This window comes from Camellia sinensis, chromosome 2 (genome assembly GCF_055761805.1).
Source record: "Camellia sinensis isolate YWXY chromosome 2, ASM5576180v1, whole genome shotgun sequence".
Taxonomy (NCBI): domain Eukaryota; kingdom Viridiplantae; phylum Streptophyta; class Magnoliopsida; order Ericales; family Theaceae; genus Camellia; species Camellia sinensis.
Genome location: NC_138962.1, coordinates 203,712,857 through 203,784,945, shown reverse-complemented (window position 1 = coordinate 203,784,945; position 72,089 = coordinate 203,712,857). Strand labels below are relative to the sequence as shown.

The window sequence follows — 72,089 nt, the reverse complement described above, 5'->3', positions numbered from 1 at the left end:
CCCGACAAGTCGCTGATATTGTTCCCTCTCTTTGACTTCTTCAGCCTTAGCAGCTTGTAACTTCAAGTTAGGCTCGATTGGAGTCTCCACCATCTTACAACCAAGCATACCTGTTTCTCCAAGGAGATCAAGAACATATTTTCTCTGATTAACGAATATACCTTCCTTGGATCTTGCAAATTCCATTTCGAGGAAATACTTGAGGGCTCCCAGATCCTTAATGTGAAATTCTTTTGCGAGTTTCTCTTTGAGGGCTGCTAACTCTGCTTCATCATTACCTGTTAAAATGATGTCATCAACATAAACAATCAAAATTGTAATTTTACTGTTTTTTGAATGTTTATAAAATATTGTGTGATCTGCTTGACTCTGCGAGAAGCCACAACTGATAACTGTCTTCCCAAAGCGTTCAAACCACGCTCTTGGTGATTGTTTGAGTCCGTATAATGACTTGTTCAATCTGCATACTCTATCGCTTCCAAGTCTCTGCTCAAATCCCGGCGGTAGGCTCATGAACACCTCTTCTTCAAGATCACCATTGAGAAATGCATTTTTAATGTCAAGTTGATGTAGAGGCCAATCTGAATTTACTGCAAGAGATAACAGTACTCTGATGGAATTTATTTTAGCAACAGGAGCAAACGTCTCCTGATAGTCGATCCCATAAGTTTGAGTGAAGCCTTTAGCCACCAGTCTCGCCTTGTATCTCTCAACGCTTCCATCTGCGTTACATTTTATCGTAAACACCCATTTACACCCAACTGTTTTCTTGTCTTTGGGTAGATCAACTATCTCCCAAGTACCACTTCTCCTTAAAGCATTCATCTCCTCCATGACTGCTAATTTCCAATTCGGATCATCCAATGCTTCCTATATATTCCTTGGAACAAACAAGTGTGAAATCCTAGATGTGAAAGCTCTATGGTTTTTAGACAGTCTTTGATAGGAGAGGTAATTTGCAATAGGATGTTTAATGTAATTTCGGACACCTTTCCTTATTGCTATAGGAACATCAAGGTCGGAAATAGAAGGAATAGGATTACCTAAAATTTCGATGCCAGAACTCGGGTGGACATTCGGGTCATTAGGATGGACATTCGGGTCATTATTCCTCAGATGAAACCGTTTCCTAGTATAAACCTGAAGCTCAGGATTTAGATCATTTTGTAGTACTTCTCCCCCTAAACAAGAATCTTCTTGACTAGGCACCATAGAACTTGGTTCTCCTAAGTGATCATTATCAGACAGATGTGGTTTTTGTGTAGGATAAATGACATTGGGGAGCGGGATAGAAATATCTCAAAAACGGTCTTCTACTCCACTTGTCTCCCCCTGAAGAGAAGTGTTGGGGAAATAGGATTTTGTTTCCACAAATGACACATCCATACTCACATGAAATTTCTTGGTTTGAGGATCGAAACACTTATACCCCTTTTTGTTTGAGGAATAACCCAAAAAAACACATTTTATAGCACGGGGGTCAAGTTTTGAACGAAATTGACTAGGAACATGAACATAGGCAGTACATCCAAAAACTTTGGCGGGTAAATCAGAAAACAACCTCGTGTCAGGAAAAAAAGTTTTGAGACAATCGAAAGGTGTTTTGTATGTTAACACCTTTGTAGGCATCCTGTTTATCAAATAAAAGGCTGTTAAAATTGCTTCACCCCATAAATATTTAGGAACATGCATGTAAAACATTATAGCACGTGCTACTTCAAGTAGATGTTTATTTTTTCGTTCTGCAATGCCATTTTGTTGAGGGGTATCCCGACATGTAGATTGATGAAAAATCTCCTTTTTTTTCCAAAAACTCACCCAACTGCTCATTGAAATATTCTGTTCCATTATCAGAATGTAAAATACCAATTTTGGTTTGAAATTGGTTTTCAATCATATTGTAAAAATTTGTGAATAAATTTTTCACGTCAGATTTTTTATTCATCAAATAAATCCAACATAAGCGGGTATGGTCATCAATAAATGTAACAAACCATCTTTTACCAAAAAGAGTAGTGATTTTAGAAGGGCCCCAAACATCACTATGAATCAAATAAAAAGGTTTGGAAGCCTGGTAAGGTTTTGGCAAATAAGTGGAGCGATGAAATTTTGCAAAAATGCAACTTTCACAATGAAAAGAAGAACAATCAATCCCTTTAAATAATTCTGGAAATAAATGTTTCAGATAAAGAAAACTAGGATGTCCTAGCCTATAGTGCCATAGCATTATTTTTTCTCGAACAGAGATTGAACTAGTACTATTAAAGCTCTAAGCTTTTTTATTACTAACAGGTACTTCATCAAAGTAGTAAAGACCTTCAAGCATCCTACCACGCCCAATCATCATCCCCGAGTTCTGGTCCTGAAATTCACAATGGGATTCAAAAAATGTAACACGACAATTAGAATCCTTAGATAGTTTACTGACAGACAAAAGGTTACAGGCTAAGTTGGGGACGTGAAGAACAGCATTGAGATTAATTTTCTCAGTTAGTTTAATAAATCCTTTTCCTGCAATAGGTGAAAAACTACCATCGGCTATTCTGATTTTGTCATGACCAGAACAAGGGAAATAGGTACTAAATAAATGGGAAAAACTAGTCATGTGATCGGAGGCACCGGAATCTATGATCCACGGAGAGAAGTTTAGGCAAGAGAAGGCTTTAGGATTTCTACCTGTTTGTGCCAACAAAACACTAGGAGTACCGGATGAGGAGTTGGATTTTATCAGCTTTAAGAGTTGATCAATCTGCTCTTTGTTGAAGGCACCTGAATCGGCTTCATTAGCGGTAGGAAAGCCACGATTCTTCTCTCATTGTTTGCTGCTTTTCCAGTTGACAGGTTTGCCATGGATCTTCCAACACGTTTCGCGTGTATGGCGAGGCTTGTTGCAAAAAATCACACCAGACCCGTGGCTTATCATCAAACCTGCGCTGGTAATTTGCAGCCTTGTTGGCCGCAGCATCGCTAATTAAAGCAGAAATTTCAATTGATTCACCAGTACATTTTTTCTTAAGCATGACGCTCCTTCGGCTCTCTTCCCTTCTGACTTCGGCAAATACTTCGCCAATGGATGGGAGAGGAGGTCTGCCAATAATTCTTCCTCGCACTTCATCAAACTCAATGTTGAGGCCAGCAAGAAACTTGTAAATACGGCTGTCTTCCACAATTTTCTTGTGGTGGTTGCAGTCGTCAACCGATTTCCATTCGTATGTGTTGAAGATGTCAAGATCCTGCCACAACCTTTTCAACGAATTGAAATATTTGGTGACGGAATCATCTCCTTGACGAATCTCTCCCAACTTCAAAGTTAATTCGAAAACTTGAGATTGATTTCCTAGGTCAGAATACATCTGACTAACATTATCCCACAATTCTTGTGCAGTAGGATAGCACATGTAATTAGAGCTTATATCCTCCTCCATGGAATTGACCAACCATGTCATAACCATGGAGTTTTCAGCGTCCCAACTGTCGAACAGCGGATCATTAACAGCAGGAGCCTTCTTGTCACCAGTGATGTAACCGATCTTTCCTTGCCCACGGATATACATCCGGACAGATTGTGACCAGCGGAGAAAATTATCACCATTTAGGCGGATGGTGGTGATTTGGACAGAGTGAGAGTTGGACGTTTTCACCGGAATGGCAGCGGCAGGGGTTGAAGTAGTTTCGGACGTGACTTCCGACATGGCTATGACGGTTTTAGGGCTGCTGTGTTTTTTGTAGCTCTGATACCAACTTAGAAAATATGAGGAAGAAGAACTCCGAAAATATGAGGAAGAAGGAATAAATTTCTGTTATATTCAAAACTTCTTATTTTACAAGACCAAATGACACTCCTTATATAGGAGATATTACAAACATCATTATAACCCATTATATGCCACTTACATATTATATATTACCACTATCTACCACTATCATATTATATACATGCCACTATCTACCACCAACACCACTATCATATTCTATACATGCCACTAGCTACCACCAACACCACTATCATATTCTATACATGCCACTATCTACCACCAACACCACTATCATATGCCACTATCTTATTATATGCATTAACACAAATTTCCAGCACCCACTGACTTGCCTAGGGAATTAGTTGATAGGGAGATTGAATTCACTGTTGAAGTGCTTCCGGGGACACAACCTACTTCCAAGACTCCCTATAGAATGTCTATCTCTGAACTGAAAGAATTGAAAACCCAACTTCAGGAACTGTTAGACAAGAAATTTATCCGTCCGAGTACTTCACCTTGGGGTGCTCCAGTCTTGTTTGTCAAAAAGAAGGATAGATCTTTGAGATTGTGTATAGACTACCGGGAACTAAATAAAGTGACTATCAAGAACAAATACCCTTTGCCCCTAATAGATGACTTGTTTGATCAACTTCAGGGTGCCCAAGTGTTTTCCAAAATTGACCTCAGGTCCAGGTATCATCAACTAAAGGTTAGAACTGAGGACATAGAGAAAACTACATTCCGAACTAGATATGGACATTACGAATTTTTAGTGATGCCATTTGGGATGACCAATGCACCTGCAGCCTTCATAGACCTAATGAATAGGGTGTTCAAATCATATCTGGATGATTTCATTGTTGTATTTATTGATGATATTCTGGTTTATTCTAAAGACAGGGATGAACATGAGAACCATGTGAGAACCACCTTGCAGATTTTGAGAGAAAAGAAATTATATGCTAAATTGTCCAAGTGTGAATTCTGGCTTGACAGTGTGACATTTTTGGGACATGTAATCAACAAGGATGGAGTTTCTGTTGACCCTCTAAAAATTGAAGACGTTGTGGATTAGCCTAGACCAACAAATGTGATAGAAGTCCGAAGTTTTCTGGGACTTGCAGGTTACTACAGGAGATTGTGAAAGACTTTTCCAAGCTTGCCCTGCCATTGACTCAATTAACTCAGAAAAATGTGCCATTTGACTGGAATGAACAAAGGGAGGCAGCTTTCCAAGAGTTAAAAACCAGGTTAGTGATTGCACCAATCTTAACTTTGCCTAATGATACTGATGGGTTTCAAGTGTACAGTGATGCTTCTTATAAAGGCTTGGGGTGCGTACTAATGCAAAACGAAAGGGTGATTGCCTATGGTTCTAGACAACTTCGATCTCATGAAAAGAATTACCCAACATATGATCTTAAATTAGCAGCTGTGGTGTTTGCTCTGAAAATATGGTGCCACTATTTGTATGGGGTAACTTGCGAGGTGTACACAGACCATAAGAGCTTGAAATACTTCTTCACCCAAAAGGAATTGAATATGAGACAGAGGCGATGGTTAGAGTTAATCAAGGATTATGATCTACAAATCTTGTATCATCCAAGAAAGGCTAATACCGTAGCAGATGCCTTGAGCTGAAAATCCTGTGTAGGTTTGTCATGTTTGTTGTCTAACCGAGAAGAATTGCCAAATGACCTAGAACAAGATGGGCTATTATCTGCTTTTTCTGCTCAACCTGCTATTCTTGATGAGATCAAACAAAAACAATGTGAAAATGAGTACCTGAAAAAGATTATAGAGGAATTTGATTCGAAGCTAAGGCCAGGATTTGTGTTTGAGAATAATGTGCTGAAATTTTAGAACCGTCTTTGTGTACCCGATTGTGATGATTTGAGGAAACGTGTTATGACCGAAGCTCACAGTAGTAAGTTTGCTATGCATCCGGGGAACACGAAGATGTATCATAATTTGAACAGAATTTTTGGTGGCCTGGAATGAAAAAGAGTATTACAGACTTTGTGGCTAGATGTCTACATTGCCAACAGGTTAAAGCTGAGCATCAATGACCCGCTGGTTTGCTACAACTGCTCCCAATACTGGAATGGAAATGGGAGCACATTACCATGGACTTCATTGTGGGATTGTCTCATTCTTCCCGAGGTATGGACCCTATCTGGGTTATAGTTGACCGTTTAACTAAGTCTGCCCATTTTCTGTCTGTCAAAACTATTTATAATGCTGATAAATTGGCCAATATCTGTATGACTGAGATTGTGAGATTGCATGGAGTGTCAGTGTCTATTGTGTTTGACAGGGACTCAAAGTTTGTATCGAGATTTTGGCAGAGTTTGCAACAAGCTTTGGGGACTGAATTGAGACTGAGCAGTGCTTATCACCCACAGACAGATGGCCAAACTGAACGAACGAACCAAACTTTGAAGGATATGCTCAGAATGTATGTGTTAGACCTCCAAGGGAATTGAGAAACCTATTTTCCATTATCTAAATTTGTGTACAACAACAGTTACCATTCAAGCATTGGAATGGCTCCTTATGAAGCTTTGTATGGAAGAAAGTGTCGTTCTCCGATATGTTGGGCTGAAGTAGGTGATAGACCATTGTTGGGACCAGAACTTGTGCAAAAAACAACCGAGAAAGTGAAACTGATTCAGGAATGCTTAAAAACTGCACAGAGTCGGCAGAAAAGCTATGCCGATGTCCGAAGAAGAGATAGGGAATATGAAGTTGGGGACCACGTGTTCATAAAGGTGACCCCGATGAAGGGTCAAACTCGGTTTGGTGTTAAGGGAAAATTGGCGCCAAGATATGTTGGACCTTACGAAGTTCTTGAAAAGATTAATCCAGTATCATACCAGGTAGCCTTACCCCCAGTGATGGAGCATATGCACAATGTATTTCATATATCGATGCTTCGAGAATATTTGAGAGATCCACTTCATGTCATTGAGCCAACACATGTACTCTTGAAAGATAATTACACCTACGAGGAAAGGCCTATCCAGATTGTGAATCGCCGGATCAAAAGGTTGAGAAATAAAGAAATACCGTTGGTAAAAGTTGATTGGCAAAACCACGGAGGAACCTATGCAACTTGGGAAAGCGAGGAAGACATGATGAAGAGATATCCAGAATTGTTTCCATTGGACCCAATGCTGATTCAGAATGAAGGTAATTTGAGTTTAGAGGACCAAACTCTTTTAAGAGGGGAAGACTGTAATGACCCCGACCTCCGATTAATGCTAATTCATGATTAATTATGCTTAATAGTAATTTAGGAAGGATTTGGGATTTATTTGCATATGTATTGTATTATGTATGTGTTTCTATCTGTTCGGTGTAAAATGATCTGTTCATGTCACGACTTTAAATTGCGAATTGAAAGCCTTATCGGCGCCCGATCTCGAAATTGATTAGTGTTTTAGACTAGTTAGATTTTATGTGATTTTATGGTAGATTTAATTTAAATTCGATTTGGAATGTTTACATCAGATTAAATAATGTTAAACTAATTGAACATAGGTATTTGCCCTTTTGCCATTGTGAGTGGGCTACTTGTTTCATCTTGTTAGGGACTTATTTCACACCACTTCATCATCTTTTGAAGAGACCAACCGTGGGTTAGAGCTAGAGATAGGAGAACATTTGATTTCAACAAAATTCCTTAGAGAATTGTTGAGTAGCTCAAGAATTTTGCTTAGTGGAGCTTAGTTAAGGTGTTTAGGTAAGAACCCAATCCCTTGATCTTGTCTTTGAGCCATCTAGAACTTGTTTACACATGAAATAGGTGAGATTATGTGTTAATTGGGCTAGAATTCTAGGAACCTTAATTAATTCATGCATGCATGTGCATACCTTGAAGTTTAAAGTTATTTTTATGGAAATTCTTGCATGCATGTTTACGTTTTGGTTGAAGTCCATGATTTCATCTTGTTTTTGAAAGAATTGGCTCTTAGGAGGATGAATTGGAAGCCTTGAGATTGATTAATTCATGCATGTTACATATTCCTCATGTTCTTGAAGTTTATTTGAAAATTGTGTTTAATTGAACTACCTTTGGGCTTTGATTCTCAAATTGATCTTTGAAACATGTCATATTATGAGTTTACAAGTGTTTTCCATAAAATTAGCCCAAAAGGATCGAATTTGATGCATTGGAGTTGAGTTTTGAGTTTGAGGGTCGAATCTGGAAATTCCAGATTTTGGATTCACGCTCGAGCGGGTAACTCCACGCTCGAACGTACATACTGGGTTCATGAAGTACGCTCAAGCGGGTTAAATGACGCTCGAGCAGTAATTTCTTGTGTCCAGTACTTTGCCTATGTTTTTAGTCCGCTCGAGCGGGGTAACTCACACTCGAGCTAGGACTTGTGTCTCACGCTCGAGCGGGTATCGAGCGCCCATCAAGCGTGAATTTCTTGCATCCAACACTTTTACTGCAGCTTGCAGTCCGCTCGAGCGGGGTAGTCTACGCTCGAGCGGATTCCTTTTGTCTGCATGTACGCTCGAGCGTATAATTCCACGCTCGAGCAGGACCCCTGTTTCAGCAAAGTTTTGAAAAATATTTTCTAAGGCATTTTTGCATCCTCATTTCATTCTAGGTGTTCCTAGGCCATGTTTAAGACTCCATAATGAAGTTAATAGTTAAATACACACTAAGAATAACGCAGTGCATTACGTCTAACTCGAGCGTGTGTTTTAAGCAGGTAATTGTATGCGTGTTCGTGTAGGTCACGCACCTCAGAACAAGTGAAGAGCCATTTGACCATCTAGTGAGCCGACCAAATTGTTGTGAGTAATAACTCTGTAAAGTTATGTTTAACTTAAGTATTTTCTTACTGATATGGTATGATCTATTTTCTGAAATGCTATCTTATGAATAATGAATGAATGTCCAATTTTCTGAAAAGTATTTGTGGCACCCTTAGTTCACGTGGCCCTCGCCCGGGGGTAACAATACCGCAGCCAATCTGCATGTAGCCCTCTCCCGGGGGTAACAATACCACGGCCAATCTGCATGTAGCCCTCGCCCGGGGGTAACAATACCGCGGCCAATCTATACGTGGCCCTTGCTTGGGGGTAACAATACCATGGCTACTTGCGCGTAAGTTATGGACCCTTGTGGTCGTTGGTACCAACTATGTATGTGGGTCTCTGGACCAATCTGTTCTGATAGCTAATGGGTGTACCACATATGATCTTATGCAAAATCTGAATATGAAAGTGTATATGAATCTATTTCTGTTTTGAAGTCTGATTATGCTCTGATTTAAATGCTGGATTCTAACTTGTGCTGGACATCATTCATATAACCCCTTTACTCCGTTATTATTCACTGGGCTTTCGCTCACAATTTATATTATGTATGTAGGTGAGCCGGCACATGACCAGGGCCAGAATTGGCGCCCTTTTGTACCGTTTTTGGTCAGCCAACCGTAGTGCCTCCCGAGGAGGTTCCGTCCGAAGTCTAACGTCAAGGCTGTTTTTGTATTTCATGCTAGTCTTTGTGTAAGCACTGTACAGTCAGATCTTGGGGGAGTTCACTTCTGTAAATATTTTGTAAATACTGTGTATCTAGACTGGCATGTTTATATATATATATATATATATTTGTAAGTTTTATAATCTTCTGTCCCATGTACGTTATCACAGCTCATTGGACCTTGTCTATGTTGTATTATTGCTTCCGCAGCCCCTTACTATTTGTTAATCTATTCAGAGGCCTTTGGTAATCCACGGATTACTGGCCGGTTACGGTACTAAACCCATAAGGGCGGGTTTGGGTCGTGACACTAGGTAAGTCACCGAGGTTGACCTCAACGAGTACTGCTACTGAGGTTTGGCCCTATCTTGCATGCATTTAGGGATGGGTTCAAGCGTCTCCACCAATCCTTCTTGGGACTCACGTCCGTCACATTTATTTGTCTCGGGGCCATCCTCCTAGGGAATGAAGTTTAGCCCCCAAGACTGTCATAGGTAGTAAACTGTCTTGCCGCCCTCGCGCACCTTGACAATCTTGGGCAGAGGACTTGTGGATTTGCTGATCATTTTCTGTCCACTACTTTCTGGAGTAGCCTCTACATCTCGAATATCTTCCCACTTCGACAATTTTACCCTTGCAATTTCACTAGTCCTTGGAGCTTCATCCGTTGACAACTTGGTAAAGAAAACTGCAACCGAATAGTGTGTCTCTTCCACTCCGAATGGCTTTTTAGACACGTTTATGGTAACCGTGCGCTTTCCTAACTTTGCCTTCACACATTGGTGATAGCTGGACGGGATAGCCCCATATCGGTGCATCCAGGCTCTGCAAAGTATCATGTGATAATTTGTATCTGCTTCAATTACATAGAACTTAGTTACGGAATGAATTTCACCAACTGTTAAGTCCGCTACAATATAGCCCTTAGTAACATTCTTCTCACCACCAAACCCCATTATAGTGATGGGTTGGCAAACCATCCTAGACTCTGGGATACCAGCCTTTGCGAATGTGTCAGTAGTAATGATGTTTATGGACGCCCCACCACCAGGGAAAGCACGCTTGCACTCCACATCATTGATATAAGTTGTGACAAAAAGAGGACAGTTATAGGGAAATGGGTATGCTCTGTCTGCCTCTGAAAAGGTAATGGCCCCATAATCTTCCTGGCTGCGCGCGAGGCACATATTTCTTGGCCTCAATAACTTCAGCATGGTGCACTTCAGATATGCTGATGAGAGCCTTTGTTGCTTCCATCATGGTGGCTTGGCTCAGCTCCAATTGGTCAAAGAATGTGTGAAACTTAACAGAATTTTGCAAGGCTTGAGTATGAGTATCCTCTGCGAATTTCGCCTCTGCAGGTGCTATTTTAGGGAGCTGGCCAGTTGCAATTTCTTCTAACTCATCATAGTAGGACGCCATGTGCACTTGATCACGTACAGGCCCAAGGTAGCTGATTATGTGTACATTCTTCCCCATCTCCTTGTGGTTAGGATAAAGGTCCTTTCGTACGTCACGATTACCAGCATCTTTGAACTTCAGCTCATTCGTATCAACTTTCTTTTTGAAGATATTTTTTAACGTCCAATAGTCCCTGGTAGGGCTCTGGTGGTTCTGTGATAGACACAGTAATCTGGGCTTTCTTTGTCATTCTTGGTTGGAGTAACATCAACCGGAGGCAAAGTAAGTTCATCATCAACGACCCATTCTTTAACCAAGGCCTTAACATTCTCAAGGCTGCAAAGATATGGATTCCTGTCTTCATAACTCTTCCTCTTTCGAGAGGACGAAGCCTCTGCTTGCGAGCGGCTCCCTCCTATGAAGGTTACCGCAGAAACTCTACTACTGCGGGAGTAGCGGTGGCTATCACAAGATCTGTATAAAGGACCAGTGGTACTGAGATTTCTAGCTGCTTCAATCAAGGCTGAAAAGATAGATAGATTATGGTTCACCAAAAAAATCTTGTAGTCGCGTATGGCACCCTCCACACATATGCTGACTAAGTGAGCTTCATCCACTAGTTCATGACAGTCAATCGCCTTGTCTTGGAACCGCTTAACATAATCCAGTATATCTTCGCCTTCTTTTTGGACGTCTCGCCCAAGTGTGAGGGTTATAACTTTCTCCTAGACTTGGAAGAACTTCGTGTGGAACTTGTTCACCATCTCCTCCCAACTCTTGATCGAGTTTGGAGCCAAGTTTACATACCAACTATAAGCTCTTTCAATAAGTGGTTTGGAGAACTCCCGAAGGCGCAGAGAGTGGTCACTACCATGGACACCAAGAGTTTCAATGAACCTGACCACGTGTTCTCTAGCATTGCCTTGTTTTCCATCAAACTTAATAAACTTTGGCATTGTAAACCCAGTTGGGTAGGGCATGGTCAATATCTCTTGAGAGTATGGGGGCTTCACATCTGGGTCTGGGAGAGATAGCAGTTGCTTCTTGCTGCGTTCTTGCTCGAGCATAGCATGTACATTGGCTAGAGTAACAAAGTGAGTGGGCTGGAAAGGTCTAGTCTGCTCATGGGTAGCTGAACCAACGACCGTACCATTCGCTTGAGGTACCACCAAAGGCATCTGGATCAGAGCCCGAACCTCAGGGAACAAGTTAGGCACTAGGTTTGAGACTGCTACAGGCGGAGGTGCTTGCACTGGAACTGGTCGAGAAGCCATGGCCATAATAGCCTCAGTGAGAGTTTGCAAAGCTGTCAGGATCTCTTTCTGCGTATCCTGAAGTGACTGAACTGCCTTAATCACAACATTGTGGTCATGGTCTTCCACATGTGCTACTCCGCCATTGGAAGAGCCTTGTTGCCGTGGGAGTTGTTAAACTTCATCTTCTGCCATTTTTTCCAGCGAAGTGTGGAAGCTACTGCGGGTATGAACCATCAACAAAGCAGCCTCCCTAGTGGAGTTGCTAGAAAATGTAGGGGGGTTTTAGATTAGAGAGGTGATCAGAGAGGCAAAACTATGCTAATGGTCCAATAATGGCGAAGTGGTTAAAGAATGAGTAGCAGCAACTATCTAGGAGTTGAAGAGTGTGTAGCTGGGTGAGGGTGAAGCAAGTGGCTCAAGAAAAAGTGTATGGCAGCACCAAATTAGGCAGCATCTCTCCCAAATCCCTAAAATTCTTCCTTCTGAACCTTGGGAAATGGGTCATATTTATAGGCTTTTCCTTGGTACCAAGAGGACACCAAGTGGCCAAATGAAGAGAAGACATGTGTCCCAGGGGATCACATGGAATATTCTGCCTTGAGCCACTAGGTTGGAGGTGCCACGTGTCCCTCTGTATGTACTGTGTACTATCTGTTTGCCTCCGCAACTACCCTTTTGAGCCTCCGCAAGTGTAGTTGCGACGGGAGTGTTTGGTGCTACAACTTCCTTTCGAGCCTCAGCAAGTGCAATTGCAACGGGAGTGTTTGCCTCTGCACTTGCCTTTTCAGCCTGAACCTACCTTGCCACTGCACTTACCTTTTCAGTTCTATTTGACCAATACATGCATTCTCAGGACTCCATTAGTATGCTATAGACTATGTTCATGCCCACCTCAGCGAAGCCTCCACCCTTAGCCACCTAACCACAAACTCCCTAGCTTCCCAAGGAGAAGGTCACAGCCAAGTCTGTTATCAGCTATGTTGTGCCTTAGTACCAAGCCCAAGGGAGCTTCCTTAGTCCTGCCTGTGCGACTAAGGCAGGCTCATGACCTAGGTAATGGGAAGGAAGTCCCTCATGTTTGGGCTACCCTACTTCCATCTTCACAGGGTTGCTGCGGTAAACTAGTATTTCTGGACCTGCTATCAGCTCTAACCAGTAAGTCTTGGGGCTTGCTATTAGCGTCAAGTTAATAAACCGTGGGGCCTGCTATCAGCCCTAGGCTAGTAATGCCTTGGGACCTGCTATCGGCGCCAAGCATCAGCCTCTATTTGCAGAGGGAAGTCTCTCCCAAAGGCTGCTATCACCTTGGTAGGATATTCCCTCTGCAACTTAGTTGCTGCGGCAGTCATTTCCCATGACAAGTTCAGATAACATGACCGAAGATATTAGAGATGGCGGCGCCGACAGAATGCCTCCACGACTTAGTTGCCTCGGTCTTCTCTTTCACTCAGCAACCCCAAATGATCATGACACCGACATTACTTGGAATGGCGGCGGCACCGAAGATACTTAGAATGGCAGCGCTGAGACAAAGTGCCTTAACAACTTCGCCGCTGCAAGTGTTGCCTTTGCAACTTGACTTGGGCATTTCTCCTCGCTGAGTCCATGTGGAGCCTTGGTGGGTCGGACCTACCTCGGCCCACTTGTTGGCCCACTTCCCTTGGGCTTTGGCCCACGCTTCTTTTTTATTCCTGGTCGCCTTCTCAGGGCGATCTTAGTGCTTGGGTCCATACTTAGTTTGGGGTTCAATTTTTTACTCTCTACACTAACCATTTCTCACACTATATCATCAAAACAAACACACTTTTACCTAATCTCCTCACTAACAATCTACACATTAATAATCTCTTCATTAACCATCCCCTCACTAATAATCTCATCTAACCTAATTCACCAAACAAACATGACCTTATACTCTATTTGGTTTCTTGTAATGAGATGAAATGAAATGGTAAGTTTTCTTATAAAATGACTATTTCCATAAAATGATGAAAGAATATTTCATTTGTAATGTATTTGTTTTTTTTTTTTTCTAATCAAATATTAGAATGAATATTTTAATAAAATAATCATTTTATTTTATTACAGTGAACTAAACACTATCTTAAAGTTTTGAATTAGCCATTTTAATGTGTTTCTCCCAAAATGAAAAAAAAAAAAGCAATTTATCCTTCCAATATTATCAACCCAATAAAAAAGTAGGGACAATTACACACACACACACACAAAAAAAAAAAAAGAAGTAGGATTTGAGATTTGTAACAAAATAAATTTTTAATTTTATCAATTTAAACTCTAATATTTTGATTTACTTTCAATGTAAACCATTTGCCTATTTTTGTTAAGTAAAATAAATAAAAAATATTTTAATTATTAAACTCAATGTAAGTATACATAAAATGTCTAAAATACCATTTTTCATTGAGTTTAATGAAGAAAATATTAATTTTTTGGATAAATTACAAATACATCCCTTGAGGTTTGCTTAAAATACGAATTGCCCATTATGGTTTGGAAAATTAAAAAATACCTTCCTGCCAGAATTTTTTATTTAACAGAATTAATTGAAAAAGTAAAATTTCTAACTGTTCACTTATACAATAATAAAATTATCTAAATTATTAATTAAAATAAGATTTTAATATTATTAAAAATTGTTAATTAACTTGATGATTATTAATAAAAGGATCTATTTGTATGAAATTAGAAACCTTAGAGAGCATAATGTAATTTCTAAAACCACAGAGGATAATTTGTAAGTAAATCTCAAGGGGTGTGTTTGTAATTTATCCTAATTTTTCTATTGATTTTACTTAACAAAAATAGACAAATAGTTTAGATAAAAAACAAAGCAAAAGTTTGGGATTTAAATTGATAAAATTAAAAATTCATTAAAATGGTCAAGATTTTTTTTATTATATAATTTCTCCAAAAATATACTCTATCCGTCCCAAAATATTAGTTTCTTATTCTATTTTTCATTATTCCAAAATATTAGTCCCTTTTTAAAAAATAAGGAATAAAATAATATAAATTTATTATTTTTCCCTTCTTTTAAATTCATTAATAATAATAATAAATACAATTATGACGATTGATATTCGCAAAAGAATAATGTTATATGCACCAATTAGTATATTAATTAGTATACCAATTGATGATGTGGCATAATTTAAGAGATTTTTGGTATTTGTAATTTGTATACTGAGTGGGGTTAATAATATAATGTCATAACTAGTATTGATACAGTAGTTAGTATACTAATTGGTGTATGTAACACCGAACCTGGGGGTGCTGTTGTGCTCTCATGTAGAATTTTTTCGAGTCTTTTTTGATGATCTGAACCGTTCATATTGTAGGGTTTGTTAAATAGATCATCCATGCAAAAAATTAAATTAATTGGAAATCTATAACTTTATAACAAGAGTATATTTGTTTTTAAAAAAATAAACGGTTAACATTATTTCGGTAATTTTTGTAAAACAATCTGATCATAGGGTTACGGATTTCTGATTTACTTGATTTTTTATATAGATGCTATACTCGACGAACCCTATAATATGCACAATTCAGATTATCGAAAAGACTCAGAAAAAGTCCCCACAGACTTACTACAGATCGCATCTATGCCTTAGTCACAATAGCAGCCCTATGTCTATGTAGCATCACCATTCCCAAAAAAATGTGCTATCAAAAGAGTAATTTTAAAAAATTAATATTTTTAAAATATAATAATTATATTATCAAAAAAAAATTAAGATTGCGTTTGGTAGAGTTTTGTAAATATGATTTGAGAGTATGAGTTGTATTTTGAGTGTGTGAGTTGTGGAATTATGATTTGAGTGTAGAAAATTTGTTTGGTTATGGTTTTTGAATAGAGTGTTGAATTGAGTTTTAAATTGAGTGTGGAATTGAATTTTGAAAGTTTAATTTGACATGTGAAGTAAGAAAATTTGTTTGATTATGAGTTTTGGAAATAGTTTTCAAAACTTAATTCAAATTGTTATAACTCATAACAAATCACACTACTTTCACACTGTTGAAAATTTTGATCAACACTCATAATCAAGCTCTTTTTAAATTTAATTAAAAAAATTTATTATTAACAGAAAATAGCATTAATCAATTTTTTAATTGAAAATACTACAAAGGAAATATTTTTTTTTCAAAATAAATATTCAAAAAATTTAAATCATAAATATTTAAATAATTTAAATAATCTAAAAATTTAATAAGTAAAAAATTAAAATAAATAGGGAGATTTTTTTTAAGCTCCCTAATAATAACAATTTAGAGGATAAAGGACACACAAAAAGATAGTGATGCCTCACGTCCCTGAAACAACTTGGCGCGCGTTTTTAATTATTTTGTGGACGAAAATACCCTCGCCAAAATCAACACAGAAACAAACTCATTCCGACGTCTCAGTTACATTCCAAACATCCAGCATCTTCACGAAAAGGAGAACAGCAGAATTAAGGTTTCAACATCATCTGCACCATCGACATTAGAGCTTCGTTATCTTCTCCAAAAATCATTCCCATTCCTTCCTCACAAATTTCTCTGACCTAGGTTAAAGCTTCGTTTTCACTGCTCATCATCATCTCAGTCCATCTTCGTCACGTCGCATCTTCATCGCGGGCCATATCAGCTCGTCATTCAAGTTTCATCCTAACTCTGGTCAGTTTTTCTACAATACAACTAGATTTTCTCTGGAAACACAGTTAATAGCATTTTATAATAACCTTTCATAAATTAGGGTTTCAATTTCGTAATAAAAAGCTACCTGAATTTGAAAAAATTTATTTCTGTGTATTTTGAACTTATTCTTCAACATGTTTGTGTGATTTTATCTCTAAATTTCTCTGGCATTTGAATTTCTCTGATTTTTGATTAATGTACTTTTCTTCTTTCAATTTTCTCTGGCATGTTTATTTTCACAACAATTTTTTGTGTTTTTATCTTATTCTTGAACATGTTTCTGTAATTTTGTCTATAAATTTTCCTGCTACGTAAATTTCTCTGTAATATGTATTTTTAATTGCAATGTCTATCTTAATCTAGAATGTCTATTGCTTTCTTGCCTGTGTCTTAAGTTTCTCTGGTATTTATAATTTTCTCTGACCACATCACGTCACTTTCCTCCCTTGTGTCTTTGACATTTTTAATTTTCTTTGGAATTTTAATACTGTGGACTGGAATGAATGTTTCTTCTTTGAATTTTCTCTGCCATATGTACTTTGAGAAAAAGTTATTTCTCTGAATTTTGATCTTATTCTTGAACATGTTTCTGTCATTTTGTCTCTGAATTTCTCTGCTTTGTAAATTTCTCTGGAATATGTATCCTTCTCTGCAATGTCTATTACACTCTTGCCCCTGTCTAAGTTTCTCTGGTATTTATAATTTTCTCTGACCACATCGCACCACTTTCCTCCCTTGAGTGTCTCTATCATGGTTAATTTTCTCTGGTTGTGTATGTAAATTTTTCTTGCATTTTAATATTATGAATTGAAATTTTCTCTGGAATGGAAATTTCCTCAAGAATGTGTAATTTTCTTCAGAATGTGCATTTTTCTCTGGTATGTTTATTTTGTTCAATTCTTGATTTCAATATGGTGTACTTCTCAGTGCCATGTTTACATTACTTTGTTTATTTTATCTTTGCTAATTGTGGAATGGAAATTTTCTTTCACTTGCCATGTTTACTTTTTTCTATCATCCATTTTCTCTGGTATGTTTACTTCTATCTGTAATTTAAACAATTATTGAAAATTTCTCTCCCATGTTTATGATGCTGTGTTGATTTTCTCTGACATTTAATTTTTAATGTCCAATTTTCTCTGGCATGTCAAATTTTCTGTAATTTTCCCTTATCTGTAATTTTCTCTGGCATCTCCAATTTTCTCCCTTATCTGTAATTTTCTCTGACATGTCCATTTTTCTCTGGGATTTAATGTTGACATCTCTATGCTTTAATCATTGTCTAGAAATGGCAAAACGTAAAGGCAGCGAAACACCGGAAACACCAAGCAAAAAACAGAAACTCTCTCAGTCTTCTTATGGACTAGGATAAAAAACTAGTAGCAAAACACTAGAAACACAAAGCAAGAAAGAACAACTCTCTCAGTCCTCTTATCATCTAAGATAAAAAACCAGCACTAAAACACCACAAACTCTTCCCAAAACACACAAGTCCAAGCTGATGAAGCAACTAGCATCCAGATGAGTACCCCAACTTCAAAAGACTCAAGCTCAAGGGGGAAAAAACCTGTTAAACTCCACAGAAAGAGAGCTCACTACAGCATTCAATTCCGATCCAATCTCTCATCTGTCGTCTCCTTCTTTTAAACACTTAAATTCAGTTCAAAACATCTTCTAGAGCTTCAAGAGACCCCATTCTGGTATTTGATCCAAGCTCTAACCACTGGAAGGATGGATCCAAAGAAATCTAGGAAATCCGATGATGATGTAGTTGCCATAATCCAATGTTACAATGAAAAAACAAAAGCATTCACAGTTGGGAAGAAGAACCTGACCTTTACAACAAATGACATGACCTTGATTTTTGGTTTGGAAGGAGGTAAAGGAGCCATGTCATTAAGATACTCTAAAAAGCCAAAATCTGCATTCCTCAGAAGAAGATTCCAAAAGGACACAAGGCTCACTGGTCCTGTTCTTAAAAATGCCTTGGTCAAAGCAATGAAAGGCAAGCAACCAACTGACTTCAAAGATGTAGCAATCATTGTTACATTGTACTTGTGTCTCACCCTATTTTTTGCAACAAGTGGGAATTCAATAGGTTGGGTTTTTATAAAGTTTGTAGAACCTCTTGAATCAATGAAACAGTATGATTGGCCGGAAGCAATCACATCAACATTGATTGATTCTATCATGACATTGCACAGAACTCCAGAAAAAGTTACGGGATGTGTCATTGCATTGCTGGTAAGTATAATATCCATTCAAATTTACAGTTATCATACTTACAAATTTGTGCGTTTACAAAATTTTATTTAATTTCATTTTCATCACAGTATTGGCTATGTGAACATGCAACTATCATTGACTCGGAAGACAGTAACACAACAGACTTCCCAAGATGTGCCAAGTGGAACCTTCAAACCTTGACGAAACAGCTACAGAAGACACCAGTCCACTCTCTTGCACCTCGATAGGTTAGATTCCTATTGCTACTGAAATCTCAGTGAAATTTCAAAATTTCTCTGACCACTGCTTTGTTTCCCTCCTTGTGCATTGATTGATTAAGATTAATTTTCTCTGAAATATGAATTTATGTTTTCTTCTTTGCTTACCACTGGTCTATTTCTGCCATTGTAATCAATTTTCTCTGCCATCCAAATTTCTCTGACCACAATTGTAACACATTAACTTATATGCCCTGATTGATTTTCTCTAATATATGAATTATGTTCTTTGTTACATAATTTTCTCTGGCCCATCAAATTTTATCTCCTTGTGTGTAATTTTCTCTGCCCATAACTTGTGTGCCTTGCATCTTTGATAAACACTGTTTATTTTTACCCTTCTAATGAATTTTCACTGGAATTCAAATTTCTCTGACACAAATATAGTAAAACATTAACTTATATGCCTTGATTGATTTTCCCTGATATCTAAATTATGTTGCTTGTTTCATAATTTTCTCTGCCCCATAAAATTAACTCCATGTCTCTAATTTTCTCTGGCCCAATACAATTTTCTCTGAAGTTTGTTTCCCATTAATATCATTTAGATGAATTTTATTTTCCTTATTTGAATTTTTTCTCTCAGTGAATTTTGTAACATTTCTCTAATAAAAGAGTCTCCTGTTACAGATTGATAACAAGCAGCTCGTCAAAAACCCATCTGAGGAGTTCTGTTTTGGCAAAAAGACGAAGAAAGAATTAAAAAAGGCAATTGTCATATTCAAGGAGACATTACAAGATCCATCTGAAGATGGAGGGAATGAACAAGCAAAAGGAAACACAGAAGAATACGAAGCCAGCAATGGACAAGAACATCAAGCAAGCAGCACAGAAGAAGAAACCAGCGAAAAAAGTGAAGAAATAGAACCAGAAGACAAAGAACAAAATGAACAGAAAGAAGAAGACAGTGAACAAGAAGATGAAGATGAAGATGAACAAGAAGAAGAGAACAAGGATGAAAGTGATGAAGAAGAAAATAATGAGCCGATGGACCAACAACATGATGGCATTTGTGGCTCAACAATGCATCAGCCTGAAGAATTTGAGGAATCAAAGGATGCCCAAATTGCTGATCTACGTCAAAGACTGAAGGCACTATCTCAATCTAAAAAAGAAGAAGACAGAAATTGGATTGAATTACTTGCTGAAAATGATATTTCAATAAGAATACTGACATCACATAACTCAGAACTTCAAGAAAAAGAAAGCACAATCCGAATGAAACTAAGGATGTTGGAGGTTGAAAAAGCAGACGATACAAAAACAATTCAACAATTGAGGTGTTCAAATTCGGAGCTTGAAACTGAAAATGCTAAATTGCATGAACAAGTTCAAGAACTATCCGTCCAACTAGCAACACAACCATACCGAACACCAACACAACTTCAACCACAAGGTCAGTGAAAATCTTGAGCCACAAAAAGTTATGTCCTTGTGCCATCATAACTCAGAGAAATTTCTGTTTATTATAATTTTCTCTGTCATTGGTAATTTTCTCTGGAAGTTATATCTCTCTGAACACATTAGTTATATTTCTACTGCTCATTTCATTTCTCTGTATATTTTCTTATTTCATTTTTGGGGCTTGTTTGATTTTCACTGTGTATAGTTGGAATGCAAGTGGAACAACAACCAACAACCCAACAAGAGCAAATGCCACACAAACAACAACCGAAACAAAAGAAGAAACTCTATGGTAACTGCAAAATATTGAATTAAATAAATTTACATATTGAAATATCATCTGTTGCTTCAGAGAAATTTCACTTTTCCTAATATTTTCACTGTCTACAGTCAAAAAAGATCCAACCTCAATGATAAAAAATTTAAAGGCAAAAGAAAGGAAGGAAAAGTAGCATGATCCAGAATTCCAATATCCGAAAGTTGCGAAAGTGACTAGAGCTTCAAAACAAGCTGCAAAACAAGTTGAGCAAAGCACGAAGGACAAAGAAGTGCTTGATGCTGATGCATACGTCTTGCCTCAACCTATAAACATCAGAAAATCTTGGGTCTTTCCACAAACTCTTCCCATTTCAAGATTAATAAAAGACCATATAAAAGACATCTTGCAGCACATATCAAATGTGTCTGGGCTTGAGTAAGTACAACAAACAAAATAGAACACAACAAACAACAAATTACAAACTTATGTTGCATTAACAACAATTCAATCCCTTCTTTGTCATCTTGTAGAGCTTTAATTTGGACAAGTGAGTTGAATATCATTACCTTTGAAGACATTGGAAACCTCATAAAGCAAAAAGAAATTGCCAACAATGTAAGTCTTTCCCTTTCATCAACATTTCTCTACAATGTTCCATCAGCCTTTATAAAACAATATTACAATTATAAATCATATTTTTCAGGTCATTGATGGCTATGGAGAGATCCTTTTGGCTGACCAAATGAGAGAGAAACAACAACCAACCTCATTTTTTTTCACATCCATGTGCTTAGTATGTTACTACTATTTTATTTGATTTTCTTTGGAATTTACTTTCTACTTTCTATTCTTAATATACTTCTTGAAGTCAGTTGTGTCACTAGTCATAACAAAACCATTTTTTGATTTTCTCTGAGCACAGAATTTCATCAAGATGACAGAAAATCAAACTTTTCGAGTGTCCTTATTTGACAATCATATTGAAACAGCATGGAGGAACTATAGGTTCCTCCATTTCTCAATAAATACTGGAGGTAATGAGAAGTCCACACATGGAAATCACTGGACCTTGCTTGTCCTGGACAAACAAGACAATTTATGGAGGTTCTACAACTCACTGAGGCCAAGGAGGGATGATGCAGAAGACAAATATGTCAAAGATGCAAAACAATTGATAACGAGTGCAAATTTCTCTGATCCATCATCATCTTTATGTGATGATAATTTTCATAGAATCCCATTGACTTGTCCGTAAATTTCTCTGTTATATAAAAAAAAAATTTTTTGCAGCAAGATTACGTGGAGAATTTTTTGAAAGCTTGCCTTAAAAGAGACGCTCAATCACAACCCTCTTTCAAATTAATAAACTCACAAAACACAAGTTATGACTTTGAGTATGTCAACAATGCTCCACAACAAGAAAGCGATTCGTAAGTTTCATACATCTATAAATAAGATAATTTGAATTGCATGTTTCTTAAAACTAACCATACTTATAATTTGTATGCAGTCTGGATTGTGGCCTCTTTGTCTGCTATATAATGAAACAATATAGCAAGCATGAACCTATCAGCTCCAAATTGTCCACACAAGAGATAAAGTTGATGAGGGCAGAACTCATAGAGAGATTTGTGACCGAAGTTGGCCGGTCATGGACTGAACCAATTGAAATACCCCCAGAAGAACCACAAATGTAATAGTGAAACTAGTGAAAGGAAGACAATGTACATATCCACACAGAGAAAATTGTCTCACATATATGTATATATCCTTTCTTGTTGATACATTGAAGGAATGATGATCCTTGACATATATGTATATATCCTTTCTTGACTAATCTAAATTTCAATTTTTTTTTATTTCGACTAATGTAAATTTCATACCTATCGATGGTTAAATATATATATATATATACATATATATATATATATATATATTTTATTGTTATTCACAGAGAAAATTGTCTGCCAGAGAAAATTGTCTGCAGAAATTTCTCTGGTATAAACTACCAGAAATTCACAGAGAAATTTAACTTGTATCGTCCCAAGGGGATGCCTATATGATCATGTAATCTGTAATACTTTGTGTTCGTACAAAACAATCATCAAACTCAACAAAACACAAAGCACACAGTAATTTTATCTGCCACTGAAAAATTTCATTGCATGAATTTCAAATTTCAGAACACAATGCCCAGATAGTTTTCTCTGATGGTGAAAAATTTCTCTGGATGAATTTGAGAGAATAGAATTTCTGAGTTATGAATTTCTCTGGGTTGAGTGATTTGGAGAGGAGGAATTTCTCCGAGTTGGTGAGGAAAATTTCTCTGGCTTTGACACAAATTTCTGAGTTGAAGTGAGTCCAGAGAAATTCTTCCCTGGTCCAGAGAAATTCTCAACTCAGAGAAATTCCAAAAGAGCTTGATTTTGTTTCTTGGTTGTACAATAATTTTTTGTATGCTCTATCTGCTGTGCACATTTCTTGAAATGACTGATATGAAGCTACCAGAAATTTACAGATAAATTTAACTCATATCTCACCAAAGAAGGTGCCTATATGATTATTCAATCTCTAATGCACTGTGTTAGTACAAAACAATTATCAAATTCAAAAAACACAATCCACACAGTACTTTAGTCTGCCATTGTCAAATTTATGTGGATGAATATGAAGCTTCAAAACACAACACACAGAATTTTCTCTGCCATAGGAAAATTTCTCTAGATGAATTTGACAGGTACTACAAAACCACTGCCTATAGTATATATCAACAAACACACTTTAACTGATATTGAAAAATTTCTCTGGATGAATTTGATTGATATTATTATATACACTGTCTAAAAAATACATTTCACAAAACAAAATACACAAAGTAATCATCAAATGTATTATTCCATCAATAAAATGTATAATCCTCAACTATTTAACAAAGGTTCCTTGCATGTCCTCTTATTATGGTGACCAATACTCTCACAACGACTACACTTAATCACCCTTTTAAACTCTCCAGTAAAAGCAATTCTGTTCTTCTTCGGCCTCCCAGCAGGTCTCTTGCTCAATGGAGGTAAAATCATAGCATCTTCAATGCTACACACAGGTTTTTCAACAGTTGGAACTGGGCCAATCGAAAAGGAGTATGCTTGACGATACATATCAGCATGAAAAAATGGTTCAACAAATGAATTTAAATTCTTTCCACTCCTAAAAATTGCAGCAACAGCATGTTAACATGGATACCCATTTATTTCCCATTTTCGACATGAACAAGTTCTCAACCCAAGATCAACCATAACCGAAGAAAAACAATGCACTTCAAAGACATTATCAGATGATAAACTCACATTCCATGTCCTCCCGTCCAAAAAAGACTTCTCCAACACACTATCCATACGAGGACACAAAATTTTATTCCATTTACTAGAGAGCAGCCTCCTATCAGACCTCATATTCATGATTTGCAACCGTATCATGTCCACCAAATTTGTTATTGGCAAGTGCCGAGCTTCTCGTATCCATGAATTGAATGACTCAGCAACATTTGAATACATCTCACCATAACGTTTCCCTGCAAAATATGCATCACTCCAATTTTCATATGGTAAACTTCTCAAGAAAACACTCACAATGTCTCCTCCCTCACTTTTTAACTCATTTAACTTGAAATGAAATGATGCCTTTGTTGGAGCATATGCACATTCTGAAAACTTGGACACAATCGTCTCCCTAACCAAATTTGTGTTTCCACATGACAACTTATCCCTCAAATTTCTCTTTAGATGTTCCAGACAAAATCCATGAAAGCAGTTAGGAAAAAACCTAGCAATTCCCTCCACAATTCCACAATGTCGATCTGATATGAAACTTATCACCCTTTCTGATCCTAATACTCCATATAAATGTTCAAGAAACCAACACCAATTGTCTTTATTCTCAGCATCAACAACAGCAAAAGCTACAGGAAAAAAACCTACAAAACAAATAGGAACAAGCATATTAGATACACACATGCAGAGAAAAATAGAACAATAAACAACCAGAGAAGTTTGACATTGCCAACATCCAGAGAAAATTCACACATTGGCAACATCCAGAGAAAATTGAATAAGTGACCAGCTACAGAGAAAATTCACACAATTATAATATACAGATAAAATTCACTTAGTGACCACCTACAAAACAACAGAGAAAAATAGAACAATAAACAACCAGAGAAGTTTGACACTGCCAACATCCAGAGAAAATTCACACATTGGCAACATCCAGAGAAAATTGACTTAGTGACCAGCTACAGAGAAAATTCACACAATCATAATATACAGAGAAAATTCACTTAGTGACCACCTACAGATACAATTCACACAATGACAACATCCAGAGAAAATTCATACACTGACCAAAATCCATTAAAAATTCTCACAGTGGCCACAACAATAGAAAATCCACACAGTGGCCAAAACCAGAGAAAATTCACATTCACTCAATTCCTACATGTATAGAAAATTCACATACTTAGATAAAAATAGATATATTTACAATTACCTTCATTCCCATCTTTCCCCGTTGCAGCAAGCATAACTCCTTTGTATCGTCCTTTCAAAAATGTTCTATCAAGAAAAAGCAATGACCGACAATATTTGAAACCAACAATGCATGCATGAAAAGCCACAAACACTCTTTTGAAACGCTTGTTATCTTCAAAATCTAACTCAAAACGACTCCCTGGATTGTTCTTCAATGCCTCATCAAAATACCACCGTAATTGATCAAATGACAAACAAGAATCCCCATATGTACTACATTTTGCTTTTTCAACACTCAACCAACCACAATTATAACTAATTGAGACCCCATACTTGTCTTTCATTTCTTTCACAACATCCACTGGACGAGTTAAAGGTTTTGCACTTACCTCTTCAAGTATCAGCCCAGAAACCAAGCTGGAAGTCATCCTTGAATGTTTACTCATACGAACTGCCACACCACACGTATGTTCATTGTTCAAAGTCCTTATGTAGAAGAACCCATTTGTTTTTTCAACAGAAGCATGTACACGCCACATACATCCCCTTGATTCCTTATATGCACATTCTGCCGTAACCCTCAGCTTGTCATTTTTAACATACGTAAACTGAAAACCAACCTCAATAGCATACTTGCATAAAAAAGTACGGAACTCAACCACACCACCCTCAAACTTTTGTCCAACACTCGTAATATTATTCCGCCAACTAGCCAACAATAACACCTTTTCTTGGTGAGAACAAAACTTAAAGAGTGAATTCCTTTCAACATCCACCAGCCTATCACACTCACCATCCACAACATCTACCCAATTAGACCCCACTTCATCCTCTTCATCAAAAGTACTACATCTACTAACTGAAACATCAACTATATCAACACCGCTTGCACAAACAACCCTCAACATATTCAGAAAATCAATATTATTTCGAACCATACAATTCGGATGGCCCAAAATAGAATATGAAATACACATAGTTTCAGGTTTCAAATTCTCAGATGTTTTACACAAAATGCCAACCAATTCCTCAAAATTCAATTCGCATGAAACATTAATGACAATAGTATCATTCCCATATTTGCACAGCAACAACACTGCACTGTCCATTGAAACTGAAACAAAAAACAACAAAAAAAATCACAGAAACACTTCACAAGAACAACATAAATGTCCAGAGAAATTTCTAAAAATTATAATTTTCTCTGAACTTAAAATAAAACTCCAAAGACATCTACAAACTGATATTCACCTTCAAGATGATAAAAAACAAAATCACAGAAACTTAATGAATCACAGAGAAATTTACTGCTAACTATTAAACACAATTATAGAAAAAAAATCACATAGAATACAAGTCCAGAGAAATACTTTTCTCTGAACTACAAACTGAAAGTGAGTAACAAACTTACAATTTTCTCTAAACTACAAATACAAGTCTAGAGAAATTTATGAACTTACATTCACTTTCTCATATTCTATCTCCATTACAAACTTATAATAATATGTCCATATGCACTTATAATTTCCTCTGGACTACACAAACAATAGTGCAGAAAATGAAATTTCTCTGGTTTGAAAAAACATAGAACACAACTTATCATTCATCAGCATGTTCATAAAAAACAGAGCACCAAAAATGAACTCTAAACATCAAAATCACCTACACTGTAACACTATCTGAAATTGATCAAAAAACAAAGAATGAAAAATTAATTCCAAAAATAAAAATCAACTCTATCAAGCTGGCCTCTCTCTAAACAAAAATCAAAATCCATTTGGAATCTAAATCGAAAACAAACCTAATTCAACTCAACTCAAAAACCTACGCGATCAACACACTGTCAACACTCTTTCAAATTGATTAAAAAACAAATAATAAAAAATTAATTCCAAAAATAAAAATCAACTCTATCAAGCTGGCCTCTCTCTAAACAAAAATTCAAAACAAAAATCAAAATGCATGTGGTATCTCCATCGAAAACAAACCTGATTCAACTCCACTGAAAATCTACGCGATCAACACACTATCACACCACTGAAATCTCCGATGAAATCTCCAACGAAATCTACACGATCGTAGCAATCTTTCTCGTCAACTCCACTGAAATCTCCGACGAAATCTCCACCATAAAATCTCCACTGAAATCTCCGACGAAAACTCCGACAAAATCTCCACTTCAAATTCGGTTTCCAAAATCTATCAGTTAAGTCAACAATATAATATTCAAACAAATTTATGTTATAAAGGAAGGGTAATTTAGGTACTTTATAACCTAAAATAAATTTGAGGGACCTTAGCCATCAAAACATATTATAAAGGACCTCTCCTCATATCAAAAGTAGAGGAGGGACCTTAGGCCAATTTTTCCAAATAAATATTCAAAAAATTTAAATCGTAAAAATTTAAATAATTTAAATATTCAAAAAAATTTAAATAATTTAAAATGTTAATATTTTAAATTTAAAAACAAGTATATACTCAAATCGTAACTAAACACATAACACATAAAACAAAAATCAATTAAGAAATTATTTTTAAAACTCATAACCAAATACATAACTAGAAACTCCATATTACTTTCACAACTCCACACTCAAATCGTAATCAAATAAATAACAAAAAAATTAAAATATTTAAAAATATTTTTATAAAATAGAATTTGAATTTATTTTTAAAAAATATTTTAAAATTTAAAAAATTAAAATCGTAATATTTTGAAATTAAAATATTTAAAAATATTCAAAAAATTAAAAAATTAAAAATTTAGAAATAAGTCTATACTCAAATCGTAACCAAACACATAAAACAAAAATCAATTAAGAAATTATTTTTAAAACTCATAACCAAATACATAACTAGAAACTCCATACTACTTTCACAACTCCACACTCAAATCGTAATCAAATACATAACAAAAAAATTAAAATATTTAAAAATATTTTTATAAAATAGAGTTTGAATTTATTTTTAAAAAATATTTTAAAATTTTAAAAATTAAAATCGTAATATTTTGAAATTAAAATATTTAAAAATATTCAAGAAATTAAAAAATTAAAAAAATTGTAACATATTTAAATATTAAAATATTTAAAATCTTAACAAAATTAAAATATTTTTAAAATATTTAAATATTTAAAAAATTTAAAAAATTAAAATATTGATTTGAATTGAGTTTTAAATTATGTGTTTGGTTATGAGTTTTAAAAAGTAATGATTATGTTTTGAATTGAGTTTTGAGAAATGAGTGCAGAATTATGATTTGAAAGCTCAAAATAAATAATATACTCAAATCAATGAATAGAACTATAATTTAAATTGCTTACCAAATGAAGCTTAAGATTTTGAGATTATTATTTTGAGATGGATGAAGTATACAACCCGAACATTCTACGATAAGCCACTTGGCCCACGCCACACAAAACAAAAAGGATATATTTTATTATTTCATAAATACAAGGAGGTTTGAAGGGAAAGGGACCATTGTGACTGTTGAATCTATGTATGGTTCGATTTTGTTTGATAAGTTGTGAATATGACCGTTGGAGAAAGCTCTGGAGAGTTGCAACACACATCGGAGGAACAAGATCATCTAGATCGGAGTAACAAAAAGGTGAAAGAGCCAGCCTTAGAAGCCATGACTTCGGTTGAGGGGCATAGTCATGGGGTAGATGCCCAAATGCATGAGGTTCCGATGGATCCAAATGCAACAACGGGCCAATCTGTTTCTATGAATGGAAAGCTAAATAATCAGATCAAAGAGAAATCATTCAAACAAGTGCTCTTGCGATCTAGATTCAATGAGAATGAGAAGGAGAAAAGCTTTGACTGTGATGCGGAGCACCTCACATCGGATGAGGAAATGGACGATGAGGGTGAATCAGAGGGAGGTATGGAAATCATTGGCAATGAGTCCAACCCCACAGTCAAAATCCCTTCTGGTTTGCTAAAGAAGGTCAGAGAACCCTGGAAAAAGTGCCTTATTGTGCGGTTACTGGGTAAGAATATTGGGTATAGTCTTTTTGTTACTCGAATACAAAGAGTATGGAGCCTTCAAGCAAACTTTGAGGTACTGGACATTGGAAATGGTTTTTTCATTGTGAAGTTTGAAATGATGGAGGAATACTCTAAAGTCTATACTAGTGGACCATGGGTGGTTATGGATCATTATGTTACTGTGTGAAAATGGTAACCTGATTTTAAATCCGATGAGGCTGAGAAAGACACAACTGCAATCTGGGTTCGATTTCCAAATCTACCAATTGAATACTATGATGAAAAAATTCTATACCACATTGCTAAGGCTCTTGGCACACCATTAAAAGTTGATATCAATACGGCTATGGCCGCCAGAGGCAAGTATGCCCGAGTTTGTGTTGAAATGGATCTCCGTAAGCCCCTAACTTCGCATCTTAGAATTGGTAAATATAACTATGTGGTGGAATATGAACATGTTCATCTTCTGTGTTTTGCTTGTAGAAGAGTAGGGCACCGAAAAGAGAGGTGTAAAGAATTCCCGATGATAGTGCCGGAGAAGATGAATCCAAGTAAGGCCACTACTCATCTAGACACTAATGAAGCAGAATCATCCAAGTCCAGGGAACCAGAACAGGTGGATGGGTTGAATAAGAATAGTACTGAAGGTTTTGGGCCTTGGACCACTACACCCAGTAGAAGACGAAAGGCAAAAACTTTGAAGCCCAAACAAAAAATAACTCACATCAAGGGGAATAAATTTGAAGCACTACAGGAGGAGCCCACCCCAGTGGGGACATTCAGGCCACAACAGGCGCAGGAGATCCCATCTGCAATAACACCTAGTGAGGTGATAAGAGAGATCCCAAATGATATAGAGCAAGGCCCATCAGGTAGTCCACTGGTAGTCAACCAAGCAATGGTGATAGACGAAGCCCAAAAACACACGGTAAGCAATATAGATCAGCTAAAGGCCAATAAGAAAGGGCCCAATGGCATAGCTTCGAGAATACAAGAGAAACATTCCAAAAAGAAATCAAAAGGGACTAGTATTATTTTCAAAGATGTCAGCTCTGATAAACCAGCTGGAAAAGTAACGCCTCCTCTCAGTCATTTCACTGACCCTCCACAAGCACGAAAAACAGAGTCTATTCTTGATAGCTCCCACAAACCCAGACATCGAAAACCTCCAGACTTGTTTGAGAAGGTAGATGGAGGAATCAGTGGAAGAGATTCAACTAGTGCAACACTGAGTGGATTAATTTAGAGCTCTAATGTTTTTAGAGACAGGGAAAGAAGCTTATCACCATGTCGGCGTAGATTGGTAGAGAAATGAAGCGAAGCTTCTGATTCAACCATGGAGGAAGACGGATGCACACAACGTGAATCACATTGTGCTGGTGAAGCCGTCGTCAACGCTGGAGAACAGTCTGAAGACAGCAAAAGTCATCTTGGGCCTCACTGAAGAGGAAGATATACCACAACTCCAAATGTCATCCATGGATATTCTGCTTTGGAACTATAGGGGTGCGGGAAACGATTGATTCAAGAGGAATCTGAGGGAAATTGTGAGGCTTCACAGGCCAAATATGATCATCCTCCTAGAAACTAAGGTGGAACTTAGTACTATGGGTATGTGTTTCAATCAGCTGGGGTTCATGGCTTCAACGCATGTAGACCCAGTTGGCCGCAGTGGGGGAATATGGATGCTTTGGGATCCCAGTCAAGCTAATGTTCGTGTTACTGAGGCAAACTCCCAATTGATTACTGCAACCATCTCTAAACAAGACTATCCAACATAGGTGCTCTCCGCAGTATATGCCAGCCCAAATAGCCGGATGAGAGACGAGTTATGGGAAGGGCTTGAATCTGTAGCCCAAAACACCCAAGAACCATGGCTGGTTGCCGGTGATTTTAATGACTATTCTAGCTCTAAGGAAAAACGTAGCTTTTCAGTTACTCAACATCAAAGCCAGAATATTAGTCAAACTCATCGGAGAAGCAAAAAATTTGCTGAACGAATTAATGATTGTAATCTTATGGATATGGGGTGTGTGGGGCCAAGGCTTACTTGGACTAATAATCGTAAAGGGTGGGCTAACACCATGGTCAGGCTTGACCGAGCCCTTTGTAACATGGAATGGTGAACTCTCTTCCCTGAGGGCTATGTTCGCAATCTTCCACGCACCTATTCGGACCATTCACCACTTATGGTCTTCACTCAAGGTAAATCTATAACTCCTTCTCCTGTTAAATCTTTTAAATTTCAAGCTGCTTGGGTTACTCATACCGGTTTTCGTAGACTTGTTGAGGAGCAGTGGTTGCCTACTAACCCATATCATCTTTTAGATAATCTTCACTCCTTGGCCCTTTCGGCCACAGATTGGAATAGAAATGTGTTTGGAAATATTTTCAGGAAAAAAAGGTGGCTCCTGGGACGTATAAATGGCATACAACCTGCTCAAGCCGTTCATTACTCCCATAACCTCCACAGCCTTGAAAACCAACTTATTGAGAAATTCAATGAAGTCCTTTACCAAGAGGAGTTGTTGTGGTTTCAAAAGTCCCGTTCTAACTGGATCACACAGGGAGAGAGGAACACGAAATTTTTTCATCTCTCCACCATTATCAGAAGAAGAAAATCTAAGATTGATGTGCTCAAAAATAATGATGGGGTTTGGGTAGATAATTCTACTGAGTTGAAAGCCCTGGTGAATGAGTACTTTAAGAACCTTTTCTTTTATACACCTACTACTGCTTTTTCTCATTGGAATAATCTGTCTAGGCATCTCACTACTGAGGATAACCTTGACCTTGTTAGAAACATCACTCCTGAGGAAGTTTGGAAAGCTGTCAAGAACATTCAAGCTTTCAAAGCTCCTGGGAAAGATGGTTTCCAAGCTTTTTTCTATCACACATATTGGGATATTGTTGGGGGTTCTGTTTTTGAACTTGTGCGTAATTGCTTCTCTACCAGAATTATCCCTCTTGACATTAACAGAACTCTTATAGCTCTCATACCTAAAGTGGATAACCCCGAATCCATTAAACAGTTCCGCCCTATAAGTCTCTGTAATGTCACATATAAAATCATTACTAAAATTCTGGTTAGTAGATTGAGACCTTTGCTTAATGGTATTATTAGCCCAAACCAAAGCAGCTTCATTCCGGGGAGATCTACCAGTGACAACATTATCATAACCCAAGAAGCTATCCATACCGTAAGGAAACTGAAAGGCAAAGCAGGCTACATGATATTTAAGATTGATTTGGAAAAAGCCTATGACAACATTTCCTGGGAATTTCTTGAACAAACTCTTTTCGAATTTAATTTTGACTGTAAGTTTATTGAAATGGTAATGAACTGTGTTACCAACTTAAGTACCGCAATTCTTTGGAATGGAGAACCGCTGGAAGAATTTAAACCTAGTAAGGGACTTAGGCAAGGAGACCCGCTCTCTCCTTACCTCTTTGTTTTATGTATGGAAAGGCTCTCAAATATGATCAATCATAGAGTGGAGGCTAAGGACTGGAGGGGATTACCTTTATCTAAGAAAGGTCCTAATATCTCTCACTTTTTTTTTTTTGCTGATGATTTAATGTTCTTTGCCAAAGCTGATGTTGTGAACTGTCAAACCATTCTTGAAGTGTTAAATGAATTTAGTATGCTCTCTGGGCTGAGAGTTAATCTCACCAAATCTAAGCTCTTTGTTTCTCCAAATGTGGATAGGAGGAAGGCTAAAGACTTGAGTCATATTTGTGGTATTGGTCTAACTCAGAATCTAGGAAAGTTTCTTGGAGTTCCCCTTTTGCACTCCAGAGTTAACAAACACCATTTTATACCTATTCTTGAAAGAATGCAACAAAAGTTTGCTGGGTGGAAAACTGGGGTGTTATCTCTAGCTGGGAGGGCAACACTGATTCAATTAGTGACCAATGCCATCCCAGCTTATACCATGCAGACATTGGAGCTTCCTCGTAAGGTTTGTGATGAGATTGATAAACTCAATCGTAATTTTCTCTGGGGTGATTCCTTGGAGAGGAAAAAAGTGCACTTAGTCAACTGGCAACAGGTGTGCCATAAGAAAAAGAATGGTGGCCTTGGGATTAGAAGGGCTAGGGATCAAAATCTAGCATTACTATCCAAGCTTGGCTGGAAACTGTTGAATAAGGAAGAGGGTCTCTGGTTGGAGGTCCTGAGAAATAAATACCTGGGAAATTAACACTTTCTCAGTAAGAGGAAGAGTAAAGTTTCCTCCCATATCTGGAAAGGGATCCTGAATACCAGAAATCTCCTTGTCAAAGGGGTTCATTGGACCATAGGCTAGGGCTCTAAGGTGAGAGTTTGGAAAGACTGGTGGTGTGGTGAAAGGGCCTTGGTTGAGGCTCCCACTACTAACACAAGGCAAGCCATTGAGATGGAGGATACCACTGTGGACTCCCTTGTTGATATTAATGGGGAGTGGAATTTAACTCACATCTATAACACTTTTCCTATGCCCATTATATCTGAGATTCTAAAAATTCAGCCCCCTAGAAATAATGGTGGCAGGGACAAACCGAGATGGAGAAAATCTCCTGATGGGGATTTTTCTACATCTAGTGCATATGACCTTATTATGCAGTCTCAATCCTTGGAGAATAATTGGGTTTGGCTTTGGAAACTCAAGATTCCTCCAAAGATTAAGAGCTTCTTGTGGCTTATTTTGATTGGGAAACTAATGACAAATAGAATCAGACACACGAGGGGTTACAGTGACAATCCCAATTGCCCCAGCTGTGAAACTGTGGAGGATCAAGACCACTTACTGCGGCTCTGTCCTAATGCCACGAATATTTGGAAACAGGTTTTTGATCAAGCTTGGTATTTGAAAATGTGTGTTCTCCCTTTTGATGTTTGGTTAACTCTGAATATTAAAGGGAAGCATTCCCAACCTCAGCTTTTTGTTATCTCTCTATGGATTATTTGGAAAAATAGAAATAAATTGATTTTTGAGAACAAACAACCAAACTGCCATGTTTCGGTTAAGCTAATTTTTTATTACACTAAAGAAGTTAAAAAAGCCTTTGAATCTGTTGTTACTACCCCTTTACAGACTAAAAGCTCATCTTTGTGGTTGTGTCCACCTGCAGGGAGAATCAAACTCAATACAGACGGAAGTCTTAAAGGTACTAATAACAATGGAGGATTCGGTGGGCTGTTTCGGAATGAGAAAGGAAGTTGGATCAGTGGATATTATGGCAGAATGGAGAGATGTACCAGCTTGGAGGCAGAGCTCTGGGCAGTGTATCAAGGGCTCACGATCATTTTGCAGCGAGGTATGAACAAGGTAATCATTGAAACGAATGCAGAACAAGTGGTGCAGCTACTAAATGAAGAACCAGGTACTAAATGCCCTTTTCGTGGCATTGTGGAGGACTCAAGGATCATCTTGAGGGGATGTGAGTGTGCAGTCCAACATGTCCGCAGAGGAGGCAACATTTGTGCAGATAATTTAGCGAAACTTGGAGCTAATCAACCTCTTGAGCTGTTCATTGTGAATGAACCTCCAGACGAAATTCGCCATGCGTTAGTTGCGGATTTGTTGTATCTGGATGGATGTAATGAGGCCTAGTCCTCTTGTTTTTCTTTTAATTTCTGATGTACCCAAAAAAAAATAATAATAAATAAATACAAGGAACATTCTGGCTCTAACTTTAAAATAAATAATAATAATAAAAAAAAAAAAGTCCCGAAATTACTTAAAATATGAATTTTTCTTTCTAATTTTAAAAATTATAAATATTTCATTGTTAAATTTTTTTAATTAACAGAATTAATAAAAAAATGATATTACTAATTACTTTCATATATAAAAATAAAATCATCTAAATTATTAATTAAAATATATTTTTGATATCATTAAAAATATTTAATTGATTTAATAATTTATTAATAAAATGAGACATTTATTATATAATTAAAAAATTAAAAGGATATGATATAATTTCTAAAATTACAAAATAATTTATATTTTAAACCAATCTATTTGGCCTTTTTTAAAAACATGTTAATAAATTACTTATTGACTTATATTAACTGAACTTATATTTATTACATCATTTTTTTTACGGTTTTTTTATACGTTTTTTTTATAATGAATAAAAAAAATTAAAAAATAAGTCAGACTCTATTTTTTCCTCTATATATAAATCGGTTCTGATTCGTAGTTTGAATTTGGAGGCTCGAATTTGGCTCGTATTCGGAGAAGAAGAAGAAGAAGAAGAGAAGGAGGAAGAAGAAGGAGAAGAAGAAGTGGACTGGAGGGGGCAACAAAATTGGGTGGAGGCGGAGGCAGAGAAGGCGGCGGGCGGAGACAGAGGCAGAGGCGGGGCTGCGATGCGACGATCGGCTGACAAGCGACGAGTTGCCGACAAGCTGCAACGACGACGAAGACTCTGTTTCTCTCTCCCCTCTACTCTTCTCTTGTGTTCAACGAAGAAGAAGAAAAGAAAGAAAGAAAGAAAAAAGAAAAAAGAAAAAAAAAAAAAAAAAAATCAAAACTCAAAACTCAAAACTACGTCGTTTCGGGTTTCTACCCGCATTCCACCTACGAGTCATTAATCATATATAAATTCACAGGCTACCTATTAGCATATTCGATTCTGGAACTCTCTCTGTCTCTCTCGACATTTCTTCAAAGGTATCTCTCTCTCTCTCTCTCTCTCTCTCTCTCTCGCTCTCTCTTCCATGGATTTGAGGGTTCGAAACTGCTAGATTGTAAGCTCTGTTCAATCTCTGTTTCATTTGCTCTTAGCTTTATCAATCTTCACCATCCAATTAATTGCATTTCTTCATGGCATTTTTGTCTGCGAAATTCTTATTTTGTGATTATTGATTGTTGTAGAATTTTTCTTACGCTCTGTTTGGTTCCTGAGAAAATATCGGTGAAACAGAGAATTTAGGCTTAGTAAAGGCAAAATTATATAGTTTTGATTGATTTATTGTTTTTTGTAGAAACTTATACACTCGAATTAACTCAGTTCTGTGAAATCGAAACAACAAGAGACGATCGTATTGTTAGGGCCAAGTTGTGCTTTCGTTTTTTGTGTTCCCCACCGCCCCCCCCCCCCCCAAAAAAAAAAAAAAAAACTTTTTCATATTTATTTGTGTAAACGGTTTTCGAAAATTCGAAAACAATTTTTCGAAGTTGTTTTCAGTTCGTTAAGCAAGTCTTTTTGCTCTTTTTATCTGTTTTGTTGAGGATTGATTAGTTTAGCATTTGATATCATCTTCTTAAGCTGTTGGTTTTTTAAGCTGATTTGATATGCTTGCTGCTTTTTGATTTTCTTTGTCGTGAATAACAGAGTGGCTCAACTATTAGGCAACATAAGGATCACCAGAAAATTAAAAAAAATTATTATTGTTGAAGGCCTCAACTTTTCAGAGGCTTCCAAAAAACTTTTGGTGAGTAATATGATTAATCGTTCTTCTTTGAAGGCAAGGCACCATATTGGCCGTTATGCTTATTGCTTACCTAGGTTACACGTGCATACATATACATGTGCACGTTTACGCAAACAAAAATGGTTCCCATGCATCAATATTAATGGGTTCATGCACTTGCCGTTAATTTGTTAGTGGCTGTCAGACAGTTTGATATATATTGTTGGGTTCATTTCTTAAAAGTTTAAGATTTTAGGATGAGTGGTGATCTAACTTGTTATCAGAGCTCTGGTTGGGTGAGTTTTTGGATTCAAGTCTCTCCATTTAGATTTGGTCTTTGTTTGCATACATTCTCTTTTTTCTCTATGTATGGATGTTTGCATCTCACGCAAGGGAGAATGTTATATGGCTTGATGCACCACATACATGTATATTTCTATAGATTGTCTTCTTATTCTTCTTCTTCCTTTTTTTTTTTTGGCTGTTGTTGTTGAATTTTCTGTTTTTTGAATTTTTAGGATTCATAGGAAATGCAGAGGGATAGAGAAGTCAGAGAAGGGTCCATCAATTCAGGTGGACTTTTTGATAGTTTTGGGAGCTTTGGAGGTCTTGGCCGCCAAAGGAGCATGATGTCCAGCATTTTCAGAGGAAGGGATCCATTTGACGATCCATTCTTTACTCGCCCCTTTGATAGTATGTTCGGACCTAGCATGTTTAGTTCAGGCAGTCCTTTCAGAGATTCACCACAGGTTGGTGGATCAAAGGGACCAGTTATTGAGGAACTAAATACTGATGATGAGGAAGAACAAGCTGATAACATGGGTGCCCAAGAGGATAAAGAAAAAGTTAAAAAGAGTAATGGGTCAAACAAAGCTCCAAATGTTGAGCACCCCGATGATGAAGCTGATGGTAAATTGGATTTTTTGTTTAGGTTACTTGTACGTGAGAAGGTGTTTATATGAGTTTGCAGTTGTATCTTGTTCACTAATGGGAAGTATTTGCTATGGTTACCTGGCAGAGAGGAAGAGCAAGGATGTGACTTATAGGACTGACTACAATAAGGTTGCAGTGACAAAGCCCCGGGCTCAGAGTGTCAGCTTCCAGAAAGTCACATATGGTGGTATAAATGGGGCTTATTACACTGCCACCACAACCCGAAAGACTGGCGGCGATGGAGTAAGTTCTATTTTGTTGTTCTTTAGGTAAGTCAATTTGTTGCTGGTTTCCTTCAGTTTAATTATGTTGTTGGGATTCAGGTGGTGCTGGAAGAGTGCAAACAGGCAGATAAAACAACGGGACAGGCAACACATAGAATCTCTCGAGGAATACATGACAAGGTATTTTCTTCTGTATGAAGTGTGAAGTGTTTTCATGAGTTGGCTGGTCATTTCCCCCCCTTGTTTTTAGATAGGTAGTCGGCCCTTATCTACAATGTTATGGGGTCATATATTATCTTTTACTGTGTATTAATTGTAATCTTCCTTGAGGAATTAGAAAACAAAATTTACAGGGAATAAAATTAATTTTGATATAAACATTATGGATGAAGTAGTAAAAAGAACAGCAAGGAGTATGCAAAGCTAGTATGTGGCTCGAGATGCATCTGACAAAGAACCCTACAAAGAAATCTAACATACTGCAGTTTGTTGGACTACACATACTGTCCGCATCCCTAACTACACCAACAATTTAGGACTGCTTGAAGCCGTTGAATGAATGCTGAACCCTTCTAGAAACTTAACCTGAATTAGCAACGAGAAATGTTTGATATTTTTAAAATCAGCCTTGCTTGCTAAGAACAGATTGTGGATTGAGGAATTAAATGTGGTGTTGCACAATAAAGATTCTGTCAGTTTTTGCATTCTATTAGCCTTGGATTGCAAACTTTACTTTCAATTTTAACCAAAGGCTTAGGTCCTCCTGCAATTGTGTGTATTATTAGTTGGTTGAGTTTGTCAGAAACATATTGGTGCCTGCGTGTTTGTGTTTGGGATATGATTGCTCCATATAAGTCCTTGCTTCTTGTTATTATCAAGAACATGCCAAGTTGTTTATAGTGGTAGTTTTTTGTTGTGCGTGTGTTGGTTACATTCTGGCTGATGCACTCTGTTGTCTGCTTGTTCCACCCAGAAAACTCTAAATAATTTGGATCATATGGTTACTTAGGTTGCAGGATTGATTGGTTGATGTTTGATAAATGCTTAATCTTATTTCTTAGGAATATTTCATAGTTACTTCACGCTTTGTGAGTTCAATGTGATTACAAACTTTAGTAGCATGTTCCGCCGATTGATCTTTGGATGGAGATTGAGATTGAGTTGGTTTTGTTGTTTTGTTACTTACATAGGGCCATTCAGTTACAAGGAAGCTTAATTCTGATGGTAAGGTGGATACAATGCAGGCCTTGCATAATTTGAATGAAGGTTTGTTCCTGCTATCAATTGTGACAAATTGCATTCCTTATATTACATTGTTGTCTAAAACAGAAAGCTTATATTGTGGTGTTGTCTCAGACGAGCTTGCTGGTTTTGAACAATCTTGGAAAGGTAATGCAGAAAGGCATTTGCCTGGTTGGGATGATAGGTTCAACTTCAATGGTACTGCAGGTAAGCATGTCTTCTTCTTTTTTGTTGTTGTTGTTGTTGTTGTTGTTGTTTTTCTTTTTTTTCTTTTTTTTTTTTTTTGGAATTTTAAGATGATCCTGTTGCTAAATCTGTAACTGTAAGCATGTCCAATTCATTGAATGGTTTGTGTCAGAGTTGAATGTATTCCGGCTATTTGCTGTAGCAAGTATTTTTTGGTATCAATAGTGTACCTCCGCTCATCTTTGTTGAAATTTGCATGTCTGGTTGACTTTCTTTCTCCTGTCCTCTACTGGTCTGGTGCTAATTTTACTAGTCGACTTTTTGTCTTTGTGGTTTATTTCTACATGTATTTACCATATGCAGTATAACCAAGTAAGACACTATGATTACAATTCATTGCAGTAATTTTACATTTTGTAATTAGATCAAGGACATGACGGAATGGCCTTGAAATTTCACCTGTGTCCTTAAATTTACTGTGGGTTTACAGTGCTGGCTGATTCTTTCTATAAATATGTATTTCTATATTTTTATTAGACATGCACTTGATTTCACATTCAAGCAATGGTTTTGCAGGTGCTAGCAGCAGTGGACAGAGGGGACGTGCGAGTGGGAGTAGTTGGCCCCTTCCAATCGAAGGGTTTCCTGCAAGGACTCGAACAATGGGAGCTTATAGTGATGCCAGGACGTCATCTTCTGGCGGAAGACCTAAAAAAGTGGTCACAATTAATATAGAATAAGTCAGAAATGCATAGCAATGCGGCAAATTGCCTCTAGTAGTAGCAGTAGTGATAGGTAATGTTAGCAAGGATTGGTTCTATATGTTGTCTTGTCTGGAGAATAGATTTCATTTTATTTTCATTTTTATGGTTTGGGTTGGCTTTGTCATCTCTGTATTGAAAACATAATATGTTGGTTGCATTTTGAACCCACTTGAGATGAAATTTTTTGGTTGTGGTTTGGTTGGCTGATGTGCTACTCTGCTGTCTGAAATTCAATGGCCCTCAATGGGATGAAGGCCAGGGAGGAAGAAGAGAAAAAAAGAGGATATTTGGTTATGTGCATGTTATCCTCAGCTGTTCAAATTTATAATAATGGCTCTATTCGTAAAAAAAAGCAGTTTTAATACTTACTTTTTTGGCTTTTTACGAAAAGATGTGCAGAAAAGTAGAGAGATGATGTGACTAGTTTTAGTTGGCTTTTTGACTTTTTGGCTAAAATAGTCAGTCCCCAAACGAGGCCTAAGGCCTCGTTTGGGGACTGACTATTTTAGCCAAAAAGTCAAAAAGCCAACTAAAACTAGTCACATCATCTCTCTACTTTTCTGCACATCTTTTCGTAAAAAGCCAAAAAGTTACTAAAATAGCCTGTTCCCAAACGAGGCCTTAGACTAGTAACTTAGTTTTTTTGGCCAAAATCGATTGAGTGGTGACAAATTTGTCCTTATTTATTTCTTTTACAATATTTTATTGATCAAAACATTACATAGATAGTGCTTCACCACAACTACTAGACAACATTTACTGTTAGCATTGTGGCTCATATAACAAGCATTACATGCACATTTTTACTCTCCCTTCTATTTGATTAGACCATCTCCCCTCTCTATTTAAATGTCATCAAATTTAAATTTGATGAAAAGTTTATAAAAAGTGAGTTTCAATGTTTTCAATAAAATGATATTAAATAGAGATTCCTCCCCTCTCTATTTAAATGTCATCAAATTTAAATTTGATGAAAAGTTTATAAAAAGTGAGTTTCAATGTTTTCAATAAAATGATATTAAATAGAGATTTCATCAAATGGAAGGGAGGTTTGATCCTTCATTAAATTTAAATTGTTATTGTTGGATCGAATGTCCATTTAAGGTAATTTGACAGTTTTTTTTTAATGTCTGGACAACTTCTTGGACATCTACTAAGATGTTTTCTCGGACAATTGGAAATGTGAAAAAAATTGATGAAAATTTTAATTTTAGTATTGGAGTATATGATATTAATTCAAACTTTTCATTAATTTTTTATTCAAATTTGATAAAAAAAATTTATTTTTTATTTTTTTGGCAGACATAAGAACTTCAACTAAAATATACATTAGTACATAGTAGTCCATACAACATACTAGCAAATTAACTTATTATGATTACAAGCAGAAAAAGAAATCAAAATAAAGCAAAATATTTCCTACTACCTAACCATTGTCAAAAAGAAAAGTTCACATCTCCATAAGTCAGGATACGAGAAAATGCAGCAATACGTGCCAACCTCCTAACAAAATGAAAATAACTTTTACATGTTAAGGAGATTTTACAAGAATGAAAGTGCTGCGCAACCAAACAAATATCAAAAATCCATGATACCAAGCTTGCTTCAATGTCTTTTGTTCCCTTCAGCTGTTCAAACAAAAATTTGGCATTAGTAAAGACATTTTTGTTGAGTGAAAAAAATAAAAATAAAAAGTTAATTACATTTTTAATTTGAAAAATACTACAAGTTCCAAATTTTCTATTAAATAAATTATCAAATGTCTCACATGGGTGTGAGATCTACATTCATGTGAAACATTTAGTTATTTATTTGATAAAAAAATTTACGAAAATGCTTCCGATCTCGAAAACTTGATCACTAAATCGGCACTAATGACGTGGCTGCCAACGTGGAAAGTTGAGGTAAACTCGCCCGTTTCTCCCTCTTTCTTATTCATATCAAATTTCAAATTCATTTTCACAAAACAAGACTCTCTCTCTATTCTTCCTTCTCTTCTCTTCTCTGCTGTGCCTCTTTGTCGACGAGCTCCCGACGAGCGTAGCTCTCCAACAGCGGCGAGACGACGAGCGTAGCTGTCCAACCCCGGCGACGATCGAGGTTGAACGCAGCTTCTACAACCCCGACGAGCGCAGCTTCTCACGAAAACGACGAGCGCAGCTTCTCAAGACGACCGACGACGACCGAGTCTCTCTCCGTCATCACAGATCTGTCTGCACAGGTCAGTTCTCTCTCTCTCTCTCTATATATATATATTTATATATCTATATCTATACACCCTGATTTGTTGAGATTTTTGACTTTGATTTCATGCCCTGATTTGTGTCTTTCACTTTGATTTCATCTGTTTAGGAAGATTTTGATTTTGATTTTGGACTGATTTTGGACAGAAAAAAAATAATTTTAACTTAATTGAAAATTTTAATTGTAAAAAATTTCAACTTTAATTTTTTTTTTCTGTGCGACTTATTGAGAGAACAGTGACCCTAAGGTTTGTCAAATTAAAAAAAAATTGTTTGGAGGAAAAAGAACATTTCAACTTTAATTGAAAAAAAAATTCACAACACATTTCAATTGAAGTCAGTTTGTTTAGAGAAAAAAGAACAGTCTAAAGTTTGTTTGTAATGGGTTACCTCATTTTTTGGATTGATGGGTTAGAGTCATTATGTGTTGTATTGAAATCTTTGGGCAATTGAGTTTATTGGAGAGACTGTAGTTCTCATGATTCTATGACGTAGAAAGTTGATATGCACATAATAAGCATGTTTCATGCAAGTTTTTTGTTTTTTTTTACATTAATTTTCAAAATTTGAAGGAGAATTAACAATTAGTGTAAGTTTAAAAAAAAAATTCAGATCAATGGTAAAGTTTACAAACTTCAATAATTAAAATTAAGAGACCTGCAGAAACTGTTAGAATTAAGAGACCTGCAGAAAAAAGAATTGAAAGCATTGAAAAGGGCACCCAAGACATGGAACTAGCAACTACATAATACTTAGTAAGTAAAGCATATGTGCAATTTAGCTGAAATTTTCTGTAATGGAAATTTGTAAAAGCTTAGATGATTCAAAGAATGAAGCATCTGGTTGAAATATAAGGGTCAAACAGGATTTGCCTAAAAAATCTAAAATATATATTTGGTAGAGAATATATAAAAATGCTTAAGGATATGGCCTCTTTGCTAACTTGCAATTTTAATTGATCTGTATACTGCTTTATGCTTGTTACATACTATAAATCAGAGTTTCTAAATATGGAACGAAAATACTTCATCTGACATACAACTTTTGGTCATCAATTGTTCAGCTTCAACTTGTGGCGTCAACAAAAGCTTGCATGCTTTTATGTGGTATTTTGTTATGATGAAATTGAAAAAGATTGTAGAACTATTGCTGAGCCACCATTTGTAGTGTAGTAGCTGAGGAAGAGTGGAAGTGAAGGAGACAAAGAGGAGAGATTATAGAGAGAACCAAGTTGGCTTGGTTCGATTATTGGTTTTACTATTCTCTACTAGTTAATATTTAGAATGCCATAATTAGAACAGTTACTAAAGCTAGACACAGCTTAGTTGGGCCAATTGTAGAAGACTTGCATAGTGCCTGTCCAGGCCTATTCAATTGAGGAATAAAGACTATTTCTCATGAATGATGCAAGACAACAATGCTGCTGTCCTCTTCAAGTCTTTTGTTGGACTTGGTTGGATTCTGTTCCACATATTTTAAAGAAGCTCTTACTTCTGTATAGATTGTACCTTTTTTACTTGAGTAAGATATATGCGTGTGTATATGTATATTTAGTTTGGTTTAGGACCTTGAGTAAACTGACCCTGCAATACATAGCCAAACAGCCTTTTTTTTTTTTTTTTTTTTGAAGTCTAAAACTTTGAACTGGGAGCAAAACAAAAGCACTGATGAACAGAGCCAAAACAAGCCAATCAGGTTTTGGTTCATATTCTAGCTTTCACCAAGAATATGTAGAATGTGGCCTTTGTAGAGGTTAGTACTCTGATTTCTTTGGGTGAACTAACACTTCAACTAATAACTGATATCACATATGACATATCAAGGCCATAGCTTTGAATGCACTTAAGTTCTCCATTTTCTGAGTTCCCATTTGGGAACATATCAGCTGCATGCTATTTTTCTTTCCGCATTGGACAGTTGAACCTCACCTAATATAAACATATGAGTCCTTTTACATTAATTTTCTAATTTTGAAGGAGAATTAACAATTTAGTGTAAGTTTTAAAAAAGAAAATTCAGATCAATGAAACAAGTGAATTGAAAGTCCAAACGAGTACTAGTATTATGTACATTAACCAATTATTCACTTTTTAATAGTATAGTTAAGTACACCAGTTATGAAAAAACTACTAAACCGTTCTAATAAAATTTTAATTATTAAAAAAGTATAGAAGACACTAAACTTAAGAATTTGTAGCATGAACATGATTGTGTTGATTGAATTATTTACATGATTTAAAATTTTCCACAAGTTCTAGAATAAATTCCAACTTACAGCAATAAATTCCATGTCTCTCTGGTTACCTATTTATAGAGTTGTAGTTAACTTTATTGGTAGATGAGGAATAATAATATCTACTAAACCCAACTTCAAGGGAATTTGAGACATATTCCAACAGCTCATCTCACAACCACTACACACAAGACCAATTGCATTTAAAAGTGCATGCCCAGCATGATGTTATAATCATGCTGATTGGCCATAACCTATGGCCCCAACAGTGGCCACCCCTAGCCTTCAAGGAACCACCTTTGTTTCTAGCAAGTTAAACAGTTCTAAGACTAATACACTAACTGATTGAGATTTCGATTCATATTTTTGCATATGTCAACTTCAAATGTTAACGGCAGTACATCAGATCAATTGACATTTTGCAACAGATATTGTCTTTAATGTCGGAAAAAAGCAATCATTCGAATTTCGGAGACGGAACGAAACAAGAATAAGCTTTTTTATTGTTGTCCTGATTGCAATGGGTTTATTGGATGGTGCTTGCCTACCAATGTTGTTAAAATCGGGATCCTACGTTGGATCGTTTGAGGTGTTTATAGGATCGGATCGAGAATCGTAAGATCCTACCGAAAAAGACAAATTACATAATAATTTAATTTAAATAAATATTTCTTATAAAGGATACACAAAATGAACTTATATTTTATTAAAAAGAAGTGAAGATATTGTGAAAAATATAATACTCCATGTAAAATGTACATATAATATTATGCAATAGAAAACTCGATGGTAAAAGTTCTGTATTTTATCAAAAAAGAAGGTGAAGAAGAAGAAGAATTCTATAACAAAATACTTTACAATGTACAATAATGCATAAAAAGTGAAGAAAAAATATTTAACAAAATTGGATATGAAAATAGATTAAGAACTCAAAAGAGTAGCTTAGTCGAATGATAAGGTTTGTCATTAGCATCCCTGGTGGAGCGGATTCGAGTCACAAAAATAATTTCTCCAGAAATTGGGATAAAATTACAATCATCTTACCCTTCTTAAATTCCGCTAAAGCTAAGTTTGTTTTTCCGACTATTTAATTTTCTTAAATTACCGTAATATTTGAATGTTTGCTTCCTAGTTTGTTTTTCTTAGTCTATTTGATTCAATACTACTTAATTTTTATTATTTATTTTGACAACATAAATTGATATTTAGACAACAAATATAAAATTTACAACAAAATATGTCATACAATATAAAACAAGGCTTGTAAATTGGATCGGATAGGATCGGATTTGGATCGGGATTCCACGATCCTATAAGATCCCACTACCAGGATCGAAAGATCCTACTTATAAGGAGTTTTTTACACGATCCGGATCGATTGCATTCAAATGGATCGTAAGATCGTAGAATCGTAAGATCCAGATCGGGATTCTGATAACCATGTTGCCTACAAATTCACAACGTAGGGAGGAAGGGCAAGTGCGAATGGACAATACACCAACTGTCACCGAACAACTTCAAAGTATGGGCGAACATGTTCGATTTCAAAGCGAACAACTTCAATTTCAAAACGTGCAGATGCAAAAATTGCAAAGAGACATAAATAGAAATTCGTGTTGTATTAATGGGATCGTCATCTTGCTTGTAATTGGTGTTATATTAATTACGAAGATGTAATAATTTTTATACAAGTTAGAACATGTAATTGGTGTTGTATTAATTATGAAGATGATATGTATGAAGATTGATGATATATTACAATTATGGATTGAGAAGTATGAATATGTAATCATGTGGATTGTTTGTTATCTGATTTGACTGATTTTGGACTAGTTTTGGATTGATTTTGGGTTGATTTTGGACTGATTTTGTGCTGATTTTGGACTGATTTTGGGTTGATTTTGGACAGATTTTGTGCTGATTTTGGACAGATTTTGGTCTGATTATTATGAGAAGTTATTTGTTTGTGTGTTTGAACACATATTTTGGACTGATTTTGGACTGATTTTGGGCTGATTTTGGACTGATTATTATGAAAAGTTAATTGTTTGTGTGTTTGAACACATATTTTGGACAGATTTTGGACTGTTTGTCTGTTTTTGAACACATTATGTATGAAGATTTATTTGTCTATTTGAACACAGGTGCTTCACAGATTTGGACAGCTTGTTAACACACATTCTTGACAGATTGTGAACACAATTTCTGCACACATTGTTGACAGATTTGGACACCTTTTCAACACAGATTTGAACACTGGTTTTTGACAGTTTTAAAGACAGGTTTTTTTCACACAGTTTTGAAGACAGATTTTTCCACATAGGTTTTTCAAAACAGCTTTTTTGAACATTAGTTTTTCACACAGTTTTGAAGACATTTTTTTCACACTGGTTTTTCAAAACAGATTCGAAGACAGGTTTTTTCCACACAGTTTTGAAGATAGATTTTTCCACACAGGTTTTTCAAGACAGCTTTTTCGAACACTGGTTTTTCACACAGTTTTGAAGACATTTTTTTCACACTAGTTTTTCAAGACAGATTTGAAGACAAGTTTTTTCCACACAGTTTTGAAAACAGATTTTTCCACACAGGTTTTTGAAGACAGATTTGCAGGCATAACTTTTGAACAGATTTGTAACAGATTTTTCACACAAATTTGGAACACATTTTTGACACAGATTTTTTGAAACACAGATTTTGGAACACATTAAATTTGTAACAGACAGAGCACAAATATAACATCAATTAAGAACATTAACTATAACAACAAAGTAGGGAACAACATCAATTTGTTCTTAACCAAAAATACATTAAATAAATTATTCAAAACAAAATAAACTCCAAGTTTAGTCACATAAAAGGCATTACAATTACAAGTTTCCAACTAACGAAAACTACCACCATGGTCATTGCGGTCCATTTGTACATTCAAGTCAACAAATGAAGACGGTACGGCTCCATAAATTTGATGCGTAGCAGTCATGGATTGTTGAGTTGTCATAAATCCCGGTGTGCCTCCAATACAGTCTGACAGGGTCAGAGATGTGCTGACTCCATAAATTTGAGTTGGGGCATTCATGAAACTTTGTCTTCTCATAATGTCCACACTTGGCAGGGTGAGAGATGTGCCTCCAATAGCATTGACCATGTGTCCCTGTTCAATTAAAATGAAATGTTAAAACCAGTTTACTAAACATTATTGAAAAACAGTTTGCTCGATGTACACGTGCCGGCACACACATACTATTTTCCATGCCAACCATATAAGGATAAAGCTTTCTACGTGCACTACGTTCAGGTTGAGATTGGCATTGACCTTCACCTTCACCTCCACCTCCAATCACTTTAGTACCCTATATTGATAAAGGTTAATGAATGGCTCAATGTATGACATGATTACAATAAAATATGAGTTGAATAGAGAGTAATGATACAAAACGAATGGATATGTATGAAAACCAATCAATTTACCTTTGATTTGTTATGTTTTCTTTTGCTTGCCTTCAACCGATTGACTATTTGATCTACTTTGGCGACCTTTCTTTTAGTAACTGGACGACCTTTTCGGCGAGCAAACAAAGGACTAAGCAACTTGGTATGACTGATTGCCTTTCCATTAATCCTGCCAATCGGGAAAGATGGGACATTACTAGTAATAGGTGGTACATTACTAGTCGAAGGTGGTACATTACTCCCACCACCTTCATCATCTTTCATCACTTTCGCCTTGATTTCATCCAACCCACGATCAATAAGTTTTATTTTCCCTTCAGAGTTTCCAGCAAATTGTACAATGCCAATCAATTTTCTATTCATCTTATCATACACCTTTGCATTGAAATCATCCCCAAAGCCAGTGTATGTGGTTTTTATGCATGTGTACCCTCTATCCAAATTTTTTTCTCCATCATGGTAGAATGTATTTATTTGGAACCTCATTTATGCATCTTGCAATGAGCACAACGAGTGAATGAGCACACATGATGCCCCTAAATTCAAACAACCAGCACATACATTGCACATCAAATTCTGTCGAATTAGAATAGACAACAAAGTCCACATGTTTCATCTTTCCAAAAACTACCACGGCTTCCTTCACAAAATATGTACAAATTGAACCCTCTTCTTTGACAAGAAACGGTTGACAATAAACTAGCATCTTCATCTCTGCTTGAACTTCTTTGAATTTTGCATTGGTGTACGCATCCTGAAATTGTTTCTCAAAACCATACACAGTTAGGCAATCAAAGACTTTGTACCGAGACTTGAAGTCAGCTTTCTTCTCTTTCTCTACCTTACTTCTCAAGGCATTATCATATTGTTCAACAAATTGTTTTAATGTAGTCTTTAGGTTGACATATCCATCAAAAAAGGCATTCATGCTCTCACTTCGTTGTGTCGTTGACATGCCAGCCCAAAAAATATCTTTGACATAGACAGGAACCCATCGATGTCGCTCATCATATAACACCCCCAACCACTAATTCTCATAAAGATTGAATTTTGCAATCATCTCTTTCCATTTCATCTCAAATTTATCTTTTGTGAAAGTGTCATAGACTGCATTTTGCAAATCCATCTTCATGGATTCATATTGGGAATACCCTTTCAACTTCTCCGGAATCTTCTTCATGATATGCTATAAACACCATGGATGTCGAGTATTGGGGAAGACTATTTCTATAGCCTTTTGCATAGCTTTGCACTGATCACTTATTATAGCTTTTGGAGAATGATCTGACATGCAATTTAACCATGATTTGAATAGCCAAACAAATGTATCAGTGTCTTCACTAGATAATAGGCCACAACCAAGCAAATCGACTGTCCATGATGGTTAACTCCTACAAACGGAGCAAATGGCATATCATATTTATTAGTGAGGTAAGTCGTGTCAAATGAAAAAACATCTCCAAATTCTTCATAAGTTGCCCGACTCATTGCATCCGCCCAAAACAAATTTCTTATGCGAAAGTCAGTATTAACATCAATCATATAATAGAAACTCGAATTTTGTGCGTGCATTCTCAAAAAATACTTTTGAAGTGCATCGGAATCTCCTTCTCCAAGCCTTCATTTTCTAGGTCTCTCAATGTAATTCCTTGTATCTCGCTCATCAAATGTTAAAGACTCATAACCCCCAGCTTCAACAACCATTGAGTTATAATTCCTAGACACCCCAATCCTTGCTTGATCATTAATTTCTAATCTTCTCTTCACAGGACTAAGGATTTTCTTATTCATTGCAAAATGACTTGAGTTGGTGGGGATCAAGTCATGATTATGCTCAAGGTTAACTGTAGTTAACATAAATCTCCCATCCTTTTGTAGGCTTGCTCGTACCCTTGCTTTGCAATCAATTTTTGTGGACAGAGATGGCTTTAAAGGGTTTACTTCTGATTTTTTAATTCTCTTCCCCGATCGAGAACATTCAATCCTAAAGTATCTTAATTCCCCATCATCGCCAATAACTTGTGTTTTACAAGCTATAGAAAACCCAACATGTTTAGCATATTTGGCATAAAATGTGTACGCTTCTTGCTTTGAGGTAAAACACATACCCCTCTTAGGTTTCTCAACTTCTTCACTCTCATTTAATAAAGGATTCTCAACACTATTTGAATCAATCCCCATTTCTGCTCATTCAAAAATTAAAATGAAATCAAATGATTTAATAACAGATTATTATAATAATAGATTATTCAAGAATTAATAACAGATTAAACTTTCAATAGTGGACCTGAAGTATAAACCAAAACTGAAGTATAACAGCTGAATAATGGACCTGAAGTATAAACCAATGTTTGGACCAAAACTAAAGTATAAACCAAAATTAATAACAGTTGAATAATGGACCTGAACTATAAACCAATGTTTGGACCAAAACTGATTAATAGATTAATGTTTGGACCTGAAGTATAACAGATTAAACCAAAACTGAATTTTTGTGTTGTGCTGTGCTTTTTTTTTTTTTTTCATATCTATCTAACCAAATGGAAATGCCATGGTGGTTCCTTCAAGGCTACGAATTCCATGGTGGTAGTTTGCTTTTATTGATTGGTGGTGGTGTATGTATTCAGTGGTGTGAATAGTAGCTAATAGTTAATAGAAGTTAGAATAACAATCTTTCAATATGTCCAATGATGGCTAATTGCAACTAAAATTCAACCACGCGAAAAATCACACAGCAGCATGATTGTTTAGATAAAAAAAAAAAAAAAAAAACCTTGACCCAATTAACACAAAGAAAAATCGATACCCAATACTATTTTCCATATTTTAAAGCCAAAAACTATGTTGCAAACATAGTTTTGCAATTATCTATTCTATCATGTAATGTAAAGCATACACCAATTCGATGTAAACAATGTTACTTCTTTCTTTTTTCTGTCACATTCAATTACCACTGAACAGTTTTCTCATTCATCAAACTACCCAAAAAAGCCATGTAATTTCTGTATAAAGATTCTGTTTCAAGTGGTGGGTCTAATAGTTAATCAAGTAAATCAGTGTCAAATGGAAGCAAACATGATTGAAATCAGTCCCATGGTTGTCTTCAAGGAACCACCATTGGTTTCATTAACTCAAATGTTTCATAAACTTATAAACATCTATCTTGAACTGTTTTTTGAACTGTTATAAACATCTGAGTTCAAACCTGTTGTAGACGCGCCCGTGGGCCTCATGCTACAGTTCAGACTCAAATAGTCACGGTCCTGTATCTAATCTCGCAGAGTGCAATGCAAGACCGATGAATCATCAAAGAGTCCAAATCTGGCAAATCGTTTTGAAAAACTGATTTTTAGAAAGAAGTGCCAAATATGGACTGCTTTGCCAGATACAGAGTCACCACCTAAATATTTTATTCTGGGAGAATTTAGGAAACCCTGACTCGTGCCTAAGGCCACGTGTCCGTCATCACCAAAGTTGCCTCGGCTCGGGAACTTGGGTACGATTAGGGAAGGTCAGCTATGAGCACCCCCGCTCGCCCGATCCGAAGATCGGCCTCTACTAACCATGATATCGAGTTTTGAAAACATTATGCGTTCCTATTCCAGTTATTAGCCTAGATTTACTATGTGATGCGCACAGCATACAAGTATAGACTGGATTGCCTGAATTGGAACAAAACATTTCATGTTTGTTTTGAAAACGGTTTGCTACTTGCAAGTAGGTTAAAAATGAAGATTTTGTCACCCTCGAGTGGGCTTAGAAAACGCGGTTTTACCACTTTCAAGTGGGCTTAAAACTCGCATTCAATGCATTGTTCTATTTCAAATAACCCAACCTTCACCCACAGGCACTCAGGCAGTTATATCACGTAAGCACATAGCCTCATGGTAAAACATGCTATCATGGCAACACTCACACGCATGCAAGGATGCTAAAGCATAAAAACTTACCGAGTACTCCAAGCCAAAACAGAAACTAGTTAGTGAACATGCATGAATCCTAACTATGCTGAAATGCTTAATGCAACACGTGCAAAAATGCAACCTAAATAGGCTCGGCTATTCTAAACATGGCATATGAAATGCAACAGATAACATGTATTCAACTTGGAATTGAAATACCATGCAGTTAGTATGATGCACCGAGCCCGGTGCATGCAATACAGATGAATGAATGCACGCATGCATAGCATAAGGTATGCTAATTTAAATATGCCCTAATACTAACCATTGAAAGAAGATAAATAAAAGGGAGAAAGAAGTGGGGGTGGGAAGACATGCACACACTCACACACACTTATTACACAATTGCCCTCGCTCGGAGGTTCCGAAAGAATAATACAGGCCAAATAATGAATCAACTATCCTAGCTAATTAATTATTACAAAACTTCTAATTAATTAAAAAATTAATTACAAAAATAGCCTAAATATGAAACTAAAGAGACTACCGGAGCTCTGCCTCGGAATGCGTGGATGATGCATGCTCGATTTGCCTTGCTCGAAAACCCGTTACCATGCCACTGTTGCCTCTGTTTGCACTGTTCTGCACCTTTGAGGGATGTGAAAATTCTTGAGGCACCTCTGAACCATTCCCTGATCATTTTGGAATGCCACCGGCCAATGAAAAGTACCACCGATGTAACAACCCTCATCACTGTTTACCGATTAACCACTGATTACTGCTAAACTGAGACTGATTATGATTGGTAACTAAATTGATTGAAGTACTGAACTGATTGACTAAAATCTAGAACTGAATTGATTAAATATATCTGTTTAATTGTATGTCTATCTGTTGACTATTTGATTATCTGTTCATGCCTTTGTGTTTAAATTGTGAATTGAAGGCCTTATCGGCGGCCGAATCTGAAATTGATTGATGTTTTGAGATCATTGGAATTTATATGATTTTATGGTATATTTAATTGAAAATTGATTTGGTATGATTAAATTAAATTAAAGAATGTAAAACACATAGGTTGCCTTATCTACCAAATTGTCATTGCGAGTGGGCCACTACCTAGGACATCTTTGAGCCTTATTTCACTCAAACAAAAACATTTCCTCAGCCCCTTTGTCCTTGCTAGCCGACCAAGAGAGAGTGATAGTGAGAATAGTGAATTCAACATAGAGATTTAGCTTGAATCTTGAAGAATTGAAAGCTTAAGTGCATAATTGAGCCTCTAGACTTGTAATTGAGGAACCTAGGTATGAATTTCCTTCTCTGAATTGTGTATTTAAGTTCCTTCTAGCATGGATCATGGTAGATTAAAGAGTTAAGTCATGAATTGGTTCAAAAGTGTTGAATTGAAGCTTAATCATTGCATGCATGGCATACTCTTGCATTTTAGAGCTTGTTCTTCATGAATTTGCCACATGCATGTCCATGTTTTGATCATAAACCATGATTTCATCTTGTTTTTGTAAGAGTTAGCTCATTTGAGCTTGTATTTAAAGCTTTGGAATGATTTAAGTTCATGCATGTTGCATGTTCTTCATATTCTTGAAAATTGGTTTGAAATTGAGTTGTTTGAAACACCCTTGGGCTTTGATTTTACAATTGAGCTTTGGAATCATGTTAAAGTATGAGTTTTGGGATGTTTTCTGGAAAATTGGCCCAAGAGGATCGAAATTTATGTTTTAAAAGTTGAATTTGAGCTTGAGGTTCAAATCTGGAAATTTCAGATTTTGAACTCACGCTCGAGCGGGGTGAGTGGCGCCCGAGCTTGGAAATCGTGCTCCCAGCATTTTGTTCTGTTTTGAAGTCCGCTCGAGCAGAATAATTGACGCTCGAGCGGGACATTGTGTCTCATGCTCGAGCGGGTGTCGAGCGCCCAATCGAGCGTGATTTTCACCTATCCAGCACTTTTGACTGTTTTGCAGAACGCTCGAGCGGGTAAGTCTACGCTCGAGCGGAAACCTTTGTCAGCATGTCCGCTCGAGCAGAGTAACCTACGCTCGAGCGTGACCCCTGTTTTCTGAAAATTATGAAAATGCTTTTAAAGTGCATCTTTGCATCCTCATCTCATCCTAGGCATTATTAGGCCTAGTTTAAGGCATCTTAATGAGGATATAGATGTAGAACCACACCGAGGCAAATTAAGGATTAAGTTATTATCTTTCCCAACTGTGTAGCTTAGTGTGTATTCAATCTGTAAACTGTGTAGGGTTGGCGACTGGGGACGCGCTCTAGCTTTACTGTAGCCCAGAACTCTGTGAGTAACAACTGTGTAAAGATATGTTCAAAATGATTATCTTCTGAACAATTGAACTGTACTGCTTTCTGAACTGATACTGTTAATTGAATGAATGTATGTCCTATATTCTGAACTGTATTGTGGCATCCTTAGCAACTACTGTTTACTGGTACTGTTACAGAGATCTCTGTCGGTTTCCTTGTTAGAACCACTACTGTTACTGATTGATGGCCATCATTTACTATTCGGTCTTTTAAGACCTACTGTTTACTGTACTGTTATGCTAATGGATGTACTACATATGACTGTACTGACTGAACGACTGAAATACTGATTTAATGAACTGTTTTCATTACTGAAAGGAAATTCATTCTTAACCCCTTTACGCATTGTGTTATTCACTGGGCTTTAGCTCACTGCTCATATATATATGTAGGTGTACAGACACCAGACCGTGGTTAGAAGCGTCGGGGTAAGCTCCAGTTTTGTCAAGCCAATCACTGTGCCTCACTGCGAGGTTCTGAGCCTGTCAAGTTATGGCTTAGGGGTGTTTTAGTTCCCCCTTCTGTCTCTGTAACCGTTTTGTTTATTGTACTGTACTGTTTAATAGGGATTAGGTCCCTGAACTGAATGATTGTATATATATGTACATACTGTTTTGTCCGACTGTATATATTTGAATGAAAAGTCTTTTTGCATACAGACTGTCGCAGCTCATTGGACATTGGTTAATTACTATATTGGCTTTCGCTAGCCCCTGTACCCTGTATTACTGTATTACTGTTAAGAAGGCCTTCGGTAATCTGGGATTACTGGCCGATTACGGTGCTAAACCCATAGGGGCGGGTTTGGGTCGTGACAGAGTGGTATCAGAGCGATACTTACCACGAGTTATACCGCACACACGTGTCCAAATGAGCTATAGGGTGTCCTAGAAAAGCGATTAGGGCATTACATGAGCATGATAAGTGTGTGTGGCTATGACATGACTGAATGTATGCTGATGTGTTAATCTGTTTAAACAAATGGCTGCCTATGTTGATAACTGTTATAACTGCCTATAGTGTAATGGATAATGCGAGAACTGCAAATGAATTTGAATCCTCATCCTCTGAGGCAAGAATGGCAAGACTGGAAAGAATTATGGAATTAATAACTGAGAGACTAGATCAACAACAGAATCAACAGCCCCCACCTCTTCCTCTGGTACAGCCAGAGCAGAATGTGAATGTTAATGATGGGGACATAATTGCTCTCACCCATAAGTTCAGCAAAATGAAACCGCCATCCTTCTAGGGAGGCCTTGAACCGTTAAAAGCTGAAGCATGGGTTCTCGAGACAGAAAAATTGTTTGAGGTTTTTCCGTGCTCCGAAGCACATAAAGTGCTATTGGCCATCTTTACTCTGCAAGAAAAAGCTAGAAGGTGGTGGATGCTTATCCGTAATGACAATACTGTTATGACTTAGGCTCAATTCAAAGGAGCCTTCTTTGAAAAGTATTTCCCTCAGTGTATTAGGGACAGAAAAGTGACTAAATTTGAACAGCTAAGACAGGGCACAATGTTTGTTGCTGAATATGAACCAAAATTTACTGAACTTGCCCGTTATGCACCACATATGGTTGACACTAACTATAAGAAGGCCAGAAAGTTTGAAGGCGGCCTTAATGTTGCAATATTGGACAGAATAAATGTGATGAAATTACCGAACTATGTAAATGTTCTTGACCGACCCTTGATGGTTGAATCGAACATCGAGGCACTGAAAACTGAAACACCAGCATCTGAATGGCGTGGTAAAAGACAGGGTTTTAAATTCAAGAAAGGCAACCATAACCCATTGAACAAGAAACAGAATACGGGGTCAACAACTAGCCCCAGCCAAGGGAGTGGTTTCATACCACCCTGTTCTGAGTGTGGCAAGAAGCACAAAGGGGTCTGTTATAAAATATCTGGAGCCTGTTACAGGTGTGGCAAGGTGGGCCACATAGTTAAAGACTGCCCCTCTGCTCCACAAGCCAATAGTAAAGCTGCACCAAGCGTGGCAGCATCAATTGTTGCACCAAAACCGAACCCTAAAGCTACCGGGAAAGAGCCCATGAGGCAGGGCCGAGTGTTCGCCGTAGTACCGGGAGACGTGCAGAATACCGAGACCATTGTGTCAGGTATTCTCTCTATTTGTACTCAAAATTCTTATGTACTGATTGATTCGGGATCCACGCATTCATATGTGTGGCATGCTTTTTCGCGAAAACTGAATAGACCATTAGAACCCATGAATTATCTGTTAGCTGTATCATCACCCATTGGGGGATCTATGACCTGTGCATATATGTACCCTGCTTGTGAAATTATTGTTGGAGATGCACATTTGTTTATTGACTTACTGCCTCTGAACATTGATCATTTTGATGTAATATTGGGAATGGACTGGTTAACGAAATACCATGCCACCATAGACTGTGTAACGAAACAAGTATTTTTCCGTCTACCGGGTTTACCCGAATTTGTGTTTAATGGGGTTGGAGTAGTACCTCCTCCGTATTTGATTTCATCTGTGAAAGCTGTTAAATTGATTAGAAAGGGGTGTAAGGGATATCTGTGTTCTGTATTGATTGTATCTGCTGATGATAATGCTAACGTGAATAGTATTCCTATAGTCAGAGAATTCCCAGATGTTTTTCCAGATAATCTGCCAGGCGATTTGATTGACAGGGAGATTGAATTTACCGTTGATGTGATTATGGGAACACAACCAGTATCTAAAGCTCCTTACCGAATGGCTCCAACTGAACTGAAAGAATTGAAAGCGTAACTGCAAGAACTGCTAGATAAGAAGTTCATCAGGCCTAGCACTTCGCCATGGGGCGCTCCTGTTTTATTTGTGAAGAAGAAAGACGGCTCACTGAGACTGTGTATTGACTACCGTGAACTGAACAAGGTAACTGTGAAAAATAAATACCCATTGTCACGTATTGATGACTTATTTGATCAGTTACAGGGTGCTCAAGTGTTCTCTAAGATCGACCTCAGATCAGGATACCATCAGTTGAAAGTTAAACCAGAGGACATTGACAAAACTGCTTTTCGAACGAGGTATGGACATTACGAATTTTTAGTTATGCCTTTCAGAGTTACCAATGCACCTGCTGCATTTATGGACCTCATGAACAGAATCTTTAAACCATACCTTGATAACTTTATTGTAGTATTCATTGATGACATACTGATTTACTCCAAAAGTATAGAAGAACATGAACATCATTTGAGACTTGCCCTACAGACCCTAAGAGAACAGAAACTTTATGCTAAACTGTCTAAATGTGAATTTTGGCTTGATCATGTTATGTTTTGGGGGCATGTTGTTAGCAAAGATGGAATTTCTATTGATCCACAGAAAATTGAAGCTGTAGTAAACTGGCCTAGACCAACAAATGTGACAGAAGTCCGAAGCTTTTTGGGTTTGGCTGGATATTACGGAAGATTTGTCAAAGATTTCTCCAAAATTACCTTACCATTGACTTAGTTAACTCAGAAGGAGATATCATTTGACTGGACTGACCAAAGGGAATCTGCTTTCTAAGAGTTGAAAACTTAACTTGTGACTGCACCGATTCTTACCCTACCTTCAAGTACGGATGGTTTTACTGTATTTAGTGATGCTTCTCATAAGGGTTTGAGATGTGTTTTAATGCAGAATGGAAGAGTTATTGCTTATGCTTCTTGACAACTGAGAGCGCACGAAAAGAATTACCCAACCCATGATCTGGAACTTGCTGCAGTAGTATTTGCGCTGAAAATCTGGCGTCACTATCTGTATGGGGCGACATGTGAAGTATATACTGACCGCAAGAGTTTGAAATATTTCTTCACACAGAAAGAACTGAACATGAGACAACGGAGATGGCTAGAACTGATTAAAGACTATGACCTATAGATTTTGTACCATCCGGGAAAAGCCAATACCGTTGCCGATGCACTGAGCCGGAAATCAATTGGAAACTTAGCCTGTTTGCTTACCGGGCAAAAGGATTGCTTTGTGACCTTGAAAAATCTGAAATTGAAATTGTTTCATGAGAACAAGGAGAAACAATAGCTACTATTTCTGCTCAACCAGCACTGATTGAAGAGATTAAAAAGAAACAGCAACTAGATGACTTCTTGAAGAAGATCATCGAAGAAAGGGAAACTAAACCAAGACCGGGTTTCAAATTTGAAAGTAATGTACTGAAATTCCAAGAAAGACTGTGTGTACCAAATGATACTGAATTGAAAAGAAGAGTTCTGCAAGAGGGCCACAATTCAAAATTTTCTATCCATCCAGGGAATACAAAAATGTACCAAGACCTGAAACTAAATTTCTGGTGGCCGGGAATGAAGAAAGGAATTGCTGATTTTGTATCGAAATGTCTTCATTGCCAACAAGTCAAAGCCGAACATCAATGACCCGCAGGCTTATTGCAGCCCTTACCCATACCGGAGTGGAAATGAAAGCATATCACCATGAATTTTATTGTGGGATTGCCTCGCTCCAGTAAAGGTATGGACTCAATTTGGGTTGTTGTTGATAGACTGACTAAATCTTCTCACTTCTTACCTGTTAAGACAATTTATAATGCGGACAATTGGCTATACTCTATATTGATGAAATTGTTCGACTGCATGGAGTGCCTGTGTCCATTGTTTCTGACAGGGATTCGAAGTTTACATCGAGATTTTGGCAAAGCTTACAGACTGCATTGGGTACTGAATTGAGACTGAGTAGTGCTTATCATCCTCAGACCGATGGCCAGTCAGAAAGGACCATCCAGACTCTGGAGGATTTACTGAGAATGTGTGTCCTTGATTTTCAGGGAAACTGGGAAAGCCATTTGCCATTGGCTGAATTCGCCTACAACAGCAGTTACCATTCAAGTATTGGTATGGCGCCTTTCGAGGCATTGTACGGCAGAAAATGTAGATCTCCGATTTGCTGGGCAGAAGATGGAGATGGGCCTTTGCTTGGGCCCGAGATTGTATACGAAACGACTGAGAAAGTGAAACTGATACAACAGAGACTGAAAACCGCACAGAGCAGACAGAAAAGTTATGCTAACGTCAGAAGACGGGATAGAGAATATGAAGTGGGTGATCACGTGTTTGTGAAAGTGACACTGATGAAAGGCCAGACTCGTTTTAGAGTCAAAGGCAAGTTAGCACTGAGATACGTCGGACCATATGAGATTATTGAGAAAATCAATCCGGTGGCGTATCAAGTTGTGCTTCCTCCTGAAATGGAGCATATGCACAACGTCTTCCACATTTCTATGTTGAGGGACTACCTCTGGGATCCTTTCCACGTAATAGAGCCTACTCGTGTAGTGCTGAGTGATAACTACACTTACGAGGAACGGCCTATTCAGATTGTAAACAGACGGATCAAGAAATTGAGAAACAAAAAGATCCCGTTAGTGAAAGTTGACTGGCAAAACCATGGTGGCGTGTATGCCACTTGGGAGAGGGAAGATGACATGGCTAAAAGATATCCTGAACTGTTTCCATTGAATCCTGTTTTCTTCCAGAACGAAGGTAACTCGAGTTTAGAGGACTAAACTCTTTTTAAGGAGGGGAGACTGTAACAACCCTCGTCACTGTTTACCGATTAACCACTGATTACTGCTAAACTGAGACTGGTTATGATTGGTAACTGAATTGATTGAAGTACTGAACTGATTGACTGAAATCTGGAACTGAATTAATTAAGTATATCTATTTAATTGTATGTCTATCTGTTGACTGTTTGATTATCTGTTCATGCCTTTGTGTTTAAATTGTGAATTGAAGGCCTTATCGGCGGCCGAATCTGAAATTGATTGATGTTTTGAGATCATTGGAATTTATATGATTTTATGGTATATTTAATTGAAAATTGATTTGGTATGATTAAATTAAATTAAAGAATGTAAAACACATAGGTTGCCTTATCTACCAAATTGTCATTGTGAATGGGCCACTACCTAGGACATCTTTGAGCCTTATTTCACTCAAACAAAAACATTTCCTCAGCCCCTTTGTCCTTGCTAGCCGACCAAGAGAGAGTGATAGTGAGAATAGTGAATTCAACATAGAGATTTAGCTTGAATCTTGAAGAATTGAAAGCTTAAGTGCATAATTGAGCCTCTAGACTTGTAATTGAGGAACCTAGGTATGAATTTCCTTCTCTGAATTGTGTATTTAAGTTCCTTCTAGCATGGATCATGGTAGATTAAAGAGTTAAGTCATGAATTGGTTCAAAAGTGTTGAATTGAAGCTTAATCATTGCATGCATGGCATACTCTTGCATTTTAGAGCTTGTTCTTCATGAATTTGCCACATGCATGTCCATGTTTTGATCATAAACCATGATTTCATCTTGTTTTTGTAAGAGTTAGCTCATTTGAGCTTGTATTTAAAGCTTTGGAATGATTTAAGTTCTTGCATGTTGCATGTTCTTCATATTCTTGAAAATTGGTTTGAAATTGAGTTGTTTGAAACACCCTTGGGCTTTGATTTTACAATTAAGCTTTGGAATCATGTTAAAGTATGAGTTTTGGGATGTTTTCTGGAAAATTGGCCCAAGAGGATCGAAATTTATGTTTTAAAAGTTGAATTTGAGCTTGAGGTTCAAATCTGGAAATTCCAAATTTTGAACTCACGCTTGAGCGGCGTGAGTGGCGCCCGAGCGTGGAAATCGTGCTCCTAGCATTTTGTTCTGTTTTGAAGTCCACTCGAACGGAATAATTGACGCTCGAGCGGGTGTCGAGCGCCCAATCGAACGTGATTTTCACCTATCCAGCACTTTTGACTATTTTGCAGAACACTCGAGCGGGTAAGTCTACGCTCGAGCGAAAACCTTTGTCTGCATGTCCGTTCGAGCGGAGTAACCTACGCTCGAGCGTGACCCTTGTTTTCTGAAAATTCTGAAAATGCTTTTAAAGTGTATCTTTGCATCCTCATCTCATCCTAGGCATTATTAGGTCTAGTTTAAGGCATCTTAATAAGGATATAGATGTAGAACCACACCGAAGCAAATTAAGGATTAAGTTATTATCTTTCCCAACTGTGTAGCTTAGTGTGTGTTCAATCTGTAAACTGTGTAGGGTTGGCGACTGGGGACGCGCTCTAGCTTTACTGTAGCCCAGAACTCTGTGAGTAACAACTGTGTAAAGATATGTTCAAAATGATTATCTTCTGAATAGTTGAACTGTATTATTTTCTGAACTGATACTGTTAATTGAATGAATGTATGTCCTATATTCTGAACTGTATTGTGGCATCCATAGCAACTACTGTTTACTGCTACTGTTACAGAGATCTCTGTCGGTTTCCTTGTTGGAACCACTACTGTTACTGATTGATGGCCATCATTTACTGTTCGGTCTTTTAAGACCTACTGTTTACTGTACTGTTATGCTAATGGATGTACCACATATGACTGTACTGACTGAACGACTGAAATACTGATTTAATGAACTGTTTTCATTACTGAAAAGACATTCATTCTTAACCCCTTTACGCATTGTGTTATTCACTGGGCTTTAGCTCACTGCTCATATATATATATATATATATATATATAGGTGTACAGGCACCAGACCGTGGTTAGAAGCGTCGGGGTAAGCTCCTGTTTTGTCAAGCCAACCACTGTGCCTCACTGCGAGGTTCTGAGCCTGTCAAGTTATGGCTTAGGGGTGTTTTATTTCCCCCTTCTGTCTCTGTAACTGTTTTGTTTACTGTACTGTACTGTTTAATAGGGATTAGGACCCTGAACTGAATGATTATATATATGTACATACTGTTTTGTCCGACTGTATATATTTGAATGAAAAGTCATTTTGCATACAGATTGTCACAGCTCATTGGACATTGGTTAATTACTGTATTGGCTTCCGCCAGCCCCTGTACCCTGTATTACTGTATTACTGTTAAGCAGGCCTTCGGTAATCTTGGATTACTGGCCGGTTACGGTGCTAAACCCATAGGGGCAGGTTTGGGTCGTGACAACCGACCATGTAAATGTGATCATCGACCATAAATTGGGTCACCGGCTAGAAGTCGCCGGCCGGCCGACCATTTATTCTTGCAGAATCCTGTTTTTGCTGCAGCAGTGGACAAACTGTGCTTGGAAAGGAAATTTCAAAGCAATGTATGCATGGTCACACTCCCTATCATGTTATGGACCCAAGGGAGTGTGGCCCTTGGTCCTCGGGCCACCAATCACGCATCTCGATGCATGATGGCCAAAGGCACCAAGTTTGCCAATCAATGTAAATGAATGCAGCAAAACGAATGAATACTCCACGCCCTATCATGTTGAGATTAAGGGCATTAGTGACCGAGGATTGAGACATGTTTCATCACTTTAAGTACGAACACATCTCATTCCTCATGCTTTGTTTGACACCCCAAACCAAGCAAAATGTAATGCATGTATGCAATGCGGCTCAAGTATGCAACATGACTCAAATATGCAACATGAGGCTAAGTTAACAAAGCATGCCAAATGCGGTGCGACCTATTCTGCAAGCATGCAATGTTCCAAACATGCAACAATACGTAATGGAATTAGCATATGACAACACACAATGAACCAAATATGCAACAAACATGTGATGGTGGGCCTAAACCGCAAAGGGCAGACCTCAGCCTTGCCTTTAACAGTGGCCAAAAGTGATGGAAATGATAGATAAATGCTCATGCAAACATATACACCAATGGGCCTAAAGCTAAGGCACAAAAGGTAACTTTCAAGAACACTCAAAAGATGATAAACATGGACATTAGACCAACATGCTAAACTCTGAAAGTGTATAGAGGGTGATGCCAAATCAACCATGTTATGCAAGTAAGGCATGCAACAATGACCAAAACTTGAAGCCAACAAAGGGGTCCAAACCATAGCTATGTCAACCAAACCCCAAAGGACCAAAATGACTTAAAACAGTCCTAAGGCACTCCAAAACAAGACTAAAGCATGCATAGATCATGGTTAAAACATGCTAGGAAATGAATGCAAAACAAAGGGGGATTTAAGGCCACAAAGAGGGCACTCTACTATAACCACCCCAACCACATATGGCATGGAATAATCAATACAAAACAGAGTTTTAACATGCAAAAAGAAGCCCCAAAACCCACTGATATGACAACCCAAAGCCTCAAACACATAGGCATACACAATGAATCATTTTAAGGCACAAAAGAGCATCTCTTCAAAGCATGGAAAGGATGATGAATGCAAGCATACAAGCATGGATTATGGACTAAAATAGCATGGAAAATGATTTCAAATCACTGAAACAAACCAACTAAAGCATGCTAATAACTCACACACTCAAGGCTCACAAGCCAAAATGCATGGTGGCTATACCAAACATGGCAAACATGATCAAATCAGTACCCAACAGACCTCAAGCATGATGAAATATGACCAAAAGCTTCATGAAGTCAAGCTAGAATATGCAAGCATGGAGGGGCAAATGTATGGCACATGTTATGACAATAAAGGGGGTTACTAAACAAGTGTATGATGCATGTAATGGACCATCAATCTGACCAAAAACAGAGGTATAATGTGACCAAATAACACCCAAAAACCTCTGAAATGGAGCTAAGTAAAGCTAAGCATGTATGCTACCCTTATGAGCCAAAAACATGAACAAATGAGACACAAAGGGAGAGGGGTGTCCCTCCCCTATACAAGACTTCAAGACCCCTTCACCACCACTGAAATTCCACTGGATTTCAGTGGTGAGAAGGCCAATACACAAAAGGTTCCAAAGCTCAACAAAGATGGCACAAAAGCGGCCAAACAAGGCCTAAGAGGGGGAGGTCGACCCCCAACACCAAAATGACCTTAATGAAACATCTTAAACATCAAAAAATAGAACTTTTATCAGTTATACACAAAGCTCAAGACAGCATGCAAAGTGGGTTAAAAGCTAGTGCAAGAATGGGGAATATAAAGTAATTATGCTCACCCTTAAAGAACACTTGAGGAACAACAACATCATGCCCCTTTTTTGATCAAAACCAGCTTAAAAGCTCTAAGAACAACCTCCCAACACCTCAATAACCCAAGTATGGTGTAATACTAGGTGCCTTAGTGCAAAACTAAGAACAAAACACCTTTTTAGGCCCTCTAACACACACAAATGAAGAGAGAGAGTGAGATATAGAGAGAGAAAGTTATATATATCATATATCTTTGGTTTTTGTTGAACCCCTTCAAAGGAGAGGGAAGGCTCTCTTATATAAAGGAAGATAAAGACCTAAGCTTCTTAAAGAAGCTAAACAAAATGGGTCAAAGGGGGGCAAGCTTCTCAAGGAAACTAAGGCAAAGGGTGCAAGCTTCTTGAGGAGCTAAGACAAAGGGTCAAGCTTTCTCAAGAAGCTAAGGCAAAGGGTGCAAGCCTTTCCAAGAAGCTAGAGCAAAAAAGGTGCAAAGGGTGCAAGTCTTCTATACACGTGTATGGAGGGCAAGTCCGTGCACTCCAGCTGGCACAGCTGGCATGCACAATGCCTGAAAAAGGCAAAAAGGAGGTACCGGCCAAAAAAAGAGACAAACGGCCAAATAAATGGCCGATCGACCAGATATCCGTGCCGACCGACCAAACAATTGGTCGGTAGAAAGAAAGCAAGGCCGGTGGCTTCATGCCACGGCCGGTGGGTTTAAAGGATAGCTAACAAACCATTCACTACCCTCAGGTGCAAAAGCCACAAGTCCTTGGTCCACAACCTAAGCACAAAATAGTCAAGTCGAGAGACCCTAAGGCAAAGCGCGCAACCGAGTTCTTCGGGATCTCAAAATGAACACGAACATGGATGATCACCGAGTGTTCAAACGATGACGTCCAAGTCTTGAGAACGGTCAAAAATATGGTGTCTACAGTTGCCCTTCTTTGACAGAACTCGAAAGTCATAACAATGGCGGGAGTGAATGTCAAAGCCCGGAGATGACCCATTTTTGACAAGGCCGAAGACTTAGACAAGCATACAAACTACAAACAAAGATATGCGCCTGAAGGCAGGGGCAAAATGCAAAAACAATGCACAAAGCCGAGCATAACTTATGATCCTACAAAGAAAGCTGTAACGAAGCATATACATACAATAAATGCAACAGTTTAAGCAACCAAACACAAATCCAACTACATTACAACGCAGAAAGGATATAAGAGAATTATGTGATTCTCGCTATGTTTGACGCGGAGAATACAATACCTGTGCGGTTCGTCTAGTCGTGCCAGCTTCAAATGAACCGTACATAAAATATCGTGCCTGAAAAAGAAAGAGAACTTAACAGGTACAATATCGTTAAATGCATGCATAGCAATGCAAGTGAAAAGTGCGCGACAACGCGAGCGAAGTGGGGTGCATGACAATGCAAGTGGGAGGGGTGTATAACAACGCAACCTGAGTGTGTGCATAATAATGCGATTTGAAACAAGCATGACAATGCTATAAAGGCACAAACACATATAAGTAAAGTACACGTGACAACGTGTATAATGTGTGGAGGTGAGGAAGAGTATACACATGTAAGTAAAGCACATGCGACAACATGTACAATGTGTGAAAAATAAGGAACTTGAACACATATAAGTAAAGCATAACGCGACAACGTATATAATGTGTATAGGGACTTGAACACATATAAGTAAAGCAATACGTGACAACGCATGCCATGTGTATAATAGGAACTTGAACACATATAAGTAAAGCAATACGCGACAACGCATGCAATGTGTATAAAAGGAACTTGAACACATATAAGTAAAGCAATACGCGGCAACGCATGCAATGTGTATAAAAGGAACTTGAACACATATAAGTAAAGCAATACGCGACAACGCATGCAATGTGTATAAAAGGAATTTGAACACCTATAAGTAAAGCAATACGCGACAATGTATGCAATGTGTATAAAAGAAACTTGAACACATATAAGTAAAGCAATACGCGACAACACATGCAATGTGTATAAAAGGAACTTGAACACATATAAGTAAAGCAATACGCGACAACGCATGTAATGTGTATAAAAGGAACTTGAACACATATAAATAAAGCAATACGCGACAATGCATGCAATGTGTAAAGCAGTGCGAAAAGGGTGGATATTCAACTGAAACATGGTAAAGGCATGTTACTCATGATGTTGAGATGCAAATTCAAAACAAGGCGAGGCAGCGCTCAACACAAGACGCGTAGCGAGCGTGCTTTATTAAAGCCAAAACGGAGCAACATAATACAACATAATTGAAGCGATTTGTGGGAATCACAAGAGACAAAAAGGATACGGGAAAGGATGCTCCTCGCACGCACCGAACATCGATCGTAAAAGACACGGCTCGAGGTCAACACGAAGATCTACTAAGGTTTCAAGAGCGCAATTCCTTGCACTGTCTCGAGTAATGAAGGTGCCAAACCACATAATCGACCCGAACAAGGGCGTGTGAGGTGCATCGACCACAAAGGGAGGCTACTAGTGTTAATCCGGACACTCTGCTGCCCTGCTTCCCTTTTGCTTTATTTATCTTTTTACTGGTAGTTTGAGCACATTGCACTGCCTCAGGCAAGTTTCACTTTCTCAAAACTATATACTTTTGCAAAAGACATGATGGAAACGAAACAGCTATTTCGTTCAAAAAGTGCTATATTTTATGCATCACATTGCATCGCATTACACAACAATGTAAAAGAGATTTGAACCTTTGTTTGAAAATTAAGCACTTGCAACGTAATAATCAAGTAGTGAACCGAGCAAGGACAAAATAACTCGATAATCAAAATGAAGGGCTCGATAAGCTAACAAACTGTAAATACAACTTGATAAGCAAAGCAAAGACTTAAAGGATGTAAAATACAACTCGATAAGCAGATGTACAACAACTCGATAAACAAGACAAAGTAATAGGTATTAGTTCAAAAACATCATCAAAAGGCATTGGAAGTGATGTCAATCACCAGTTTTTCATCATGCTTAACACTTATTCGGCTTAAAGCACAATTAGAGGCCATCGGCCAAAGGGAGATATCACCGGCCGAAATTAATGGAAATCAGCCAATATTTTAGCCAATCGGCCAAAATAGATGGTTGGTCGGCACTACTTTGGGTCGACTGGCCAAAAAAAATAGTAAGGACCTCCAGAATATTGACACCTGTCTTCCACTCAAAACCTTATCCTTTACAAAGGCCTCAGCCTCGTAGTTTTCCTCATTTTAACACTGGTTTACACAAATGGAGGAATTTCTTGCCCAAAATCTCATAACTTGGATTGCCAACTTGGATGGCTCAGAAAAGCTGAATTTCCGGGGCTTTGGCGTAAATGCACAATTCACGCTGAGTTGCACTCCGTTGCACTTTCCGTTTCTCCATGCTGTGGCAAGGTTTTGGAATCCGATAACACGTCTTTAGCTTTGGCAGGCAAGAGGTGTGTCCTACCTTCGAAGATTTCCAAGCTTTGATAGAATTCGTGTGCAACGAGGAAATCTTGCCCCAACTCTGCTTTGGCCACGCCCAAGCCTTAGGGGGAATGTGTGGACTCACTATGCACAATGCTCAATCTTTGATTTGTGACGGAATGTTGGATATTCCGAGTTTGATTTGTCGATTTTCCGATGCCGGTGACCACGGTGACCGTCATTGGCAAGGTTTTCGGCGACACGCCCTTTGTTTGTGCATGCTATCTCATTTCTTGCTTGCCTCCGGCTCTGAAGGATCTAGTGTCCGGCTGATCGAGGTTGTTCAAAGCTTAAAGGAGGGCAAAAGCTGCATTGCCATGTCTTTGGCCGAGACATTGATGGGCTTGGATGCTTTTCATCGCCGAGAGACGACCAGATTTGCGGGGAGTCCACTACTGTTGTAGGCAATGTTTCCCACCCTTTTCTCACATATGTATTGCTCATATCACTCGGCCCTCAGGCTCGGTTTTTTTCACAAAAATCTTTTTCTCACTTTTCTCTCATCATACATCTCTCTATTCTTTAATCTCTCATTTTTCATCCCTCCCCAGGTGTGGTTGATGGATAAGTTACAGGTCGTGGACTCTTGTCCAGCATACTCAGCTCGCTACTATTTCTTCCGACAACGTCTAGTCGATGCCCTGGATGAGGGATGGTGGTTCAATTGGATGTGCAATTTGTCCGCGGACCGCATTGCTTGGCGCTGCCCTTGGCTCAACTTACCGGCAATGAGCTACAGCATGTCCTGGCAGACCGGGATTCAGTTGATTGGCTTGATTCACTGTGTATTCTACTTCCTGTTCCGGTTCTAGCGCCAGTTCGGCCATGATCAGACTTGCCCGGCAGAGGGGATGGAGTATCCAGCTGCATTCCCGGTCCGAGGTGCGCAGCTTGCCCAGCATGCCGCATCATGGAAGACTAGAGAGCTCCTGTCCCCCACTCCCACTTTCAGTCGCACCTTATCTGATGAGTGCATAGATTGGCTTAATGAAGAGGCGCAAATTGGGCCCAGTTTGGCATCAGAAGCTTCGACCAGCTCTGGGAGGGGACGCAAGAACACCTGACTCATCTATGCCTCGAATTTATTTACTTTAATCAGAACTTTCAAGTTTTCTTTATGAATGTAATGAGAAACAACTTCAATTTGTATGCAAGAGCAGGAGAACTCTGTATTGAAATCAATAAAATTGAAGGTTGTGGGTATTGAAAATTTTCCCCTTTGGTCCAAAAATGGTCTAAGTTGTAAAAAGATTAATTTGAGCAAAAATCAACTTTTGTTAAAACTTTTCAAAACCATTTTTGATATGGATCAGAACTGGACACGCCTGAGATTTGTCACTGAGATGCACAACCCCGGATCCCAGTAACTGGAAAGTTGCCCCTAGTCTGAAAAGTACCGCACCAGAGATCACAACCGAGCTTTTGAATACTAAATAGACAAAGATGACCGAGATGATCAAATGGACAAAGTTGAGCGGGGAAAAGTTTATGGCTGAACTTCAGGACGAAGTTGCCTACGTATCCCAAAAATGAGAATCAAGCCTTACGTAGTTCAGGCTCGGGTTCACTCGAGTATTTTTACTCTCCTTTTACGCTCTAACTTTTGCCAAGGCCGCCCTTTGCGGGTTTTCAACCTTGCGAGCTCAGTTTTTATAATTTCAAATTTTTCATGCTCTAACTTTTTCCTAGGTCGCCCTTTCGGGTTTTCGGCCTAGCGAGCCACTCAAGGGTAATATTTCTTCAACTTGTCCATATTGATCGGTTGTGAGAACTCTAGGCCATCTAGGTCCATCAGAACGATAGCTCCTCCTGACCAAATAGACTTAATGATGTAGGGACCAGTCCAATTGGGTCTGAACTTGCCCCTAGGGTCATGGATGGGAGCTTGGTTGTCTTTGAGTACCAAATCTCCTTCCTTCAAATTTCAGGACTTAACCTTCTTGTTGAAAGCCCTGGCGATTCTTCGTTGATAACCTCAAACATGGTACAGTGCTTTCAGTCTTCTTTCATCAAAGAGCACGAGTTCTTCAAACCTACTCTACTTCCAATCTGCTTCGGCTATCTGACACTCAGCCAGCACTCTCAACGACAGAACTTCAATCTCGATAGGTAGAACGGCCTCCATCCCATAAACTAATGAATACGGAGTTGCTCCCGTAGAAGTTCTAATCGAAGTCCAATAGCCCTAGAGAGCAAATGGTAACTTATCTGGCCAGTCCCGGTAGGTTTCCACCATCTTCTGCAAAATGTGTTTGATGTTCTTGTTAGCAGCCTCAACTGCTCCGTTGATCTGCGGCTGATATGTGGATGACTTATGAAAAGCCACGTTGTATTTCTCCAACAACTCAATCACTTCCTTTTTGAAGTGGGAACCATTATCTGAGATAATCTAGTTCGGGACTCTGTAATGACAGATGATGTTGTTTCTGATAAACTTTGCAACGTGCGACGCCTTCAACACCGCATAAGATTGGGTCTCAACCCACTTCGTGAAATAATCTATCGCAACTAGAATGAACTCATGCCCATTGGACCCTTTTGGAGTGACAGCCCCGATCACATCGATTCCCCAAACTGAAAATGGCCATGGCGAAGTCATATTGTACAGCTTCAACGGCGGGATGTTCATGCGGTTTACATGGATCTGACATTTGTGGCATTGCCAAACAAAGCCGATACAATCCTCTTCCATAGTGGACCAATAATAACCTTGTCTGAGGATCTTCCGCGCTAGCATTACCCCGTTCATATGCGCACCACATTCCCCTCCATGGATGGCCTCCATCAGCCGTTTTGATTCTTCAGCTTCAATGTACAGCATATGCATTCCCAGATGACCTCTCTTATACAATTTACCTCCGCAGATGATGAACTGAATGACCATTCTTCTGATTGCCCTTTTATCCTTGGCATTTACCCTTGGTGGATATGCTTCCTTCTCCAAGAAATTTCAAATATCGTAATACCAGGGGTTCTCATCTTGAACCTCATCTATAGCAGCAATCGACTCGTAAGCCGGTACAAATTTCTGATCGATAATGACTGGACGCATCCGGACTCCAAAAGGGATGTCTATCATGGAAGATAGAGTTGCTAGTGAATCTGCGAACCTGTTGTTTTCTCTTAGTAGATGAGCAAAGTTTAGTTTCTCAAACTGAGGAATTAACAAGTCCAAGGTCTGGTGATACATTATTATATTTTCTTCTTTGACTTTCCAATCTCCCTTAGCTTGGGATACAACAAGATTCGAGTCCCCAATGACGTCCAACCGTTTTGCCCCTAGTTCCAGGGCTGCTTCTAAACCAGCAATGCATGCGTCATATTCTGCTTCGTTGTTCGAGACTTTGAAACGGAGTTTGAAGGCTAGGGGAATACGGGAATTGTCGAGTGCTATCAGCAACACCCCTATCCCATACCTGTATTGGTTTGACGCTCCGTCAAAGTACATCGTCCATGTTTCGTCTTCGATATGCAAAATGGCCTCATCTGGGAATAAGTACTCAACTGCTTCACCTCCTCCAACTGGATGATCGGCTAAGAACTCCGCTACCGCTCTTCCCTTGACTGACTTTCGCGTCACATATTTCATATCGAATTCAGAAAGCAAAAGCAACCAGCGAGCTAGCCTACCCGTAAGTGCCGATTTCTCGAAGAGATATTTGATGGGATCTAATCTTGAAACCAATGTTACAGAGTGAGCTAACAGGTAGTGCCGCAGCTTCCTGGTAGCCCATACCAAGGCTAAGCAAGCCTTTTCCAACGGTGTGTAGCGGGTTTCACACTTCAACATCTTCTTGCTCAGATAGTAGATAGCCCTCTCCACCTTGTCCTCAGACTCTTGTGTGAGCATGCAGCCCATTGTGGTCTCAGTCACTGAAAGATACAAAATCAACGGCTTTCCCGGCTCAGGCGGTGACAACACAGGTGGGTTCTGTAAGTATTCTTTGATTTGTTCAAAAGCAGCTTGGCATCGGCCGTCTCATTGAAATTTCTTTCCTTTCTTTAGGAGATCAAAAAGTGGTTCACAAGTCAAGGTTAATTTTGAGATAAACCGTCTTATGAATTCCACTTTACCCAGAAAGCCTCGCACTTCCTTTTCAGTCCTTGGTGGTGGCATTTCTAAGATGGCCTCGATTTTGGAAGGGTCGACTTCGATACCTCTCTGTGTAATCAGAAACCCCAGCATTTTTCCTGCTGTAACACCAAACGTACACTTCTGAGGGTTCAGCCGCAACTGAAATTCTCTGATCCTTTGAATGAACTTTTGCAAGGCGATGTAGTGGCCCTCTCTTTCTTTGGACTTGACAATCATGTCATCCATGTACACCTCTACCTCTTTGTGGATCATGTCGTGCAATATCGTGGTCGTGGCCCGTTAATATGTAGCTCTAGTGTTCTTCAACCCAAACGGCATCACTCTGT

At 37.8% G+C, this 72,089-nt stretch overlaps 4 protein-coding genes and 1 long non-coding RNA gene across 9 annotated transcripts; 3 read left to right on the top strand and 2 right to left on the bottom strand.

Annotated features, from left to right (window-relative positions):
- The first annotated feature begins 13,306 nt into the window (after nt 1-13,306).
- Nucleotides 13,307-21,576, top strand: LOC145819377 (uncharacterized). The gene is made up of 6 exons (XM_082913361.1): nt 13,307-13,474; nt 19,751-20,516; nt 20,730-20,816; nt 20,915-21,218; nt 21,314-21,398; nt 21,487-21,576. The coding sequence occupies exons 1-4, from the start codon at nt 13,307-13,309 to the stop codon at nt 20,974-20,976; spliced, it is 1,083 nt and encodes a 360-aa protein (XP_082769487.1). The 3' UTR covers nt 20,977-21,218; nt 21,314-21,398; nt 21,487-21,576.
- Nucleotides 21,577-22,106: 530 nt separating this feature from the next.
- On the top strand, nt 22,107-22,652 carry LOC145819794 (uncharacterized). Its single transcript, XR_014360569.1, has 2 exons — nt 22,107-22,213; nt 22,294-22,652. It is a non-coding gene; the product is annotated as an uncharacterized LOC145819794 (long non-coding RNA).
- Nucleotides 22,653-24,010: 1,358 nt separating this feature from the next.
- On the bottom strand, nt 24,011-25,398 carry LOC145819376 (uncharacterized). Its single transcript, XM_082913360.1, has 2 exons — nt 25,326-25,398; nt 24,011-24,753 (listed from the first exon to the last, which is right to left on the bottom strand). Exons 1-2 carry the CDS (start codon nt 25,357-25,359, stop codon nt 24,011-24,013), a joined length of 777 nt encoding a protein of 258 aa, XP_082769486.1. The 5' UTR covers nt 25,360-25,398.
- Nucleotides 25,399-35,880: 10,482 nt separating this feature from the next.
- Nucleotides 35,881-40,263, top strand: LOC114258418 (uncharacterized). 5 transcript variants are annotated; one of them, XM_082916612.1, is made up of 8 exons: nt 35,919-35,964; nt 36,629-36,728; nt 37,226-37,616; nt 37,726-37,883; nt 37,964-38,044; nt 39,055-39,130; nt 39,221-39,313; nt 39,869-40,263. In XM_082916612.1, exons 3-8 carry the CDS (start codon nt 37,238-37,240, stop codon nt 40,030-40,032), a joined length of 951 nt encoding a protein of 316 aa, XP_082772738.1. In that variant the 5' UTR covers nt 35,919-35,964; nt 36,629-36,728; nt 37,226-37,237; the 3' UTR covers nt 40,033-40,263. The 5 variants fall into 5 exon arrangements, with proteins under 5 accessions (XP_082772736.1, XP_082772737.1, XP_082772738.1 ...); XM_082916615.1 differs by having other exon boundaries at nt 35,947-36,041; XM_082916610.1 differs by lacking the exon at nt 36,629-36,728 and having other exon boundaries at nt 35,881-35,964.
- A 9,342-nt stretch (nt 40,264-49,605) lies between these two features.
- On the bottom strand, nt 49,606-50,166 carry LOC145819375 (protein FAR1-RELATED SEQUENCE 5-like). Its single transcript, XM_082913359.1, has one exon. The coding sequence runs from the start codon at nt 50,164-50,166 to the stop codon at nt 49,606-49,608; it is 561 nt and encodes a 186-aa protein (XP_082769485.1).
- Between the last annotated feature and the right edge of the window lie 21,923 nt (nt 50,167-72,089).

Coding starts and splice junctions, on each gene's coding strand:
- LOC145819377 (XM_082913361.1), top strand. CDS start 13,307: ATGGCGGCGCCGACAGAATGCCTCCACGACTTAGTTGCCTCGGTCTTC. Junction 20,517..20,729: donor AACACAACTTCAACCACAAG/GTCAGTGAAAAT, acceptor CACTGTGTATAG/TTGGAATGCAAGTGGAACAA. Junction 20,817..20,914: donor ACAAAAGAAGAAACTCTATG/GTAACTGCAAAA, acceptor CACTGTCTACAG/TCAAAAAAGATCCAACCTCA.
- LOC145819376 (XM_082913360.1), bottom strand. CDS start 25,359: ATGCTTGCTGCAACGGGGAAAGATGGGAATGAAG. Junction 24,754..25,325: donor GGGGAAAGATGGGAATGAAG/GTAATTGTAAAT, acceptor TTTGTTTTGTAG/GTTTTTTTCCTGTAGCTTTT.
- LOC114258418 (XM_082916610.1), top strand. CDS start 37,238: ATGCAGAGGGATAGAGAAGTCAGAGAAGGGTCCATCAATTCAGGTGGA. Junction 37,884..37,963: donor GAAAGACTGGCGGCGATGGA/GTAAGTTCTATT, acceptor GTTGGGATTCAG/GTGGTGCTGGAAGAGTGCAA. Junction 38,045..39,054: donor CTCGAGGAATACATGACAAG/GTATTTTCTTCT, acceptor TTACTTACATAG/GGCCATTCAGTTACAAGGAA.
- LOC145819375 (XM_082913359.1), bottom strand. CDS start 50,166: ATGGGGATTGATTCAAATAGTGTTGAGAATCCTTTATTAAATGAGAGT.